This window comes from Schistocerca cancellata, chromosome 4, assembly GCF_023864275.1.
Source record: "Schistocerca cancellata isolate TAMUIC-IGC-003103 chromosome 4, iqSchCanc2.1, whole genome shotgun sequence".
NCBI classification, from domain to species: domain Eukaryota; kingdom Metazoa; phylum Arthropoda; class Insecta; order Orthoptera; family Acrididae; genus Schistocerca; species Schistocerca cancellata.
In genome coordinates this window covers 293,276,607-293,338,418 of record NC_064629.1, presented here as the reverse complement: position 1 = coordinate 293,338,418, position 61,812 = coordinate 293,276,607, and the positions used below count along the sequence as shown (strand labels likewise).

The following is a 61,812-nucleotide window of genomic DNA, read 5'->3' as shown; positions in this document are numbered from 1 at the left end:
TGTTTAAAGCTCGCCAGTTCTGATAGAATTCAGGTCTGTCGTTTTGTCGGTAGTTTACATAGTTTCTTTCTTGTCTGTCACGTGGTGGAGAATTTCTCCCTGAGTCGTAATTGCGTGCTGGACCGTTGCGTCTAAAGTTATTCTGTCTCCCTTGATAATAGTTATATTGGTTCCCATATTGTCTGTTTCTCTGATTGTCTCTGTGATAGTCATTACTGCGGAGAGGTGATCTTTCCCTGTAACTATTACTCTGCCAGTGGTTGTCATATGGGTGGTGTCTATTTTGGTCACGATTTATGTGGTGAGAATAGCCTTGTCGCGTCCAGTTATCGTTTCTGTCGTCACGGAATTGTGACAGATGTGACCTGTAGTGATTGTTTTCCTGTTTTCGCATCCCGCGACTGTCTGTGTCAATTTCTAATTCTTGTAACAGTCCCTGAAAAGCTTCAATGTCGTCTTTGCAACGTCCTGCTAAAATAATATGTCTCAAATGTTCGGGCAGTTTGATTAAGCAAATGCGGATGAGTTCTGAGGGGCTATATGGGTTTGACAGGTATTGATTCTTGTGCAACATGTCTTCAAAATATTTCACAAGACTGGAAAATTCAGATTGTTCGAAGTGTTTCATCATTATGATGCTATGTTTTACGCGGTCTTGTGTGGCTTGAGACCAATATGCTGAGAGGAAGGCATGGTAAAATTCTCCTTCACTGTGGCAATCGTGAATGACCGATCGCATTCTTACAGCTGGTTCATTCTCTAAGTAGCCACACATAAATTCTAACCTGTGCTCCAATGACCAGTTGGGAGGGAAACAATGAGAGAATTGATGGAGCCACGCTTGTGGATGAATGTCGTTGGCAGAATTCTTAAACGTTTTGAATTTACGTGTAGTAATGAACAGCTTATAATCAAAATCATCGTGTCGGCGAGTAGCATATCGGTCATTGTTACGTCGTGTCGGCAGTTCCATCTCAAAATTCGGTGTACCTTGCCAATTTCTTTCATAATTACCGAAATGCCCTGTGTTATTATTTTGTGGCTTTTCCGTATTTCTATGTCCCTCTTCCCGTATTGGGGCGCGAGTGTCCTCTGAAATACGTAATTCTTGTATTACCTGTGTCAGCTGATCTTGTACTTCCCACATTTCTCTTTTGTATTGCGTATTAATTTGATTCTGATTTTGTTTGAATTTTCTTATTTGTTCATACTCTTCTGTGTCAGTGAAGGCTACGGGTCTTGTGTCATTCAGATCATCATCTACCTTTGTAGATAAGTTAGTGACCTGATCCGAAAGTTCGGCTACTTTCTCTGATAATGAACTAATTTCCTCCATGTGTCTTTCTGCTGTGTCCTTTAAGTTTTCCTGAGTTTTTGCAAGTTGCGTAACCGAATCGGTAGATGCAACTGAGTCCATTTTGGCTTGCAAGGTCTCATGATTTTCATGAACAATAGTTTGCAGTTCTTTTATGGCTGCTTCGTGATTCTGTAATGCATTTTCATGCCGCGAAAAAAAAGGTTGAAAATGTTCACAAATTTGTGTTTTTACGTCATTACAGACCTTTTGACATTTCGATTCGATGTTATGTAACTCAGTAGTTAAATCTTCACGTGTTTGTTCAAGTGTGGTGTCTAACTTCTGAAGCTTTTGCTGTGTTTGTCTCTGATTTTGTTCCATTGTGTCTAACTTTTGCAGCTTTTGCTGTGTTTGTCTCTGATTTTGTTCCATTGTGTCTAACTTTTGAAGATTTTGTCCCATTGTGTCTAACTGTTGCTGTGTTTGTCTCTGATTTTGTTCCATTTGTTGCATTAGTTGTAATAACAATGCATTAGTGTCTGGAATCTGTTCCTCTACTCTTTTCGGCAGTGCATTTGCACCGGCAACATTCACATTTTGACAAGCTGAAAATGTGTCTTGACTTATTTGAGAAAACGGTGAGGACGCAAAACCTGAATCTACAGTATTTGCAAAATTGTGTCCTATCATTTCGGATTCCTGAGGCGAGCTGTTGCCGACCGATCGATCGATAATGCTTCCCTGTTCACTACCTGTTTGACTGTCTACGCCATTGTTTGACGCCCGCTCCATTTCCCTATGCACAGTTACGAAATTACTACTTTGAATATTAGTTAATTCATTACATGGTGGGGCCAACACACTGCTTTCGTCTTCACTGTCATTTCTCAGTTTACTTTGGAGCCGAGTGTTACGTTTTTCACACGCCATTATTGTCACAATATTTCACACGATAACACAGAAAAGCACAATTTGAATAGCAAAAATAAGAGAACACATTAACATAGCACTGAAAATAATATGTAGTTAATTACAAGCGCAGCTGCGAAATACTTGGGGCAAATCTACATGCATGCCACAACTGTTTTACAGTACAACAATGAAAGACTGCAACTACAAAGGAGATTCTCTCTACAATTCCGCGCTAGCAATAAACAAAAGCTACACTAAATACACAAACTACAAGAAAAAATCAGAAGATTCCAGTGAGGTATCCTAGGCTAAGGGTCGACATATGAAACGTCCCCTTAGAACAATTATACACGACTGTGCTTAACCTGGCACACAATAATTTTAGCGCAACGCAATCTGACTATCAAAAATCCCTGCAAAAGAATGGCCCTGAGTAACATTAAACTATACCTTTCACAAATCACTTACCTCACAAAAATCTTCGTTACTGGAACTACTGCAATACAGCGAGCGCCACTACTGCCAGCTAAATAAAAGATTCAAACTACTGAAGGCACTAACTACTGATAGGGATAGTTAGCAAATGAAAGATATTAATAGAGAACAAACACTGTATTTACCTCAATATTCATAATATATACAGCACTTCATGACATTTTTTAGAACTCCGCCATCTCTCTCCCCACATCCACCACTGCTGGCGGCTCACCTCCAACTGCGCAACGCTACGCGCTGTTCACATCCAGCTATAGCAGTTCATGACAACAATGGCAGACAACAATGCAAACTAGCCACAGGCTGCACACAGCACAGCCAGTGATTTTCATATATAGCGCTATGTGGCATTACCCATATAAAAATCTAAACAGCCTACTTACACTTTCTTTAAACACGCCTGCATCAGACTGTTTACTGTAGGCACCAACATCCACTGCTATAAAATTGTAATTTGCATCAGCAACTGCTTGGAGTACAATCGAATAATACTGTTTGTAATTGTAAAACATGCTGCCAGAAAGTTTAGGACATTGGACACGTATGTGCTTCCCGTCTATACATCCAACACAGTTTGGAAATCCCCATCTCGTATGCATTTCACTGGCAATTTCTTTAAATCGAGAAACAGTTGGCGTTGGTAAATGAATGGGGGCATGTGACTCCCATATGGCCATACAAACGTCTTTCACCAACACTGATACGGTGGACACTCCTAATCGGAATGACGATGCTAGTGCATGAAAGGAGATGCCAGTGGACAGATACCTGAGAAAAAAAATCGTAAAATGTGTTACTCAAGTGTGGTGTTGGGCGAAGTTTTTACAGTTTTGTTTGCACAGTAGATATTTACTTAGTCCATGTCATTTCATAGTTATACAACAATAAATAATTAAAGAGACATTTTCTTGCATCCTTCTATATTCTTTCAATTAAAATAATGAAATCGAAATGCAAAGACCTGAGAGACAGTTACAGAGAATAACTTGTATAACTTGGCAAAATAAGGTCATGTGATCCAGGGAATAGTATATTAAAATGCAATTCCACTCGGGCTTTGTTCTGTCATATGATTTTCCTAAGTTCCAAGAGCTATGCACAGTTCCTTACCAGTGGAAATAGAACCACTGAGTCAGAGGGCATATCAGTCTGTCTATCTTACAAGGTAATGAAAAGAATTCTGTGAGGTCATCAGTGGCTCCACATGATGAAGCATCACCACTGCCAAGCGCTGCATCATGAAGAAAAACGAAGAAAAAGTTGGAAAATTCTGAAGGAGTGTATCTGCGATTCTTCGTTGAAGGCACAGCAAGACATTACCCAAAATGACGAAGCTAATTACTTACTGATGATTCTCAGGAGTCTCATAAACTCTCTTCCCCTCAGAGGTAAGCGTTTGTGAAATTTAAAATACAAAAGCATGACTACAATTAATTGGAGGTAGTGAATGCTGCACAAAGTTCTACTGCAAACCAAAAACTGTGTACTAACGAATCTTACCTTATCGTTATACACAATTTTTCTTCTGCTGTTATACTTCTGCGAAAATTTGTGTTCTGTTTCGAAATTTTGTCTTGAATGTTCTGCAGCACATACTGAAATGTATTATGATTCATTCTGTAATATGAATAAAATTTTTCAGGATAGTTTTTAAGTTCTTCATGTAAAGAAAAAAACTCTCCTAAATGTCTGTCGCTATTTATGGGATGAATCCATAACCTCCTAGTTCTTCTGTACTTCAAAACTCGACGAGTAACTGCAGAGTCAAAACAATACCAATAAAAGAGTGAAGACATTGTTCTACACGACAGCACACACTAGCCAAAGGCGAGCAACTGTTGACTGCAGCTGCGTTTTCTAGTGACTTGCTTGTCAGCTGTCGAAGGGTGGGGATTTTTTTAAATTTATTTATTTGGCCTTCGGCAACTAGCAGCCATTTAGCCAAAGAGTAGGGATTACCTTGACGGTGCAGCGCAGCCCGCCAAGGAAGGAAAAAAATAATGAAGAACAATGAAACGCACATCTGTGTCGATGTACAGTAATTTCATTAACTCTCCATTATTTTTTCTGTCAAAGTAAACAACGAGACTACAGAATTGCGCTTCAGTTTCTGCAGTAAACGTATCAAAAATCTCCACTTTGTTTTTGTGATTAGTTTTACACCAAATTTTATCAGACCTATGTCATTGACACTTCTACCTGTACATGTGCGCAATCGCGCGCACATGCAGACGATACATTTAGGTTTTTTAATGGGTTCACGTGTGTATGGTGTGCGTGCGTGGTGGGGAGAGGGGTTGGAGGTGGTGGGAACTCCCTGAAAGCCATTCGTTCCAGTTGCAGTCAGGCAGTAGCAGGTCAACATCATTGTTCTTTGTTACATGCTTCATACTGCTCGTGTCATCATGGATGTGGAGCAACTTATAAATGAAGTTAAGCTGCGCCCAGCTATTTGGGACCAGAGACTGGGCGAATACCACAATCGTGACGTAATTTCCAGTTTATGGAATGAAGTGGCACAGGAGTGCAGTTCAGATGGTAGGCATGAATACAAATTATCTTTCTTTATTCTTAATTTTTTTATTTATAATGAACCGATATGCAGATATAATGTAATAAATTAGTATATATTAGGAGTTATTTTGTTGTGGATTATAGTAATGTTTTTATTTGTATTTGTAAATAAATGTTCAACGAACGAGTTTCTGACTGCCTTCGAAAGTAATGTAGAATGTCTGTTGATTTGTTGTGTTTAGGACACTGGGTATGTATGCGTTTCCCATCTAAATATCATACGCAGTTTGAGAAATCCTATGTCAGACGCATTGAAATATTTCTTTAAATCGGGATACATTCAGCATTGCTAAACTAATAAGAGTACGTGCTTACCATATGGCCTTTCAATCTTTTTTTCACAACCAATGATACAATTGACATTTCTATTCACAATTATCATGATAGTGCATGATAGGCTATCCCAGTTGAAATATACCTGAGAAGCAACTTGATAAACTTGCTACTCAAACGGGGCAACGTGGAAAGCTTATTGACAGTTTTATTAGAGAATATAATACACATTTACGTAGTTAGTCTATTTTCATACTTCTGTGGTAGTAGGGAACTATGGAACCAGTTTTCTTACACCATTTTATTGTTCTTTCAGTTAAAACGGCGAAATCTAAATGGAAACATCTGAGAGACAATTACAGAGCAGAACTTAAGAAACTTGGTAACGTTAGATCAGGTGACCCAGGAAAAAGCCCACAGAAACGCAATACCACTTGGCCTTGGTTCCAACACATGCATTTCCTAAGGGATATTTTAATTCCAAGAGCAATGCAGAGTTCGCTGTCATCAGAAACGGAACCAGAAAGTCAATCTCAACTATCTCCAGAATTTTCGTCTAACGATCACTCTAGTCCACAAGATGAACGAGATCAGTCTGATATATCATCATTGGTGGCAGTTGATGAAACGTCGCCACTGGCAAGCACAGTATCACAAAGGAAAAAAAAGAGAAGTAGTGGGCCAAATATTGAAGAAGAATTTTTAAAGCTCGAAAAGGACAAATTAGCTGTGATGAAGGCACATCAAGACATGACCCAAAACGATGATACGTACCACTTCCTGATGAGTCTCAGGAGTGCAATAAACTCCCTTCAAGTTCAGCGGCAAATGTTTGTGAAACTTAAAATACAAGAGCTTGTTTATAATGAATTGGAGGCAGTGAGTGCAGTGCCAGGTTCTTCAAAACAATGACTGCGCTAATTCAACTTACTTCTTCATTACAGACAACTTTGATTTTTGTATTATATTAATGTGAAACTGTATTTCGTTTTGTAATTGTTGCCTGAAATGTTCTTTGGTAGTGATACATGTTATTACTCAATCTGCAATATAAATAAAAGTTTTTCAGGAACGTTCTTTATTATTGTAATTAAAAACATTTACTAAATGCCAGTCGATATTCTTAGGGATAGTCAATGTCCACACTATTACAATGTGCTCAAAATTCGACGAGTCACCATAATGTGAAAACATAACTAAGATAACAATGAAATCATTGTTACATAAGACGATTCTAATTGGATAGTGGTGAAAAACTTCTGGCTGCACCTGTGTTACCTTCGACCTTCAGCTGCTAATGAATTAAGATCCCTTTGCCGCTGGGGACAAGATCACCAAGGGGAAAAAATACACAGAAGCAAACAGTGACACACACATCTCGTCCTTTACACTGCTTTGAACTAGACGAGAATCCAACACATCAATCGACAATAATTTATTTACCTGTCCTGCTGTGCTTGAGGCTATGCTGAATCCGCGCATTTTCTTTCAGTTACAATAGAAAAATCGAAATGGCAGCACCTTACAGAAAACGATAACTTAATCATTTCGTCGTCAAATGATCCAGTAAAGCGTTGATTGAAACGCTGTCCCACTCAACCTTGGTTTCATTGCATTCATTTCCTAAAATGGACTACTTGTAAGAGCTATCCACAGATCTTTCTAAGCGGAGATAGGGTCGATCTAAAGAATGTAATTATTTACAGCTTACAGTACTACACTTATGTGATGTGCAAAAAAATGAACTTTTTGCGCCTTAGTCAAACTTAGACATAGAAACATCTGTAAATGTATTTATATTTTTTAACATCTGCAGTTTATTATATGCAACTAGAAAGAAATCGTGTAGAATGTTACAAGCTTTTATTACAATGCATCAGGAACAAGATCTCAGATTAATATACTCTTATCTTTTAGTTCGAAATACGAAATGTACATTATACTAATTGTAGGATGCTGATGACAAATAATTGTTTGTCTTTTGTGGTGTAACGTGTAGCCAATTATAAAAGCATAGCAGATGATTGTCCAGTCGCCGAGGGAAAAATTCTTACACATTTGGATTTATCTAGACAATGAGACCATTAAAATAATACGAGGGACCGACACTAGGTCTGCGCTGATCACTAGTAATTAGTTTTTTTTCTGTCCTGCATTATATGACTATACTAAACCAAGCTGTAACCGCTCGAACTCCGTGGCTTGCGGACACGGCACTGACGCCACTGAATAGCTCGCATTACTTGTGATCAGAGACAGATATCAGTGTCATTATCATTTCAAAAACTTTTTGGTACTTTTAGCTACATTTCATACGCAACAATGTATGGTCTAAAACGGATCTAACAGTAAGCTACCCGCTACATAACTTTTTCACTACAAGATCTGTAAATCAAGTGCACAACGTTGACAAATAGCATCATTTAACAATGACTGTTAAGAAATACGAAAAGATAAATGATTCAATACGAAGCTAAGATGTTACACTAGCACGTGTACAAAAATCAGATTTTTTAGCCGCATAATTGCTTCAAAATCGGCTGGGAAGCGTTACGAAACTAAGAAATCACGCGAAACGAAAAGTAGACTTTTTCTTTTTTCACGACGTAAGTAACGCTTTTAAGGAAAAAATGAGTTCATAAAACGATGTGGCGCAGTCTTATATACTTCTAAGAATTTTTAGAACTTGAAAATCGGAGAAGTGGATTTTCCCCCATTCCGCCGACCCGGCTCGGCGCGGCGCGCAGTGTGAATGCCCTACACGTCGGCCTGAGCTGGCTAGGCACGACCCGAGACAGTACGCGTCAGCCCGGCCCGGCCCGGCCGGCAGTGTGAACGCAGCCTAACCGTGGATTACTGGGCAACTGTTTCATCAGATATTTAGTCTAGGTTTACCAAGCAGACTAACATTAATGATAATCTTTTAATAGTCATACAAAACCGGTAATATATATATATATATATAAAGGAGAATTTAAATAAAAAGAAAGAAATCAGTTTATATTTGGAAATTTATTTTAAGATTGTTCATTGAAATTTCAGCATATTATACGTGAGTTATAACTGAGCTGTTGCCTTATTTACGATTGAAAAAATGTGAGATTGTAATGTTATGGAAGACATAAAATATGGAGCCAAGATTGGGACACTGCATACAACACTGCATTCATAAAATAACACACGAAGAACATTGAAACATAAGCAAGAAGAAATTAACCACAACCAACAGATTCAGTTTTTACCCAGAGAAATGACGTTCATACCACAATCCTGTCCGTCATGTAATTACCACACACTGGTATACTAAATTCATATTAACTCTTTGTGAAATCTTCGCAAAAAGAATAGCTGAGGGCTACTTTGATGATTACACCACATGCTTCACGTGGTCAACTTGGTTTACACAAAGCGTACAACTCCACAATAATTTTGATAATTAAAATAAATTAGATCGAAAAGCAATTTACAAAAGAAAAACCTTGAACTGGTTACTAACGTCTTACTATTAACCTGATGGGTCAAACAGTTATATAAGCATGTGGTAGTGGTCTCGCAAAGTACACCCCACGTGGGCTGAACATAAAGAAAAGTTGCTATATTGAAAATATAGTCAAGACGAGATTTTATAATCACACAAGCATTCGCATTTAAGATTGATCTTAGTTAGAGTTACTGATCAACACGTAGTTCCACTTTACTCACAAAGTAGTAACAAAGCAACTACCGGAAAATAATGTGAACTTCACACGAGAATTATACTGCGCTGCAATTTAAGATAACATCGGATATTTTAGACCTAAACCCGAAATAAAGGTGATTAAATTTTCAGAGTGGCTGAACTTAAGAAATCCATTGTCCTACGGACTTAACAGACACGCGCTTAGCCAGAGATCTTACCACTTCAGACGCTCGCCACGGCCACACTGCAACTGCCCTACTGCCCAGCGTGCTTCCTGAGGGTGGCTCACAAAGACCAACGGAAGTGGCCAGAGGGGCAGTTTCCTATACCAACATGACAACGGACGGACAGGACCATACTAAGGATAGAAACCTCTTTGCTTTTAGGAAGCGTAGCTACCTGTTCCGACGTTGGTCCTACTGTTCTCTAGCAGACAGCCTTGTCTGCTACCCTCAAGCATGCAACTAGAAATACATATGCTCATTCATCCTCTCACACAAAAGGGAAGGGGGATGACAGTATCTTATCATATACAGTATATAAAAGAAAGCGGATGCAGGTTCCGTATGAGACTGTGTGACATGAATTACATAAAAGAATTACATATAAACTGTGCTTTAAAGTGTAGTAGTGTGACAGATCGTTCTTGTTTATGTGTAAAAGTAACACGTTCCACTGCGCAGTCTTCTCCCAGATAGTCAGAAACGCCACAGTACATTTAGAAGAGGAATTTATTCCATAAATGTCCACAGATTTAAGAAATTAAACATGAAAGGAATCCAACAGAGACCGTTCACCATATTTGCGTTTTTGCCATATTTGCGTTTTTGCCATACTTGGATTTTTGCCATAATTGGGTTTTTGCCATACTTGGGTTATGCCATACTTACGTTTTCGCCATACTTGGGTTTTTGCCATACTTGGGTTTTTGCCATACTTACCTTTCTCATATAATTCGTGAACCTTTAACCATTTTTCCCATATCTGTGTCTTTCCCATATCCGCGTTTTTCCCATATCTGCGATTTTCCCATATTTGCGTTTTTCCTATATTTGCGATTTTCCCATATTTGCGATTTTCCCATAATTGCGTTTTTCCCATATTTGGGTTTTTCCACATATTTGCGTTTTTCCCATGTTTGCGTTTTCCTGTATTTGCGTTTTTCCCATATTTGCGTTTTTCCCATATTTGCTTTTTCCCATATTTGCGTTTTTCCCATATTTGCTTTTTCCCATATTTGCGTTTTTCCCATATTTGCGTTTTTCCCATATTTGCGTTTTTTCCATTATTGCGTTTTTCCCATATTTGCGTGTATCACATATTTGCGTTTATCCCATATTTGCGTTTTTCCCATACTTGCGTTTTTCCCATACTTGCGTTTTTCCCATACTTGCGTTTTTGCCATATTTGCGTTTATCCCATATTTGCGTTAATCCCATATTTGTGTTTATCCCATATTAGCGTTTATCCCATATTAGCGTTTATCCCATATTTGCGTTTATCCCATATTTACGTTTATCCCATGTTTGCGTTTATCCCACGTTTGTGTTTATCCCATATTAGCGCTTATCCCATATTTGCGTTTATCCCATATTTGCGTTTATCAAATATTTGCATTTATCCCATGTTTGCATTTATCCCACATTTGCGATTTTGCAATATTTGCGTTTTTGCCATATTTGCGTTTTCGCCATATTTTCGTTTTCGCCATATTTCCGTTTTTGCCAAATTTTCGTTTTTGCCAAATTTGCATTTTTGCCAAGTTTGCGTTCCTGTCAAATTTGCGTTTTTGCCAAATTTGCGGTTTTTCCTAATTTGCATATTGGCCTAATTTGCATTTTTGCCTAATTTGCGTTTTTGCCTATTTTGCCTTTTTGCCAAATTTGCCTTTTTTCCATATTTGCGTTTTTACCATATTTGCGTTTTTCCCATATTTGCATTTTTCCCATATTTGAGTTTTTCCCACATTTGCGTTTTTCCCATAATTGAGTTTTTCCCATATTTGCGTTTTTCCCATATTTGCATTTTTCCCATATTTGCGTTTTCCCCACATTTGCAATTTTCCCATATTTGAATTTTCCCATATGTGCGTTTTTCCCATATCTGTGTCTTTCCCATATGTGCGTCTTTCCCATATTTGCGTTTTTCCCATATCTACGATTTTCCCATATTTGCGTTTTCCCATATTTGCGTTTTTCGCATACATGCGTTTTTCCCATATTTGAGTTTTTCCCATACTTGCGTTTATCCCATATTTGCGTTTATCCCATATTTACGTTTATCCCATACTTGCGTTTATCTCATACTAGCGATTTTCCCATACTTGAGTTTTACCCATACTTGCGTTTTTCCCAAACTTGCGTTTTCCCATACTTGCATTTTTCCCATACTTGCGTTTCTCCCATACTTGCGTTTTTCCCATACTTGCGTTTCTCCCATACTTGCGTTTTTGCCATATTTGCATTCATCCCATATCTGCATTTATCCCATATTTGCGTTTATCCCATATTTGCATTTATCCCGTATTTGCATTTATCCCATATTTGCGTTTATCCCATATTTGCGTTTATCCCATATTTGCGTTTATCCCATATTTGCGTTTATCCCATATTTGCGATTTTGCCATAGTTGAGTTTTTGCCATATTTGCGTTTTTCCCATATTTGCGTTTCTCATGTATTTCGTGAACCTTTGACTATTCAGACTATGTCCTACCAACCGATTCTTTCCTGTTGTCAAGTTGTACCAGTAGTTTATGTTCTCCCATATTTGCATTTTTCCCATATTTGCGTTTTTCCCATATTTGCGTTTTTCAAAAAATTGCGGTTTTGCCATATTTTTTCCCATTTTTGCGATTTACCCATATTTGCAATTTGTCATATTTGCGATTTGCCATATTTGCGTTTTTGCCATATTTGCGAAATTGCCATATTTGCGTTGTTCCCATATTTGCGTTTTTCCCATATTTGCGTTTTTCCCATATTTGCGTCTTTCCCATATTTGCGTTTTTCCCAAATTTGGTTTTTCCCATATTTGCGTTTTTCCCATATTTGCGTTTTTCCCATATTTGCGTTTATCCTATATTTGCGTCTTTCCCATATTTGCCTTCTTGCCATATTTATGTCTTTGCCATATTTGTGTCTTTGCCATATTTGTGTCCTTGCCATATTTGCATTTTTGTTATATTTGCGTTTTCGCCATATTTGCGTTTTTCCCATATTTGCGTTTTTCCCATATTTGCGTTTTTGCCATATTTGCGTTTTTCCCATATTTGCGTTTTTCCCATATTTGCCTCTTTGCCATATTTGCGTTTTTCCCATATTTGCGTTTTTCCCATATTTTGCCTTTTTCCCATATTTGTGTTTTTCCCATATTCGCATCTTTTCCATATTTGCGTCTTTCCCATATTTGCGTCTTTCCCATATTTACGTCTTTCCCATGTTTGTGTCTTTCCCATATTTGTGTCTTTCCCATATTTGCATCTTTGCCATATTTGCGGTTTTGCCCTATTTGCGTTTTTCCCATATTTGCGTTTTTCCCATATTTGCGTTTCTCATATATTTCGTGAACCTTTGACTATTCACACTATGTCCTACCAACCGATTCTTTCCTCTTGTCAAGTTGTACCACAGGTTTATCTTCTCCCATATTTGCAATTTTCCCATATTTGCGTTTTTCCCATATTCGCGTTTTTCCAAAAATTGCGGTTTTGCAATATTTTTTTCCCATATTTGCGTTTTTCCCATATTTGCGATTTGTCATATTTGCAGTTTGCCATATTTGCGTTTTTCCCATATTTGCTTTTATCCCATATTTGCGATATGTCATATTTGCGATTTGCCATATTTGCGTTTTTGCCATATTCCCGTTTTTTTCATATTTTCCGTTTTTGCCATATTTTCGTTTTTGCCATATGCGTTTTTGCCATATTCGCTTTTTAGCCATATTTGCGTTTTAACCATATTTGCGTTATAACCATATTTGCGTTTTTCCCAATTTTGCGTTTTTCCTATATTTGCGTTTTTCCCATTTTGCGTTTTTCGAATATTTGCGTTTTTCCCAAATTTAGTTTTTTCCCATATTTGCGTCTTTCCCATATTTGCGTTTTTGCCATATTTGCGTTTTTGCCATATTTGCGTTTTTGCCATATTTGCGTTTTTGCCATATTTGCGTTTTTGCCATATTTGGGTTTTCCCTATTTTTGCGTTTTAACTATATTTGCGTTTTTGCCATATTTGCGTTTTTCTCATATTTGCGTTTTTCCCATATTTGCGTTTTTCCTATATTTGCGTTTTTCCCATTTTGCGTTTTTCGCACATTTGCGTTTTTTCCAAATTTACGTTCTTCCCATACTTGCGTCTTTCCCATATTTGCATCTTTCCCATATTTTCGTTTTTCCCATATTTGTGTCTTTCCCATATTTGCGTTTTTGCCATATTTGTGTTTTTCCCTAATTTTGCCTTTTTCCCATATTTGCGTATTTCCCATATTTGCGTCTTTCCCATATTTGCGTTTTTCCCATATTTGCGTTTTTCCCATATTTGCGTTTTTCCCATATTTGCGTTTATCCTATATTTGTGTCTTTCCCTTATTTGCCTTTTTGCCATATTTATGTCTTTGCCATATTTGTGTCTTTGCCATATTTGTGTCTTTGCCATATTTGCGTTTTTCCCATATTTGCGTTTTTCCCATATTTGCGTTTTTCCCATATTTGCGTTTTTGCCATATTTCCATTTTTCCCATATTTGCGTTTTCCCATATTTGCGTTTTTACCATATTTGCGTTTTTTCCATATTTGCGTTTTCCCATATTTGCGTTTTTGCCATATTTGCGTTTTTCCCATATTTGCGTTTTTCCCATATTTGCGTTTCTCATATATTTCGTGAACCTTTGACTATTCAGACTTTGTCCTACCAACCGATTCTTTCCTCTTGTCAAGTTGTACCACAAGTTTATCTTCACCCATATTTGCATTATTCCCATATTTGGGTTTTTCCCATATTTGCGTTTTTCCAAAAATTGCGGTTTTGCAATATTTTTTTCCCATATTTGCGCTTTTCCCATATTTGCGATTTGTCATGTTTACGATTTGCCATATTTGCGTTTTTCCCATATTTGCGTTTTTCCCATATTTGCGATTTGTCATATTTGCGATTTGCCATATTTGCGTTTTTGCCATATTTCCGTTTTTTTCATATTTTACGTTTTTGCCATATTTTCGTTTTTGCCGTATTTGCGTTTTTGCCATATTTGCTTTTTTGCCATATTTGCTTTTTAACAATATTTGCGTTATAACCATATTTGCGTTTTTTCCATATTTGCGTTTTCCCATATTTGCGTTTTTCCCATATTTGCATTTTTCCCATATTTGCGTTTTTCCTATATTTGCATTTCTCCAATTTTGCGTTTTTCGCATATTTGTGTTTTTCCCAAATTTACGTTCTTCCCATACTTGCGTCTTTCCCATATTTGCATCTTTCCCATATTTGCGTCTTTCCCGTATTTCTGTCTTTCCCATATTTGCGTCTTTCCCATATTTTCGTCTTTCCCATATTTGCGTCTTTCCCATATTTGCGTTTTTCCCATATTTGCGTCTTTGCCATATTTGCAGCTTTGCGATATTTGCAATTTTCCAATATTTGCGTTTTTCCCATATTTGCGTTTTTCCCATATTTGCGTTTCTCATATATTTCGTGAACCTTTGACTATTCAGACTATGTCCTACCAACCGATTCTTTCCTCTTGTCAAGCTGTACCACAATTTTATCTTCTCCCATATTTGCGTTTTCCCCATATTTGCGTTTTTCCCATATTTGTGTTTTTCCAATATTTGCGGTTTTGCCATATTTTTTTCGCATATTTGCGTATTTCCCACATTTGCGATTTGTCATATTTGCGATTTGCCATATTTGTGTCTTTGCCGTATTTGTGTTTTTGCCATATTTTCTTTTTTGCCATATTTGCATTTCTGCCATATTTTCGTTTTTGTCATATTTGCGTTTCTGCCATAATTGCGTTTCTGCCATATTTGCGTCTATGCCATATTTCTGTATTTGCCATATTTCTGTTTTTTCCTTATTTCCAATTTTGCCTTATTTCCGTTTATGCCTTATTTTCGTTTTTGCCATATTTTCGTTTTTGCCATATTTTCGATTTTGCCCTATTTCCGTTTATGCCATATTTCCGTTTTTTTCATATTTCCGTTTTTCCGATATTTGCGTTTTTGCCATATTTGCGTTTTTGCCATATTTGCTTTTTTGCCATATTTGCGTTTTAACCATATTTGTGTTATAACCATATTTGCGTTTTTCCCATATTTGCGTTTTTCCTATATTTGCGTTTTTCCCATTTTGCGTTTTTCGAATATTTGCGTTTTTCCCAAATTTAGTTTTTTCCCATATTTGCGTCTTTCCCATATTTGCGTTTTTCCCATATTTGCGTTTTTGCCATATTTGCGTTTTTGCCATATTTGCGTTTTTGCCATATTTGCCTCTTTGCCATAATTACGTTTTTGCCATATTTGCGTTTTTGCCATATTTGGGTTTTTCCTATATTTGCGTTTTACCAATATTTGCGTTTTTGCCATATTTGCGTTTTTCCCATATTTGCGTTTTTCCCATTTTTGCGTTTTTCCTATATTTGCGTTTTTCCCATTTTGCGTTTTTCGCATATTTGCGTTTCTTCCAAATTTACGTTCTTCCCATACTTGCGTCTTTCCCATATTTGCATCTTTCCCATATTTTCGTCTTTCCCATATTTGCGTTTTTCCCATATTTGGGTTTTTCCCACATTTGCGTCTTTGCCATATTTGCAGTTTTGCCATATTTGCGTTTTTCCAATATTTGCGTTTTTCCCATATTTGCGTTTTTCCCATATTTGCGTTTCTCATATATTTCCTGAACCTTTGACTATTCAGACTATGTCCTACCAACCGATTCTTTCCTCTTGTCCAGCTGTACCACAATTTTATCTTCTCCCATATTTGCATTTTCCCCATATTTGCGTTTTTCCCATATTTGCGCTTTTCCCATATTTGCGTTTTTGCCATATTTGTGTTTTTCCCATATTTTGCCTTTTTCCCATATTTGCGTATTTCCCATATTTGCGTCTTTCCCATATTTGCGTTATTCCCATATTTGCGTTTTTCCCATATTTGCGTTTTTCCCATATTTGCGTTTATCCTATATTTGCGTCTTTCCCATATTTGCCTTTTTGCGATATTTATGACTTTGCCATATTTGTGTCTTTGCCATATTTGCATTTTTGCTATATTTGCGTTTTCACCTTATTTGCGTTTTTCCCATATTTATGTTTTTCCCATATTTGCGTTTTTCCCATATTTGCGTTTTTCCCATATTTGCGTTTTTGCCATATTTGCGTTTTTCCCATATTTGCGTTTTTCCCATATTTGCGTTTTTTCCATATTTGCGTTTTCCATATTTGCGTTTTTTCCATATTTGCGTTTTTCCCATATTTGCGTTTTTCCCATATTTGCGTTTTTCCCATATTTTGCCTTTTTCCCATATTTGTGTCTTTCACATATTTGCGTCTTTCCCATATTTGTGTCTTTCCCATATTTGCATCTTTGCCATATTTGCGTTTTTCCCATATTTGCGTCTTTGCCATTTTTGCAGTTTTGCCATATTTGCGTTTTTCCAATATTTGCGTTTTTCCCATATTTGCGTTTCTCATATATTTCGTGAACCTTTGGCTATTCAGACTATGTCCTACCAACCGATTCTTTCCTCTTGTCAAGCTGTACCACAATTTTATCTTCTCCCATATTTGCATTTTCCCCATTCTTGCGTTTTTCCCATATTTGTGTTTTTCCAATATTTGCTGTTTTGCCATATTTCTTTCGCATATTTGCATATTTCCCACATTTGCGATTTGTCATATTTGCGATTTGCCATATTTGTGTTTTTGCCGTATTTGCGTTTTTGGCATATTTCCTTTTTTGCCATATTTGCATTTCTGCCATATTTCCGTTTTTTTCATATTTCTGTTTTTGCCAATTTGCGTTTTTGCCATATTTGCGATTTGGCCTTATTTTCGTTAATGCCATATTTGCGTTTTTGCCATATTTGCGTTTTTCCATATTTGCGTTTTTCCCATATTTGCGTCATTCCCATATTTGCCTCTTTGCCATATTTGCGTTTTTCCCATATTTGCGTTTTTCCCATATTTTGCCTTTTTCCTATATTTGTGTTTTTCCCATAATTGCGTCTTTTCCATATTTGCGTCTTTCCCATATTTGCGTCTTTCCCATATTTACGTCTTTCCCATATTTGTGTCTTTCCCATATTTGCGATTTGTCATATTTGCGACTTGCCATATTTGCGTTTTTCCCATATTTGCGTTTATCCCATATTTGCGTTTTGTCATATTTGCGATTTGCCATATTTGCGTTTTTGCCAAATTCCCGTTTTTTTCATATTTTCCGTTTTTGCCATATTTTCGTTTTTGCCATATTTGCGTTTTTGCCATATTTGCTTTTTTGCCATATTTGCGTTTTAACCATATTTGCGTTATAACCATATTTGCGTTTTTCCCACATTTGCGTTTTTCCTATATTTGCGTTTTTCCCATTTTGCGTTTTTCGAATATTTGCGTTTTTCCCAAATTTAGTTTTTTCCCATATTTGCGTCTTTCCCATATTTGCGTTTTTGCCATATTTGCGTTTTTGCCATATTTGCGTTTTAACCATATTTGCGTTATAACCATATTTGCGTTTTTCCCATATTTGCGTTTTTCCTATATTTGCGTTTTTCCCATTTTGCGTTTTTCGCATATTTGCATTTTTTCCAAATTTACGTTCTTCCCATACTTGCGTCTTTCCCATATTTGCATCTTTCCCATATTTTCGTCTTTCCCATATTTGTGTCTTTCCCATATTTGCGTCTTTCCCATATTTGCGTCTTTCCCATATTTGCGTCTTTCCCATATTTCCGTTTTTCTTATATTTGCGTCTTTGCCATATTTGCAGTTTTGCCATATTTGCGTTTTTCCAATATTTGCGTTTTTCCCATATTTGCGTTTTTCCCATATTTGCGTTTCTCATATATTTCGTGAACCTTTGACTATTCAGACTATGTCCTACCAACCGTTTCTTTCCTCTTGTCAAGCGGTACCACAATTTTATCTTCTCCCATATTTGCATTTTCCCCATATTTGCGTTTTTTACATATTTGCGTTTTTCCCATATTTGCGTTTTTGCCATATTTGTGTTTTTCCCATATTTTGCCTTTTTCTCATATTTGCGTATTTCCCATATTTGCGTCTTTCCCATATTTGCGTCTTTCCCATATTTGTGTTTTTCCCATATTTGCGTTTTTTCACATATTTGCGTTTATCCTATATTTGCGTCTTTCCCATATTTGCCTTTTTGCCATATTTATGTCTTTGCCATATTTGTGTCTTTGCCATATTTGTGTCTTTGCCATATTTGCATTTTTGCTATGTTTGCGTTTTCGCCTTATTTTAGTTTTTCCCATATTTATGTTTTTCCCATATTTGAGTTTTTGCCATATTTGCGTTTTTCCCATATTTGCGTTTTTGCCATATTTTCGTTTTTCCATCCTTGGGCATGGATGTGTGTGATGTCCTTAGGTTAGTTAGGTTTAATTCTAGGCGACTGATGACCTCATAAGTTAAGTCGCATAGTGCACAGAGCCGTTTGAACCGTTTTTGTAAAACGCACATGTGGGAAAAACGCACATGCGGGAAAAACGCACATATGGGGAAAACGCACATACGGGGAAAACGCTGATATGGGAAAAACGCAAATATGGCAAAACCGCAAATATGGCAAAGACGCAAATATGGGAAAGACGCAAACATGGGATAGACGCAAATATGGTAAAGACGCAAATATTGGAACGACGCAAATCTGGGAAAGATGCAAATATTTGAAAAACGCAAATATGGGAAAAAGGCAAAATATGGGAAAAACCAAATATGGGAAAAACGCAAATATGGGAAAAACGCAAATATGGGAAAAACGCAATTATGGGAAAAACGCAAATATGGGAAAAACGCAAATATGGCAACAACGTAAATATGGGAAAAACGCAAATATGGCAAAAACGCAAATATGGGAAAAACGCAAATATGGGAAAAACGCAAATATGGCGAAATCGCAAATATGGCAAAAACGCAAATTTGGCAAAAATGCTAATATGACAAAAACGCAAATATAACAAGATGCAAATATGGCAAAGACACAAATATGGCAAAGACATAAATATGGCAAAAAGGCAAATATGGGAAAGACACAAATATGGGATAAACACAAATATCGGAAAAGTGCAAATATGGGAAAAACCAAATATGGGATAAACGCAAATATGGGAAAGACGCAAATATGGGAAAAACGCAAATATGAAAGAAACGCAAATATGGGAAAAACGCAAATATGGGAAAAACGCAAATATGGCAAATCGCAAATATGACAAATCGCAAATATGGGAAAAACGCAAATAACGTAAAAAATATGGCGAAACTGCAATTTTTGGAAAAACGCAAATATGGGAAAAACGCAAATATGGGAAAAATGCAAATATGGGAAAAGATAAACTTGTGGTACACTTGACAAGAGGAAAGAATCGGACGGTAGAACATAGTCTGAATAGTCAAAGCTTCACGAAATATATGAAAAACGCAAATATGGGAAAAACGCAAATATGGGAAAAAAGCAAATATGGCAAAACCGCAAATATGGCAAAGACGCAAATATGGGAAAGACGCAAATATGGGAAAGACGCAAATATGGGAAGGACGCAAATATGGGAAAGACGCAAATATTGGAAAGACGCAAATATGGGAAAGACGCAAATATGGGAAACACGCAAATATGGGGAAAAGGCAAAATATGGGAAAAACGCAAATATGGCAAAAACGCAAATATGGGAAAAACGCAAATATGGAAAATCGCAAATATGGGAAAAACGCAAATATGGGAAGAACGCAAATATGCAAAAAACGCAAATATTTGGAAAACGCAAATATGGAAAAAACGCAAAAATGGGAAAAACGCAAATATGGGAAAAACGCAAATATGGGAAAAACGCAAAAATGGAAAAAACGCAAATATGGAAAAAACGCAAATATGGCAAAAACGCAAATGTGGGAAAAACGCAAATATGGGAAAAACGCAAATATGGGAAACACGCAAATATGTCGAAAACGCAACTATGGCAAAAACGCAAATATGGCAAAAATGGAAATATGACAAAAACGCAAATATAGCAAAAACGCAAATATCTCAAAGACACAAATATGGCAAAGATTTAAATATGGCAAAAAGGCAAATATAGGAAAGCGCAAATATTGGATAAAAGCAAATATGGGAAAAACGCAAATATGGGAAAAACGCAAAAATGGGAGAAACGCAAATATGGGAAAAACGCAAATATGGCAAAAACGCAGATATGGGAAAAACGCAGATATGGGAAAAACGCAAATATGGGAAAAACGCAAAAATGGAAAAAACGCAAATATGGAAAAAACGCAAATATGGCAAAAACGCAAATATGGGAAAATCGCAAATATGGGAAAAACGCAAATACGGGAAAAACGCAAATATGGGAAAGACGCAAACATGGGAAAGGCGCAAACATGGGAAAGACGCAAACATGGGAAAAACGCAAATATGGGAAAAACGCAAACATGGCAAAAACGCAAACATGGGAAAAACGCAAACATGGGAAAAACGCAAACATGGGAAAAACGCAAACATGGGAAAACCGCAAACCTGGGAAAAACGCAAACATGGGAAAAACGCAAACCTGGGAAAAACGCAAACAGGGGAAAAACGCAAACAGGGGAAAAACGGATATACAGGAAAAACGCAAACAGGGGAAAAACTCACATATGGGAAAAACGCACATTCGGCAAAAACGCAAATGCGGGAAAAACGCATGCCGGCCGGTGTGGCCGTGCGGTTAAGGGCGCTTCAGTCTGGAACCGCGTGACCGCTATGTTCGCAGGTTCGAATCCTGCCTCGGGCATGGATGTGTGTGATGTCCTTAGGTCAGTTAGGTTTAATTCTAGGCGACTGATGACCTCAGAAGTTAAGTCGCATAGTGCACAGAGCCGTTTGAACCGTTTTTGAAAAACGCACATGTGGGAAAAACGCACATGCGTGAAAAACACACATATGGGGAAAACGCACATACGGGGAAAACGCTGGTATGGGAGAAACGCAAATATGGGAAAAACGCAAATATGGAATAAATTCAAATATGGGATAAACGCACATGTGGGGTAATCGCAAATATGGGAAAAACGCTAATATGGGGAAAACGCAGGTAAGGGAAAAACGAAAATACGGGAAAAACGCAAATATTTGAAAAACGCAAATATGGGAAGAACGCAAATATTTGAAAAACGCCGATATGGGAAAAACGTAAATATGAGAAAATCGCAAATATGGAAAAACGAAAATTTGGGAGAAGATCAATTTGTATCACAACTTGACAAGAGGCAAAAATAGGTTGGTAGGACATAATCAGAAGCATCGAAGGTTCACGTAATGTTAGAGAAACGCAAATATGGGAAAGACGCACTTATTGGGAAAGACGCAATTATGGAGAAAGACACAAATATGGGGAAAGACGCAAATATGGGGAAAGACGCAAATATGGGAAAAGACGCAAATATGAGAAAAACGCAAATATGGGAAAAACGAAAATATGGGAAAAACGCAAATATGGGAAAAACGCAAATATAGCAAAAACGCAAATATGGCAAAAACGCAAATATGGCAAAAACGCAAATATGGCAAAAACGCAAATATGGAAAAGACACAAATATGGCAAAGAGGCAAATATGGCCAAGAGGCAAATATGGGAAAGACACAAATATGGCAAAGAGGTAAATATGGCCAAGAGGCAAATATGGGAGAGATGCAAATATGGGGAAAACGCAAATAAGGGGGAAAACGCAAATATGGGGAAAACACAAATATGGGAAAAACGCGAATAAGGCAAAAACGCGAATATGGCAATAACGCAAATATGGGAAAAATGCAAATATAGGAAAAACGCAAATATTGAAAAAACGCAAATATGGGAAAAACGCAAATATGGGAAAAACGCAAATATGGGATAGACGCAAATATGGTAAAGACGCAAATATTGGAACGACGCAAATCTGGGAAAGATGCAAATATTTGAAAAACGCAAATATGGGAAAAAGGCAAAATATGGGAAAAACCAAATATGGGAAAAACGCAAATATGGGAAAAACGCAAATATGGGAAAAACGCAATTATGGGAAAAACGCAAATATGGGAAAAACGCAAATATGGCAACAACGTAAATATGGGAAAAACGCAAATATGGCAAAAACGCAAATATGGGAAAAACGCAAATATGGGAAAAACGCAAATATGGCGAAATCGCAAATATGGCAAAAACGCAAATTTGGCAAAAATGCTAATATGACAAAAACGCAAATATAACAAGATGCAAATATGGCAAAGACACAAATATGGCAAAGACATAAATATGGCAAAAAGGCAAATATGGGAAAGAAACAAATATGGGATAAACACAAATATCGGAAAAGTGCAAATATGGGAAAAACCAAATATGGGATAAACGCAAATATGGGAAAGACGCAAATATGGGAAAAACGCAAATATGAAAGAAACGCAAATATGGGAAAAACGCAAATATGGGAAAAACGCAAATATGGCAAATCGCAAATATGACAAATCGCAAATATGGGAAAAACGCAAATAACGTAAAAAATATGGCGAAACTGCAATTTTTGGAAAAACGCAAATATGGGAAAAACGCAAATATGGGAAAAATGCAAATATGGGAAAAGATAAACTTGTGGTACACTTGACAAGAGGAAAGAATCGGACGGTAGAACATAGTCTGAATAGTCAAAGCTTCACGAAATATATGAAAAACGCAAATATGGGAAAAACGCAAATATGGGAAAAAAGCAAATATGGCAAAACCGCAAATATGGCAAAGACGCAAATATGGGAAAGACGCAAATATGGGAAAGACGCAAATATGGGAAGGACGCAAATATGGGAAAGACGCAAATATGGGAAAGACGCAAATATGGGAAAGACGCAAATATGGGAAATACGCAAATATGGGGAAAAGGCAAAATATGGGAAAAACGCAAATATGGCAAAAACGCAAATATGGGAAAAACGCAAATATGGAAAATCGCAAATATGGGAAAAACGCAAATATGGGAAGAACGCAAATATGCAAAAAACGCAAATATTTGGAAAACGCAAATATGGAAAAAACGCAAAAATGGGAAAAACGCAAATATGGGAAAAACGCAAATATGGGAAAAACGCAAAAATGGAAAAAACGCAAATATGGAAAAAACGCAAATATGGCAAAAACGCAAATGTGGGAAAAACGCAAATATGGGAAAAACGCAAATATGGGAAACACGCAAATATGTCGAAAACGCAACTATGGCAAAAACGCAAATATGGCAAAAATGGAAATATGACAAAAACGCAAATATAGCAAAAACGCAAATATCTCAAAGACACAAATATGGCAAAGATTTAAATATGGCAAAAAGGCAAATATAGGAAAGCGCAAATATTGGATAAAAGCAAATATGGGAAAAACGCAAATATGGGAAAAACGCAAAAATGGGAGAAACGCAAATATGGGAAAAACGCAAATATGGCAAAAACGCAGATATGGGAAAAACGCAGATATGGGAAAAACGCAAATATGGGAAAAACGCAAAAATGGAAAAAACGCAAATATGGAAAAAACGCAAATATGGCAAAAACGCAAATATGGGAAAATCGCAAATATGGGAAAAACGCAAATACGGGAAAAACGCAAATATGGGAAAGACGCAAACATGGGAAAGGCGCAAACATGGGAAAGACGCAAACATGGGAAAAACGCAAATATGGGAAAAACGCAAACATGGCAAAAACGCAAACATGGGAAAAACGCAAACATGGGAAAAACGCAAACATGGGAAAAACGCAAACATGGGAAAACCGCAAACCTGGGAAAAACGCAAACATGGGAAAAACGCAAACCTGGGAAAAACGCAAACAGGGGAAAAACGCAAACAGGGGAAAAACGGATATACAGGAAAAACGCAAACAGGGGAAAAACTCACATATGGGAAAAACGCACATTCGGCAAAAACGCAAATGCGGGAAAAACGCATGCCGGCCGGTGTGGCCGTGCGGTTAAGGGCGCTTCAGTCTGGAACCGCGTGACCGCTATGTTCGCAGGTTCGAATCCTGCCTCGGGCATGGATGTGTGTGATGTCCTTAGGTCAGTTAGGTTTAATTCTAGGCGACTGATGACCTCAGAAGTTAAGTCGCATAGTGCACAGAGCCGTTTGAACCGTTTTTGAAAAACGCACATGTGGGAAAAACGCACATGCGTGAAAAACACACATATGGGGAAAACGCACATACGGGGAAAACGCTGGTATGGGAGAAACGCAAATATGGGAAAAACGCAAATATGGAATAAATTCAAATATGGGATAAACGCACATGTGGGGTAATCGCAAATATGGGAAAAACGCTAATATGGGGAAAACGCAGGTAAGGGAAAAACGAAAATACGGGAAAAACGCAAATATTTGAAAAACGCAAATATGGGAAGAACGCAAATATTTGAAAAACGCCGATATGGGAAAAACGTAAATATGAGAAAATCGCAAATATGGAAAAACGAAAATTTGGGAGAAGATCAATTTGTATCACAACTTGACAAGAGGCAAAAATAGGTTGGTAGGACATAATCAGAAGCATCGAAGGTTCACGTAATGTTAGAGAAACGCAAATATGGGAAAGACGCACTTATTGGGAAAGACGCAATTATGGAGAAAGACACAAATATGGGGAAAGACGCAAATATGGGGAAAGACGCAAATATGGGAAAAGACGCAAATATGAGAAAAACGCAAATATGGGAAAAACGAAAATATGGGAAAAACGCAAATATGGGAAAAACGCAAATATAGCAAAAACGCAAATATGGCAAAAACGCAAATATGGCAAAAACGCAAATATGGCAAAAACGCAAATATGGAAAAGACACAAATATGGCAAAGAGGCAAATATGGCCAAGAGGCAAATATGGGAAAGACACAAATATGGCAAAGAGGTAAATATGGCCAAGAGGCAAATATGGGAGAGATGCAAATATGGGGAAAACGCAAATAAGGGGGAAAACGCAAATATGGGGAAAACACAAATATGGGAAAAACGCGAATAAGGCAAAAACGCGAATATGGCAATAACGCAAATATGGGAAAAATGCAAATATAGGAAAAACGCAAATATTGAAAAAACGCAAATATGGGAAAAACGCAAATATGGGAAAAACGCAAATATGGGAAACCGCAAATATGGGAAAAACGTAAATACGGGAAAACGCAAATATGGGAAAAACGCAAATATGGCAAAAACGCAAATATGGCATTACCGAAAATATGGCCAAATCGTAAATATGGCAAAAACGCAAATAAGGCAAAAATGGAAATATGAACAAAACGGAAATATGGCATAAACGGAAATATGGCAAAATCGAAAATATGGCTAAAACGAAAATATGGCAAAAACGAAAATAAGGCAAAAACGGAAATAAGGCAAAATTGGAAATAAGGAAAAAACGGAAATATGGCAAATACAGAAATATGGCATAGACGCAAATATGGTAGAAACGCAATTATGGCAGAAACGCAAATATGACAAAAACGCAAATATGGCAGAAATGGAAATATGGCAAAAAAGCAAATATGGCAAAAACGTAAATACGGCAAAAACACAGATATGGCAAATCGCAAATATGACAAATCGCAAATGTGGGAAATACGCAAATATGCGAAAAAAATATGGCAAAACCGCAAATATTGGAAAAACACAAATATGGGAAAAACGCAAATATGGGGAAAATGCAAATATGGGAGAAGATAAAATTGTGGTACAGCTTGACAAGAGGAAAGAATCGGTTGGTAGGACATAGTCTGAATAGTCAAAGGTTCACGAAATATATGAGAAACGCAAATATGGGAAAAACGCAAATATGGGAGAAACGCAAATATTGGAAAAACGCAAATATGGCAAAGCTGCAAATATGGCAAAGACGCAAATATGGGAAAAACGCAAATATGGGAAATCGAACCTGCGACCGTAACGGTCACGCGGTTCCAGACTGAAGCGCCTTTAACCGCACGGCCACACCGTCCGGCATGCGTTTTTCCCGCATTTGCGTTTTTGCCGAATGTGCGATTTTCCCATATGTGAGTTTTTCCCCTGTTTGCGTTTTTCCCGTATATCCGTATTTCCCCTGTTTGCGTTTTTCCCAGGTTTGCGTTTTTCCCATGTTTGCGTTTTTCCCATGTTTGCGTTTTTCCCATGTTTGCGTTTTTCCAATGTTTGCGTGTTTCCCATATTTGCGTTTTTCCCATATTTGCAATTTTCCCATATTTGCAATTTTCCCATGTGTGCGTTTTTCCAATATATGTGTCTTTCCCATATCTGAGTCTTTCCCATATCTGCGTTTCTCCCATATCTATGTTTTTCCCATATTTGCGTTTTTCCCATATTTGCGTTTTTCCCATATTTGCGTTTTTCCCATATTTGCATTTTTCCCATATTAGCGCTCTTCCCTTATTTGCGTTTTTCCCAAATTTGCACTTTTCCCATATTTGCGTTTTTCCCATATTTGCGTTTTTCCCATGTTTGCGTTTTTCCCATATTTGCATTTTTCCCATATTTGCGTTTTTCCCATATTTGCGTTTTTCCCATATTTGTGTTTTTCCCATATTTGCGTTTTTCCCATATCTGCGTTTTTCCCATATTTTCGTTTTTCCCATATTTACGTTTCTCCCATATTTGCGTTTATCCCATATTTGCGTTTTTCCCATATTTGCGTTTTTGCTATATTTGCGTTTTTGTCATATTTGCATTTTTGCCATATTTGCGTTTTTGCCATATTTGCGTTTTCGCCATATTTGCGTTTTTCCCATATTTGCGTTTTTCCCATATTTGCGTTTTTCCCATATTTGCGTTTTTGCCATATTTGCGTTTTTGCCTTATTTACGTTTTTGCCATATTTGCATCTTTGCAATATTTGCGTTTTTGCCATATTTGCGTTTTTGCCATATTTGCGTTTCAGCCATATTTGGGTTTTTCCTATATTTGCGTTTTAACTATATTTGCGTTTTTTCCATATTTGCGTTTTTCCCATATTTGCGTTTTTCCCATATTTGCGTATTTCCCATATTTGCGTTTTTCCCAAATTTGCGTTTTTCCTATATTTGCTTTTTTCCCATTTTGAGTTTTTCGCATATTTGCGTTTTTCCCAAATTTACGTTTTTCCCATATTTGCGTCTTTCCCATATTTCCATCTTTCCCATATTTGCGTCTTTCCCATTTTTGTGTCTTTCCCATATTTGCGTCTTTCCCATATATGCGTCTCTCCCATATTTGCGTCTTTCTCATATTTGCGTCTTTCCCATATTTGCGTCTTTCCCATATTTGCGTCTTTGCCATATTTGTGTCTTTGACATATTTGCGTTTTTGCTATATTTGCGTTTTTGTCATATTTGCATTTTTGCCATATTTGCGTTTTTGCCATATTTGCATTTTCGCCATATTTGCGTTTTTCTCATATTAGCGTTTTTCCCCGATTCGCGTTTTTCCCATATTTGCGTTTTTGCCGTATTTGCGTCTTTCCCATATTTGCGTTTTTCCCAAATTTGGTTTTCCCATATTTGTGTTTTTCCCATATTTGCGTTTTTCCCATATTTGCGTTTTTCCCATATTTGCGTTTTTCCCATATTTGCGTTTATCCTATATTTGCGTCTTTCCCATATTTGCCTTTTTGCCATATTTATGTCTTTGCCATATTTGTGACTTTGCCATATTTGTGTCCTTGCCATATTTGCATTTTTGCTATATTTGCGTTTTCGCCATATTTGCGTTTTTCCCATATTTGCGTTTTTGCCATATTTGCGTTTTTGCCATATTTGCGTTTTTCCCATATTTGCGTTTTTCCCATATTTTGCCTTTTTCCCATATTTGTGTTTTTCCCTTATTTGCGTCTTTTCCATATTTGCGTCTTTCCCATATTTGCATCTTCCCATATTTACGTCTTTCCCATGTTTGTGTCTTTCCCATATTTGTGTCTTTCCCATATTTGCATCTTTGCCATATTTGCGGTTTTGCCCTATTTGCGTTTTTCCCATATTTGCGTTTTTCCCATATTTGCGTTTCTCATATATTTCGTGAACCTTTGACTATTCAGACTATGTCTTACCCACCGATTCTTTCCTCTTGTCAAGTTGTACCACAAGTTTATCTTCTCCCATATTTGCAATTTTCCCATATTTGCGTTTTTCCCATATTTGCGTTTATCCCATATTTGCGATTTGTCATATTTGCGATTTGCCATATTTGCGTTTTTGCCATATTCCCGTTTTTTCATATTTTCCGTTTTTGCCATATTTTCGTTTTTGCCATATTTGCGTTTTTGCCATATTTGCTTTTTTGCCATATTTGCGTTTTAACCATATTTGCGTTATAACCATATTTGCGTTTTTCCCATATTTGCGTTGTTCCCATATTTGCGTTTTTGCCATATTTGCGTTTTTCCCATATTTGCATTTTTCACATATTTGCGTTTTTCCCATATTTGCATTTTTCCCATATTTGTGTTTTTCCCATATTTGCGTTTTTCCCATATCTGCGTTTTTCCCATATTTTCGTTTTTCCCATATTTACGTTTCTCCCATATTTGCGTTTTCCCATATTTGCGTTTTTCCCATATTTGCGTTTTTGCCATATTTGCGTTTTTGCCTTATTTACGTTTTTGCCATATTTGCATCTTTGCCATATTTGCGTTTTTGCCATATTTGCGTTTTTGCCATATTTGCGTTTCAGCCATATTTGGGTTTTTCCTATATTTGCGTTTTAACTATATTTGCGTTTTTTCCATATTTGCGTTTTTCCCATATTTGCGTTTTTCCCATATTTGCGTTTTTCCCAAATTTGCGTTTTTCCTATATTTGCTTTTTTCCCATTTTGAGTTTTTCGCATATTTACGTTTTTCCCAAATTTACGTTTTCCCCATATTTGCGTCTTTCCCATATTTCCATCTTTCCCATATTTGCGTCTTTCCCATATTTGTGTCTTTCCCATATTTGCGTCTTTCCCATATATGCGTCTCTCCCATATTTGCGTCTTTCCCATATTTGCGTCTTTCCCATATTTGCGTCTTTCCCATATTTGCGTCTTTGTCATATTTGTGTCTTTGAGATATTTGCGTTTTTGCTATATTTGCGTTTTTGTCATATTTGAATTTTTCCCATATTTGCGTTTTTGCCATATTTGCGTTTTCGCCATATTTGCGTTTTTCTCATATTAGCGTTTTTCCCCGATTTGCGTTTTTCCCATATTTGCGTTTTTGCCGTATTTGCATCTTTCCCATATTTGCGTTTTTCCCAAATTTGGTTTTCCCATATTTGTGTTTTTCCCATATTTGCGTTTTTCCCATATTTGCGTTTTTCCCATATTTGCGTTTATCCTATATTTGCGTCTTTCCCATATTTGCCTTTTTGCCATATTTATGTCTTTGCCATATTTGTGTCTTTGCCATATTTGTGTCCTTGCCATATTTGCATTTTTGCTATATTTGCGTTTTCGCCATATTTGCGTTTTTCCCATATTTGCGTTTTTGCCATATTTGCGTTTTTCCCATATTTGCGTTTTTCCCATATTTTGCCTTTTTCCCATATTTGTGTTTTTCCCTTATTTGCGTCTTTTCCATATTTGCGTCTTTCCCATATTTGCGTCTTTCCCATATTTACGTCTTTCCCATGTTTGTGTCTTTCCCATATTTGTGTCTTTCCCATATTTGCATCTTTGCCATATTTGCGGTTTTGCCCTATTTGCGTTTTTCCCATATTTGCGTTTTTCCCATATTTGCGTTTCTCATATATTTCGTGAACCTTTGACTATTCAGACTATGTCTTACCCACCGATTCTTTCCTCTTGTCAAGTTGTACCACAAGTTTATCTTCTCCCATATTTGCAATTTTCCCATATTTGCGTTTTTCCCATATTTGCGTTTTTCCAAAAATTGCGGTTTTGCAATATTTTTTTCCCTTATTTGCGTTTTTCCCATATTTGCGATTTGTTATATTTGCGATTTGCCATATTTGCGCTTTTCCCATATTTGCGTTTATCCCATATTAGCGATTTGTCATATTTGCGATTTGCCATATTTGCGTTTTTGCCATATTCCCGTTTTTTTCATATTTTCCGTTTTTGCCATATTTTCGTTTTTGCCATATTTGCGTTTTTGCCATATTTGCTTTTTTGCCATATTTGCGTTTTAACCATATTTGCGTTATAACCATATTTGCGTTTTTCCCATATTTGCGTTTTTCCTATATTTGCGTTTTTCCCATTTTGCGTTTTTCGAATATTTGCGTTTTTCCCAAATTTAGTTTTTTCCCATATTTGCGTCTTTCCCATATTTGCGTTGTTCCCATATTTGCGTTTTTGCCATTTTTGCGTTTTTGCCATATTTGCGTTTTTGCCATATTTGCGTTTTTGCCATATTTGCGTTTTTGCCATATTTGGGTTTTTCCTATATTTGCGTTTTAACTGTATTTGCGTTTTTGGCATATTTGCGTTTTTCCCATATTTGCGTTTTTCCCATATTTGCGTTTTTCCTGTATTTGCGTTTTTCCCATTTTGCGTTTTTCGCATATTTGCGTTTTTTCCAAATTTACGTTCTTCCCATACTTGCGTCTTTCCCATTTTTGCATCTTTCCCATATTTGCGTCTTTCCCATATTTGTGTCTTTCCCATATTTGCGTCTTTCCCATATTTGCGTCTTTCCCATATTTTCGTCTTTCCCATATTTGCGTTTTTCCCATATTTGCGTCTTTGCCATATTTGCAGTTTTGCCGTATTTGCGTTTTTCCAATATTTACGTTTTTCCCATATTTGCGTTTTCCCATATTTGCGTTTCTCATATATTTCGTGAACCTTTGACTATTCAGACTATGTCCTACCAACCGATTCTTTCCTCTTGTCAAGCTGTACCACAATTTTATCTTCTCCCATATTTGCATTTTCCCCATATTTGCGTTTTTCCCATATTTGCGTTTTTCCCATATTTGCGTTTTTGCCATATTTGTGTTTTTCCCATATTTTTCCTTTTTCCCATATTTGCGTATTTCCCATATTTGCGTCTTTCCCATATTTGCGTTTTTCCCATATTTGCGTCTTTCCCATATTTGCCTTATTGCCATATTTATGTCTTTGCCATATTTGTGTCTTTGCCATATTTGTGTCTTTGCCATATTTGCATTTTTGCTATATTTGCGTTTTCGCCTTATTTGCGTTTTTCCCATATTTGCGTATTTCCCATATTTGCGTATTTCCCATATTTGCATTTTTCCCATATTTGCGTTTTTCCCATATTTGCGTTTTTCCCATGTTTGCGTTTTTCCCATATTTGCATTTTTCACATATTTGCGTTTTTCCCATATTTGCATTTTTCCCATATTTGTGTTTTTCCCATATTTGCGTTTTTCCCATATCTGCGTTTTTCCCATATTTTCGTTTTTCACATATTTACGTTTCTCCCATATTTGCGTTTATCCCATATTTGCGTTTTTCCCATATTTGCGTTTTTGCTATATTTGCGTTTTTGTCATATTTGCATTTTTGCCATATTTGCGTTTTTGCCATATTTGCGTTTTCGCCATATTTGCGTGTTTCCCATATTTGCGTTTTTCCCATATTTGCGTTTTTGCCATATTTGCGTTTTTGCCTTATTTACGTTTTTGCCATATTTGCATCTTTGCCATATTTGCGTTTTTGCCATATTTGCGTTTTTGCCATATTTGCGTTTCAGCCATATTTGGGTTTTTCCTATATTTGCGTTTTAACTATATTTGCGTTTTTTCCATATTTGCGTTTTTCCCATATTTGCGTTTTTCCCATATTTGCGTTTTTCCCATATTTGCGTTTTTCCCAAATTTGCTTTTTTCCTATATTTGCTTTTTTCCCATTTTGAGTTCTTCGCATATTTGCGTTTTTCCCAAATTTACGTTTTCCCCATATTTGCGTCTTTCCCATATTTCCATCTTTCCCATATTTGCGTCTTTCCCATATTTGTGTCTTTCCCATATTTGCGTCTTTCCCATATATGCGTCTCTCCCATATTTGCGTCTTTCCCATATTTGCGTCTTTCCCATATTTGCGTCTTTGCCATATTTGTGTCTTTGAGATATTTGCGTTTTTGCTATATTTGCGTTTTTGTCATATTTGAATTTTTGTCATATTTGCGTTTTTGCCATATTTGCGTTTTCGCCATATTTTAGTTTTTCTCATATTAGCGTTTTTCCCCGATTTGCGTTTTTCCCATATTTGCGTTTTTGCCATATTTGCATCTTTCTCATATTTGCGTTTTTCCCAAATTTGGTTTTCCCATATTTGTGTTTTTCCCATATTTGCGTTTTTCCCATATTTGCGTTTTTCCCATATTTGCGTTTATCCTATATTTGCGTCTTTCCCATATTTGCCTTTTTGCCATATTTATGTCTTTGCCATATTTGTGTCTTTGCCATATTTGTGTCCTTGCCATATTTGCATTTTTGCTATATTTGCGTTTTCGCCATATTTGCGTTTTTCCCATATTTGCGTTTTTGCCATATTTGCGTTTTTGCCATATTTGCGTTTTTCCCATATTTGCGTTTTTCCCATATTTTGCCTTTTTCCCATATTTGTGTTTTTCCCTTATTTGCGTCTTTTCCATATTTGCGTCTTTCCCATATTTGCGTCTTTCCCATATTTACGTCTTTCCCATGTTTGTGTCTTTCCCATATTTGTGTCTTTCCCATATTTGCATCTTTGCCATATTTGCGGTTTTGCCCTATTTGCGTTTTTCCCATATTTGCGTTTTTCCCATATTTGCGTTTCTCATATATTTCGTGAACCTTTGACTATTCAGACTATGTCTTACCCACCGATTCTTTCCTTTTGTCAAGTTGTACCACAAGTTTATCTTCTCCCATATTTGCAATTTTCCCATATTTGCGTTATTCCCATATTTGCGTTTTTCCAAAAATTGCGGTTTTGCAATATTTTTTTCCCATATTTGCGTTTTTCCCATATTTGCGATTTGTTATATTTGCGATTTGCCATATTTGCGTTTTTCCTATATTTGCGTTTTTCCCATTTTGCGTTTTTCGAATATTTGCGTTTTTCCCAAATTTAGTTTTTTCCCATATTTGCGTCTTTCCCATATTTGCGTTGTTCCCATATTTGCGTTTTTGCCATTTTTGCGTTTTTGCCATATTTGCGTTTTTGCCTTATTTGCGTTTTTGCCATATTTGCGTTTTTGCCATATTTGCGTTTTTGCCATATTTGCGTTTTTGCCATATTTGGGTTTTTCCTATATTTGCGTTTTAACTGTATTTGCGTTTTTGCCATATTTGCGTTTTTCCCATATTTGCGTTTTTCCCATATTTGCGTTTTTCCTGTATTTGCATTTTTCCCAATTTGCGTTTTTCGCATATTTGCGTTTTTTCCAAATTTACGTTCTTCCCATACTTGCGTCTTTCCCATTTTTGCATCTTTCCCATATTTGCGTCTTTCCCATATTTGTGTCTTTCCCATATTTGCGTCTTTCCCATATTTGCGTCTTTCCCATATTTTCGTCTTTCCCATATTTGCGTTTTTCCCATATTTGCGTCTTTGCCATATTTGCAGTTTTGCCGTATTTGCGTTTTTACAATATTTACGTTTTTCCCATATTTGCGTTTTCCCATATATGCGTTTCTCATATATTTCGTGTACCTTTGACTATTCAGACTATGTCCTACCAACCGATTCTTTCCTCTTGTCAAGCTGTACCACAATTTTATCTTCTCCCATATTTGCATTTTCCCCATATTTGCGTTTTTCCCATATTTGCGTTTTTCCCATATTTGCGTTTTTGCCATATTTGTGTTTTTCCCATATTTTGCCTTTTTCCCATATTTGCGTATTTCCCATATTTGCGTCTTTCCCATATTTGCGTTTTTCCCATATTTGCGTCTTTCCCATATTTTCGTCTTTCCCATATTTGCGTTTATCCTATATTTGCGTCTTTCCCATATTTGCCTTATTGCCATATTTATGTCTTCGCCATATTTGTGTCTTTGCCATATTTGTGTCTTTGCCATATTTGCATTTTTGCTATATTTGCGTTTTCGCCTTATTTGCGTTTATCCCATATTTGCGTATTTCCCATATTTGCGTTTTTTCCATATTTGCGTTTTTCCCATATTTGCGTTTTTGCCATATTTGCGTTTTTCCCATATTTGCGTTTTTCCCATATTTGCGTTTTTCCCATATTAGCGTTTTTTCCATATTTGCGTTTTCCCATGTTTGCGTTTTTTCCATATTTGCGTTTTTCCCATATTTGCGTTTTTCCCATATTTGCGTTTTTCCCATATTTGCGTTTTTCCCATATTTGCGTTTTTCCCATATTTTGCCTTTTTCCCATATTTGTGTTTTTTCCATATTTGCATCTTTTCCATATTTGCATCTTTCCCATATTTGCGTCTTTCCCATATTTACGTCTTTCCCATGTTTGTGTCTTTCCCATATTTGCGTCTTTCCCATATTTGCATCTTTGCCATATTTGCGGTTTTGCCCTATTTGCGTTTTTCCCATATTTGCGTTTTTCCAATATTTGCGTTTCTCATATATATCGTGAACCTTTGAATATTCAGACTATGTCCTACCAACCGATTCTTTCCTCTTGTCAAGTTGTACCACAAGTTTATCTTCTCCCATATTTGCATTTTTCCCATATTTGCGTTTTTCCCATATTTGCGTTTTTCCAAAAATTGCGGTTTTGCAATATTTTTTCCCATATTTGCGTTTTTCCCATATTTGCGATTCGTCATATTTGCGATTTGCCATATTTGCGTTTTTGTCATATTTGCGTTTTTCCCTTATTTGCGTTTGTGCCATATTTGCGTTTTTGCCTTATTTACGTTTTTGCCATATTTGCGTCTTTGCCATATTTGCGTTTTTCCCATATTCCCGTTTTTTTCATATTTTCCGTTTTTGCCATATTTGCATTTCTCCCATAGTTGCGTTTTTCCCATATTTCCGTTTTTCCAAAAATTGCGGTTTTGCAATATTTTTTTCCGATATTTGCGTTTTTCCCATATTTGCGATTTGTCATATTTGCGATTTGCCATATTTGCGTTTTTCCCATATTTGCGTTTTTCCCATATCTGCGATTTGTCATATTTGCGATTTGCCATATTTGCGTTTTTGCCATATTTCCGTTTTTTTTCATATTTTCCGTTTTTGCAATATTTTCGTTTTTGCCATATTTGCGTTTTTGCCATATTTGCTTTTTTAGCCATATTTGCGTTTTAACCATATTTGCGTTATAACCATATTTGCGTTTCTCCCATATTTGCGTTTTTCCCATTTTTGCGTTTTTCCTATATTTGCGTTTCTCCCATTTTGCGTTTTTCGCATATTTGCGTTTTTCCCAAATTTACATTCTTCCCATTCTTGCGTCTTTCCCATATTTGCATCTTTCCCATATTTGCGTCTGTCCCGTATTTCTGTCTTTCCCATATTTGCGTCTTTCCCATATTTGCGTTTTTCCCATATTTGCATATTTCCCATATTTTCGTCTTTCCCATATTTGCGTCTTTGCCATATTTGCGGTTGTCCCAAATTTGGTTTTTCCCATATTTGCGTTTTTCCCATATTTGCGTTTTTCCTATATTTGCGTTTATCCCATATTTGCGTTTTTCCCATATTTGCGTTTAAACTATATTTGCGTCTTTCCCATATTTGCCTTTTTGCCATATTTATGTCTTTGCCATATTTGTGTCTTTGCCATATTTGTGTCCTTGCCATATTTGCATTTTTGCTATATTTGTGTTTTCGCCATATTTGCGTTTTTCCCATATTTGCGATTTGCCCATATTTGCGTTTTTGCCATATTTGCGTTTTTCCCATATTTGCGTTTTTCCCATATTTGCCTCTTTGCCATATTTGCGTTTTTCCCATATTTGCGTTTTTCCCATATTTTGCCTTTTTCCCATATTTGTGTTTTTCCCATATTTGCGTCTTTTCCATATTTGCGTCTTTCCCATATTCACGTCTTTCCCATGTTTGTGTCTTTCCCATATTTGTGTCTTTCCCATATTTGCATCTTTGCCATATTTGCGGTTTTGCCCTATTAGCGTTTTTCCCATATTTGCGTTTTTCCCATATTTGCGTTTCTCATATATTTCGTGAACCTTTGACTATTCAGACTATGGCTTACCAACCGATTCTTTTCTCTTGTCAAGTTGTACCACAAGTTTATCTTCTCCCATATTTGCAATTTTCCCATATTTGCGTTTTTCCCATATTTGCGTTTTTCCAAAAATTGCGGTTTTGCAATATTTTTTCCCATATTTGCGATTTGTCATATTTGCGATTTGCCATATTTGCGTTTTTCCCATATTTGCGTTTATCCCATATTTGCGATTTGTCATATTTGCGATTTGCCATATTTGCGTGTTTGCCATATTCCCGTTTTTTTCATATTTTCCGTTTTTGCCATATTTGCTTTTTTGCCATATTTGCGTTTCAACCATATTTGCGTTATAACCATATTTGCGTTTTTCCCATATTTGCGTTTTTCCTATATTTGCGTTTTTCCCATTTTGCGTTTTTCGAATATTTGCGTTTTTCCCATATTTGCGTTTTTGCCATATTTCCTTTTTTGCCATATTTGCGTTTTTGCCATATTTGCGTTTTTGCTATATTTGCGTTTTAACTATATTTTCGTTTTTGCCATATTTGCGTTTTTCCCATATTTGCGTTTTTCCCATATTTGCGTTTCTCATATATTTCGTGAACCTTTGACTATTCAGACTATGTCCTACCAACTGATTCTTTCCTCTTGTCAAGCTGTACCACAATTTTATCTTCTCCCATATTTGCATTTCCCCCTTATTTGCGTTTTTCCCATATTGCGTTTTTCCCATATTTGCGTTTTTGCCATATTTGCGTTTTTGCCATATTTGCGTTTCTGTCATATTTGAATTTTTGCCATATTTGCGTTTTTCCCATATGTGAGTTTTTCCCCTGTTTGCGTTTTTCCCGTATATGCGTTTTTCCCCTGTTTGCGTTTTTCCCAGTTTGCGTTTTTCCCATGTTTGCGTTTTTCCCAGGTTTGCGTTTTTCCCATGTTTGCGTTTTTCCATATTTGCGTTTTTCCCATATTTGCGTTTTTCCCATGTTTGCCTTTTTGCCATATTTGCGTTTTTCCCATGTTTGCGTTTTTCCCATGTTTGCGTTTTTCCCATGGTTGCGTTTTTCCCATGTTTGCGTTTTCCCCATGTTTGCGTTTTCCCCATGTTTGCGTTTTTCCCATATTTGCGTTTTTCACATGTTTGCGTTTTTCCCATGTTTGCGTCTTTCCCATGTTTGCGTCTTTCCCATGTTTGCGTCTCTCCCATGTTTGCGTCTTTCCCACGTTTGCGTCTTTCCCATGTTTGCGTCTTTCCCATGTTTGCGTCTTTCTCACATTTGCGATTGTCTAATATTTCGTGAACCTATGATGCTTCGGATTATGTCCTACCAAACGATTCTTGCCTCTTGCCAAGTTGTGCCACAAGTTGATCGTCTCCCATATTTGCGTTTTTCCCATATTTGCGTTTCTCCCATATTTGCAATTTTCCCATATTTGCAATTTTCCCATGTGTGCGTTTTTCCAACATATGTGTCTTTCCCATATCTGAGTCTTTCCCATATCTGCGTTTTTCCCATATCTGCGTTTTTCCCATATTTGCGTTTTCCCATATTTGCGTTGTTCCCATATTTGCGTTTTTCCAATATTTGCGTTTTTCCCATATTTGCATTTTCCCATATTTGCGTTTTTCCAATATTTGCGTTTTTCCCATATCTGTGTGTTTCCCATACCGGCGTTTTTCCCATATCTACGTTTTTCCCATATTATGTTTTTCCCAAATTTGCGTTTTTCCCATATCTGCGTTTTTCCCATATCTGCGTTTTTCCCATATTTGCGTTTCTCCCATAGCTGCGTTTTTCCCATATTTGCGTTTTCCCATATTTGCGTTGTTCCCATATTTGCATTTTTCCCATATTAGCGCTTTTCCTTTATTTGCGTTTTTCCCATATTTGCATTTTCCCATATTTGCGTTTTTCCCATATTTGCGTTTTTCCCATATTTGCGTTTTCGCCATATTTGCGTTTTTCTCATATAAGCGTTTTTCCCCGATTTGCGTTTTTGCCATATTTGCGATTTTCCCATATTAGCGTTCTTGCCATATTTGCGTTTTTCCCACATTTGCGTTTTTCCCATATTTGCGTTTCTCATATATTTCGTGAACCTTTGACTATTCAGACTACGTACTACCAACTGATTCTTTCCTCTTGTCAAGTTGTACCACAAGTTTATCTTCTCCCATATTTGCATTTTTCCCATATTTGCGTTTTTCCCATATTTGCGTTCTTCCCATATTTGCGTTCTTGCCATATATGCGTTTTTCCCATATTTGCGTTTTTCTCATATTTGCGTTTCTCCCATATTTGCGTTTTTTCCATATTTGCGTTTTCCCATATTTGCGTTTCTTCCATATTTGCGTTTTTCCCATATTTGCGTTTTTCCCATATTTTGCCTTTTTCCCATATTTGTGTTTTTCCCATATTTGCATCTTTTCCATATTTGCGTCTTTCCCATATTTGCGTCTTTCCGATATTTACGTCTTTCCCATGTTTGCATCTTTCCCATATTTACGTCTTTCCCATATTTGCATCTTTGCCATATTTGCGGTTTTGCCCTATTTGCGTTTTTCCCATATTTGCGTTTTTCCAATATTTGCGTTTCTCATATATTTCGTGAACCTTTGACTATTCAGACTATGTCCTACCAACCGATTCTTTCCTCTTGTCAAGCTGTACCACAATTTTATCTTCTCCGATATTTGCATTTTTCCCATATTTGCGTTTTTCCCATATTTGCGTTTTTCCCATATTTGCGTGTATGCCATATTTGTGTTTTTCCCATATTTTGCCTTTTTCCCATATTTGCGTATTTCCCATATTTGCGTCTCTCCCATATTTGCGTTTTTCCCATATTTGCGTTTTTCCCATATTTATGTTTTTCCGAAATTTCCGTTTATCCTATATTTGCGTCTTTCCCATATTTGCCTTTTTGCCATATTTATGGCTTTGCCATATTTGTGTCTTTGCCATATTTGCATTTTTGCTATATTTGCGTTTTCGCCTTATTTGCGTTTTTCCCATATTTACGTTTTTCCCATATTTGCGTTTTTGCCATATTTGCGTTTTTCCCATATTTGCGTTTTTGCCATATTTGCGTTTTTCCCATATTTGCGTTTTTCCCATATTTGCGTTTTTCCCATATTTGCGTTTTTTCCATATTTGCGTTTTCCCATATTTGCGTTTTTTTCATATTTGCGTTTTTCCCACATTTGCGTTTTTCCCATATTTGCGTTTTTCCCATATTTGCGTTTTTCCCATATTTTGCCTTTTTCCCATATTTGTGTTTTTCCCATATTTGCATCTTTTCCATATTTACGTCTTTCCCATGTTTGCGTCTTTCCCATATTTGCGTTTTCCCCATATTTGCGTTTTCCCCATATTTGCATCTTTCCCATATATGCCTCTTGGCCATATTTACCTCTTTGCCACATTTGTGTCTTTCCCATATTTGCCTCTTTGCCATATTTGTGTCTTTGCCATATTTGCATTTTTGCCATATTTGCGTTTTTGCCATATTTGCGTTTTTGTCATATTTGCGTTTTTGCCATATTTGCGTTTTTGCCATATTTGCGTTTTCCCCATATGTGCGTTTTTCCCGCATGTGCGTTTTTCTTACATGTGCGTTTTTCAAAAACGGTTCAAACGACTCTGACCACATTGCGACTTAACTTCTGAGGTCATCAGTCGCCTAGAATTAAACCTAACTAACCTAAGGACATCACACACATTCATGCCCGAGGCAGGATTCGAACCTGCGACCGTAGCGGTCACGCGGTTCCAGACTGAAGCGCCCTTAACCGCACGGCCACACCGGCCGGCATGCGTTTTTCCCGCATTTGCGTTTTTGCCGAATGTGCGTTTTTCCCATATGTGAGTTTTTCCCCTGTTTGGGTTTTCCTGTATATCCGTTTTTCCCCTGTTTGCGTTTTTCCCAGGTTTGCGTTTTTCCCATGTTTGCGTTTTTCCCAGGTTTGCGTTTTTCCCATGTTTGCGTCTTTCCCATGTTTGCGTTTTTCCCATGTTTGCGTTTTTCCCATGTTTGCGTTTTTCCCATGTTTGCGTTTTTGCCATATTTGCGTTTTTCCCATGTTTGCGTTTTTCCCATATTTGCGTTTTTCCTATGTTAGCGTTTTTCCCATGTTTGCGTTTTTCCCATGATTGCGTTTTCCCCATGTTCGCGTTTTCCCCATGTTTGCGTTTTTCCCATATTTCCGTTTTTCCCATGTTTGCGTTTTTCCCATATTTGCGTCTTTCCCATGTTTGCGCCTTTCCCATGTTTGCATCTTTCCCATGTTTGCGTCTTTCCCATGTTTGCGTCTTTCCCATGTTTGCGTCTTTCTCACATTTGCGATTGTCTAATATTTCGTGAACCTATGATGCTTCGGATTATGTCCTACCAAACAATTCTTGCCTCTTGCCAAGTTGTGCCACAAGTTGATCGTCTCCCATATTTGCGTTTTTCTCATAATTGTGTTTTTCCCATATTTGCAATTTTCCCATATTTGCAATTGTCCCATGTGTGGGTTTTTCCAATATATGTGTCTTTCCCATATCTGAGTCTTTCCCATATCTGCGTTTTTCCCATATCTGGGTTTTTCCCATATTTGCGTTTTTCCCATATTTGCATTTTTCTAATATTAGCGCTCTTCCCTTATTTGCGTTTTTCCCATATTTGCATTTTTCCCATATTTGCTTTTTTCCCATATTTGCGTTTTTCCCATATTTGCGTTTTTCCCATATCTGCGTTTTTCCCATATCTGCGTTTTTCCCATATCTGCGTTTTTCCCATATTTGCGTTTTTCCCATATTTGCGTTTTTCCCATATTTGCGTTTTTCCCCAATTTGCGTTTTTCCTATATTTGCGTTTTTCCCATTTTGAGTTTTTCGCATATTTGCGGTTTTCCCAAATTTACGTTTTTCCCATATTTGCGTCTTTCCCATATTTCCATCTTTCCCATATTTCCGTCTTTCCCATATTTGTGTCTTTCCCATATTTGCGTCTTTCCCATATTTGCGTCTCTCCCATATTTGCGTCTTTCTCATATTTGCGTCTTTCCCATATTTGCGTCTTTCCCATATTTGCGTCTTTGCCATATTTGTGTCTTTGAGATATTTGCGTTTTTGCTATATTTGCGTTTTTGTCATATTTGCATTTTTGCCATATTTGCGTTTTTGCCATATTTGCGTTTTCGCCATATTTGCGTTTTTCTCATATTAGCGTTTTTCCCCGATTTGCGTTTTTCCCATATTTGCGTTTTTGCCGTATTTGCGTCTTTCCCATATTTGCGTTTTTCCCAAATTTGGTTTTCCCATATTTGTGTTTTTCCCATATTTGCGTTTTTCCCATATTTGCGTTTTTCCCATATTTGCGTTTTTCCCATATTTGCGTTTATCCTATATTTGCGTCTTTCCCATATTTGCCTTTTTGCCATATCTATGTCTTTGCCATATTTGTGTCTTTGCCATATTTGTGTCCTTGCCATATTTGAATTTTTGCTATATTTGCGTTTTCGCCATATTTGCGTTTTTCCCATATTTGCGTTTTTCCCATATTTGCGTTTTTGCCATATTTGCGTTTTTCCCATATTTGCGTTTATCCCATATTTTGCCTTTTTCCCATATTTGTGTTTTTCCCATATTTGCGTCTTTTCCATATTTGCGTCTTTCCCATATTTGCGTCTTTCCCATATTTACGTCTTTCCCACGTTTGTGTCTTTCCCATATTTGTGTCTTTCCCATATTTGCATCTTTGCCATATTTGCGGTTTTGCCCTATTTGCGTTTTTCCCATATTTGCGTTTTTCCCATATTTGCGTTTCTCATATATTTCGGGAAACATTGACTATTCAGACTATGTCTTACCCACCGATTCTTTCCTCTTGTCAAGTTGTACACAAGTTTATCTTCTCCCATATTTGCAATTTTCCCATATTTGCGTTTTTCCCATATTTGCGTTTTTCCAAAAATTGCGGTTTTGCAATATTTTTTTCCCATATTTGCGTATTTCCCATATTTGCGATTTGTTATATTTGCGATTTGCCATATTTGCGTATTTCCCATATTTGCGTTTATCCCATATTTGCGATTTGTCATATTTGCAATTTGCCATATTTGCGTTTTTGCCATATTCCCGTTTTTTTCATATTTTCCGTTTTTGCCATATTTTCGTTTTTGCCATATTTGCGTTTTTGCCATATTTGCTTTTTTGCCATATTTGCGTTTTAACCATATTTGCGTTTTTCCCATATTTGCGTTTTTCCTATATTTGCGTTTTTCCCATTTTGCGTTTTTCGAATATTTGCGTTTTTCCCAAATTTAGTTTTTTCCCATATTTGCGTCTTTCCCATATTTGCGTTTTTCCCATGTTTGCGTTTTTCCCATATTTGCATTTTTCCCATATTTGCGTTTTTCCCATATTTGCGTTTTTGCCATTTTTGCGTTTTTGCCATATTTGCGTTTTTGCCATATTGGCGTTTTTCCAATATTTACGTTTTTCCCATATTTGCGTTTTTCCCATATTTGCGTTTCTCATATATTTCGTGAACCTTTGACTATTCAGACTATGTCCTACCAACCGATTCTTTCCTCTTGTCAAGCTGTACCACAATTTTATCTTCTGCCATATTTGCATTTTCCCCATATTTGCGTTTTTCCCATATTTGCGTTTTTCCCATATATGCGTTTTTCCTATATTAGCGTTTTTTCCATATCTGCGATTTCCCATATTTGCGTTTTTTCCATATTTGAGTTTTTCCCATATTTGCGTTTTTCCCATATTTGCGTTTTTCCCATATTTGCGTTTTTCCCATATTTGCGTTTTTCCCATATTTTGCGTTTTTCCCATATTTCCGTTTTTCCCATGTTTGCGTTTTTCCCATGTTTGCGTCTTTCCCATGTTTGCGCCTTTCCCATGTTTGCATCTTTCCCATGTTTGCGTCTTTCCCATGTTTGCGACTTTCCCATGTTTGTGTCTTTCTCACATTTGCGATTGTCTAATATTTCGTGAACCTATGATGCTTCGGATTATGTCCTACCAAACAATTCTTGCCTCTTGCCAAGTTGTGCCACAAGTTGATCGTCTCCCATATTTGCGTTTTTCCCATATTTGTGTTTTTCCCATATTTGCAATTTTCCCATATTTGCAATTTTCCCATGTGTGCGTTTTTCCAATATATGTGTCTTTCCCATATCTGAGTCTTTCCCATTTCTGCGTTTTTCCCATATCTGCGTTTTTCCCATATTTGCGTTTTTCCCATATTTGCATTTTTCTAATATTAGCGCTCTTCCCTTATTTGCGTTTTTCCCATATTTGCATTTTTCCCATATTTGCTTTTTTCCCATATTTGCGTTTTTCCCATATTTGCGTTTTTCCCATATCTGCGTTTTTCCCATATCTGCGTTTTTCCCATATCTGCGTTTTTCCCATATTTGCGTTTTTCCCATATTTGCATTTTTCCCAAATTTGCGTTTTTCCTATATTTGCGTTTTTCCCATTTTGAGTTTTTCGCATATTTGCGGTTTTCCCAAATTTACGTTTTTCCCATATTTGCGTCTTTCCCATATTTCCATCTTTCCCATATTTGCGTCTTTCCCATATTTGTGTCTTTCCCATATTTGCGTCTTTCCCATATTTGCGTCTCTCCCATATTTGCGTCTTTCTTATATTTGCATCTTTCCCATATTTGCGTCTTTCCCATATTTGCGTCTTTGCCATATTTGTGTCTTTGAGATATTTGCGTTTTTGCTATATTTGCGTTTTTGTCATATTTGCATTTTTGCCATATTTGCGTTTTTGCCATATTTGCGATTTCGCCATATTTGCGTTTTTCTCATATTAGCGTTTTTGCCATATTTGCGTCTTTCCCATATTTGCGTTTTTCCCAAATTTGGTTTTCCCATATTTGTGTTTTTCCCATATTTGCGTTTTTCCCATATTTGCGTTTTTTCCATATTTGCGTTTTTCCCATATTTGCGTTTATCCTATATTTGCGTCTTTCCCATATTTGCCTTTTTGCCATATTTATGTCTTTGCCATATTTGTGTCATTGCCATATTTGTGTCCTTGCCATATTTGAACTTTTGCTATATTTGCGTTTTCGCCATATTTGCGTTTTTCCCATATTTGCGTTTTTCCCATATTTGCGTTTTTGCCATATTTTCCCATATTTGTGTTTTTCCCATATTTGCGTCTTTTCCATATTTGCGTCTTTCCCATATTTGCGTCTTTCCCATATTTATGTCTTTCCCATGTTTGTGTCTTTCCCATATTTGTGTCTTTCCCATATTTGCATCTTTGCCATATTTGCGGTTTTGCCCTATTTGCGTTTTTCCCATATTTGCGTTTTTCCCATATTTGCGTTTCTCATATATTTCGTGAAACATTGACTATTCAGACTATGTCTTACCCACCGATTCTTTCCTCTTGTCAAGTTGTACCACAAGTTTATCTTCTCCCATATTTGCAATTTTCCCATATTTCTGTTATTCCCATATTTGCGTTTTTCCAAAAATTGCGGTTTTGCAATATTTATTTCCCATATTTGCGTTTTTCCCATATTTGCGATTTGTTATATTTGCGATTTGCCATATTTGCGTTTTTCCCATATTTGCGTTTATCCCATATTTGCGATTTGTCATATTTGCGATTTGCCATATTTGCGTTTTTGCCATATTCCCGTTTTTTTCATATTTTCCGTTTTTGCCATATTTTCGTTTTTGCCATATTTGCGTTTTTCCTATATTTGCGTTTTTCCCATTTTGCGTTTTTCGAATATTTGCGTTTTTCCCAAATTTAGTTTTTTCCCATATTTGCGTCTTCCCCATATTTGCGTTTTTCCCATATTTGCGTTTTTGCCATTTTTGCGTTTTTGCCATATTTGCGTTTTTGCCATATTTGCGTTTTTCCAATTTTTACGTTTTTCCCATATTTGCGTTTTTCCCATATTTGCGTTTCTCATATATTTCGTGAACCTTTGACTATTCAGACTATGTCCTACCAACCGATTCTTTCCTCTTGTCAAGCTGTACCACAATTTTATCTTCTCCCATATTTGCATTTTCCCCATATTTGCGTTTTTCCCATATTTGCGTTTTTCCCATAATTGCGTTTTTGCCATATTTGTGTTTTTCCCATATTTTGCCTTTTTCCCATATTTGCGTATTTCCCATATTTGCGTCCTTCCCATATTTGCGTTTTTCCCATATTTGCGTCTTTCCCATATTTTCGTCTTTCCCATATTTGCGTTTATCCTATATTTGCGTCTTTCCCATATTTGCCTTTTTGCCATATTTATGTCTTTGCCATATTTGTGTCTTTGCCATATTTGTGTCTTTGCCATATTTGCATTTTTGCTATATTTGCGTTTTCGCCTTATTTGCGTTTTTCCCATATTTGCGTATTTCCCATATTTGCGTTTTTTCCTTATTTGCGTTTTTCCCATATTTGCGTTTTTGCCATATTTGCGTTTTTCCCATATTTGCGTTTTTCCCATATTTGCGTTTTTCCTGTATTAGCGTTTTTTCCATATTTGCGTTTTCCCATATTTGCGTTTTTTCAATATTTGCGTTTTTCCCATATTTGCGTTTTTCCCATATTTGCGTTTTTCCCATATTTGCGTTTTTCCCATATTTTGCCTTTTTCCCATATTTGTGTTTGTTCCATATTTGCATCTTTTCCATATTTGCATCTTTCCCATATTTGCGTCTTTCCCATATTTACGTCTTTCCCATGTTTGTGTCTTTCCCATATTTGCGTCTTTCCCATATTTGCATCTTTGCCATATTTGCGGTTTTGCCCTATTTGCGTTTTTCCCATATTTGCGTTTTTCCAATATTTGCGTTTCTCATATATATCGTGAACCTTTGACTACTCAGACTATGTCCTACCAACCGATTCTTTCCTCTTGTCAAGTTGTACCACAAGTTTATCTTCTCCCATATTTGCATTTTTCCCATATTTGCGTTTTTCCCATATTTGCGTTTTTCCAAAAATTGCGGTTTTGCAATATTTGTTTCTCATATTTGCGTTTTTCCCATATTTGTGATTCGTCATATTTGCGATTTGCCATATTTGCGATTTTCCCATATTTGCGTTTTTCCCATATTTGCGTCTTTGCCATATTTGCGTTTTTGCCATATTCCCGTTTTTTTCATATTTTCCGTTTTTGCCATATTTGCGTTTTTGCCATATTTGCGTTTTTGCCATATTTGGGTTATTCCTATATTTGCGTTTTAACTATATTTGCGTTTTTGCCATATTTGCGTTTTTCCCATATTTGCGTTTTTCCCATATTTGCGTTTTTCGTATATTTGCGTTTTTCCCATTTTGCGTTTTTCGCATATTTGCGTTTTTTCCAAATTTACGTTCTTCCCATACTTGTGTCTTTCCCATTTTTGCATCTTTCCCATATTTGCGTCTTTCCCATATTTGTGTCTTTCCCATATTTGCGTCTTTCCCATATTTGCGTCTTTCCCATATTTGCGTCTTTCCCATATTTGCGTTTTTCCCATATTTGCGTCTTTGCCATATTTGTAGGTTTGCCATATTTGCGTTTTTCCAATATTTACGTTTTTCCCATATTTGCGTTTTTCCATATTTGCGTTTCTCATATATTTCGTGAACCTTTGACTATTCAGACTATGTCCTACCAACCGATTCTTTCCTCTTGTCAAGCTGTACCACAATTTTATCTTCTCCCATATTTGCATTTTCCCCATATTTGCGTTTTTCCCATATTTGCGTTTTTCCCATAATTGCGTTTTTGCCATATTTGTGTTTTTCCCATATTTTGCCTTTTTCCCATATTTGCGTATTTCCCATATTTGCGTCTTTCCCATATTTGCGATATTTCCATATTTGCGTCTTTCCCATATTTTCGTCTTTCCCATATTTGCATTTATCCTATATTTGCGTCTTTCCCATATTTGCCTTTTTGCCATATTTATGTCTTTGCCATATTTGTGTCGATGCCATGTTTGTGTCTTTGCCATATTTGCATTTTTGCTATATTTGCGTTTTCGCCTTATTTGCGTTTTTCCCATATTTGCGTTTTTCCCATATTTGCGTATTTGCCATATTTGCGTTTATCCCACATTTGCGTTTTTGCCATATTTGCGTTTTTCCCATAATTGCGTTTTTCCCATATTTGCGTTTTTCCCATATTTGCGTTTTTTCCATATTTGCGTTTTCCCATATTTGCGTTTTTTCCATATTTGCGTTTTTCCCATATTTGCGTTTTACCCATATTTGCGTTTTTCCCATATTTGCGTTTTTCCTATATTAGCGTTTTTTCCATATTTGCGTTTTCCCATATTTGCGTTTTTTCCATATTTGCGTTTTTCCCATATTTTGCCTTTTTCCCATATTTGTGTTTTTTCCATATTTGCATCTTTTCCATATTTGCATCTTTCCCATATTTGCGTCTTTCCCATATTTACGTCTTTCCCATGTTTGTGTCTTTCCCATATTTGTGTCTTTCCCATATTTGAATCTTTGCCATATTTGCGGTTTTGCCCTATTTGCGTTTTTCCCATATTTGCGTTTTTCCCATATTTGCGTTTCTCATATATTTCGTGAACCTTTGAATATTCAGACTATGTCCTACCAACCGATTCTTTTCTCTTGTCAAGTTGTACCACAAGTTTATCTTCTCCCATATTTGCAATTTTCCCATATTTGCGTTTTTCCCATATTTGCGTTTTTCCAAAAATTGCGGTTTTGCAATATTTTTTCCCATATTTGCGTTTTTCCCATATTTGCGATTTGTCATATTTGCGATTTGCCATATTTGCGTTTTTCCCATATTTGCGTTTATCCCATATTTGCGATTTGTCATATTTGCGATTTGCCATATTTGCGTTTTTGCCATATTCCCGTTTTTTCATATTTTCTGTTTTTGCCATATTTTCGTTTTTGCCATATTTGCGTTTTTGCCATATTTGCTTTTTTGCCATATTTGCGTTTCAACCATATTTGCGTTATAACCATATTTGCGTTTTTCCCATATTTGCGTTTTTCCTATATTTGCGTTTTTCCCATTTTGCGTTTTTCGAATATTTGCGTTTTTCCCATATTTGCGTTTTTGCCATATTTGCGTTTTTGCCATATTTGCAGCTTTGCCATATTTGCGTTTTTCCAATATTTGCGTTTTTCCCATATTTGCGTTTTTCCCATATTTGCGTTTTTCCCATATTTGCGTTTAAGCTATATTTGCGTCTTTCCCATATTTGCCTTTTTGCCATATTTATGTCTTTGCCATATTTGTGTCTTTGCCATATTTGTGTCCTTGCCATATTTGCATTTTTGCTATATTTGTGTTTTCGCCATATTTGCGTTTTTCCCATATTTGCGTTTTGCCCATATTTGCGTTTTTGCCATTTTTGCGTTTTTCCCATATTTGCGTTTTTCCCATATTTGCCTCTTTGCCATATTTGCGTTTTTCCCATATTTGCGTTTTTCCCATATTTTTCCTCTTTCCCATATTTGTGTTTTTCCCATATTTGCGTCTTTTCCATATTTGTGTCTTTCCCATATTTACGTCTTTCCCATGTTTGTGTCTTTCCCATATTTGTGTCTTTCCCATATTTGAATCTTTGCCATATTTGCGGTTTTGCCCTATTTGCGTTTTTCCCATATTTGCGTTTTTCCCATATTTGCGTTTCTCATATATTTCGTGAACCTTTGAATATTCAGACTATGTCCTACCAACCGATTCTTTTCTCTTGTCAAGTTGTACCACAAGTTTATCTTCTCCCATATTTGCAATTTTCCCATATTTGCGTTTTTCCCATATTTGCGTTTTTCCAAAAATTGCTGTTTTGCAATATTTTTTCCCATATTTGCGTTTTTCCCATATTTGCGATTTGTCATATTTGCGATTTGCCATATTTGCGTTTTTCCCATATTTGCGTTTATCCCATATTTGCGATTTGTCATATTTGCGATTTGCCATATTTGCGTTTTTGCCATATTCCCGTTTTTTTCATATTTTCCGTTTTTGCCATATTTTCGTTGTTGCCATATTTGCGTTTTTGCCATATTTGCTTTTTTGCCATATTTGCGTTTCAACCATATTTGCGTTATAACCATATTTGCGTTTTTCCCATATTTGCGTTTTTCCTATATTTGCGTTTTTCCCATTTTGCGTTTTTCGAATATTTGCGTTTTTCCCATATTTGCGTTTTTGCCATATTTGCGTTTTTGCCATATTTGCAGCTTTGCCATATTTGCGTTTTTCCAATATTTGCGTTTTTCCCATATTTGCGTTTTTCCCATATTTGCGTTTCTCATATATTTCGTGAACCTTTGACTATTCAGACTATGTCCTACCAACCGATTCTTTCCTCTTGTTAAGCTGTACCACAATTTTATCTTCTCCCATATTTGCATTTTCCCCATATTTGCGTTTTTCCCATATTTGTGTTTTTCTAATATTTGCGGTTTTGCCATATTTTTTTCGCATATTTGCGTATTTCCCACATTTGCGATTTGTCATATTTGCGATTTGCCATACTTGTGTTTTTGCTGTATTTGCGTTTTTGCCATATTTGCTTTTTTGCCATATTTGCATTTCTGCCATATTTGCGTTTTTGTCATATTTGCGTTTCTGCCATAATTGCGTTTCTGCCATATTTGCGTCTATGCCATATTTCTATATTTGCCATATTTCCGTTTTTTCCTTATTTCCAATTTTGCCTTATTTCCGTTTTTGCCTTATTTTCGTTTTTGCCATATTTTCGTTTTTGCCATATTTTCGATTATGCCATATTTCTGTTTATGCCATATTTCCGTTTTTTTCATATTTCCGTTTTTGCCATATTTGCGTTTTTGCCATATTTGCGATTTGGCCATATTTTCGTTAATGCCATATTTGCTTTTTTGCCATATTTGCGTTTTTCCCATATTTGCGTTTTTCCCGTATTTACGTTTTTCCCATATTTGCGGTTTCCCATATTTGCGTTTTTCCCATATTTGCGGTTTTCCCATATTTGCGTTTTTCCCATATTTGCGTTTTTTCTATATTTGCATTTTTCCCATATTTGTGTTTTTGCCATATTCGCGGTTTTGCCATATTCGCGTTTTTCCCATATTTGCGTTTTCCCCATATTTGCGTTTTCCCCATATTTGCATTTTCCCCATATTTGCATCTTTCCCATATTTGCCTCTTGGCCATATTTACCTCTTTGCCATTTTTGTGTCTTTCCCATATTTGCCTCTTGGCCATATTTGCCTCTTTGCCATATTTGTGTCTTTGCCATATTTGCGTTTTTGCCATATTTGCGTTTTTGCCATATTTGCGTTTTTGTCATATTTGCGTTTTTGCCATATTTGCGTTTTCCCCATATGTGCGTTTTTTCCGCATGTGCGTTTTTCCCATATGTGAGTTTTTCCCCTGTATGGGTTTTCCTGTATATCCGTTTTTCCCCTGTTTGCGTTTTTCCCAGGTTTGCGTTTTTCCCATGTTTGCGTTTTTCCCAGGTTTGCGTTTTTCCCATGTTTGCGTCTTTCCCATGTTTGCGTTCTTCCCATGTTTGCGTTTTTCCCATGTTTGCGTTTTTCCCATGTTTGCGTTTTTTCCATGTTTGCGTTTTTGCCATATTTGCGTTTTTCCCATGTTTGCGTTTTTCCCATATTTGCGTTTTTCCTATGTTAGCGTTTTTCCCATGTTTGCGTTTTTCCCATGTTTGCGTTTTCTCCATGTTCGCGTTTTCCCCATGTTTGCGTTTTTCCCATATTTCCGTTTTTCCCATGTTTGCGTTTTTCCCATGTTTGCGTCTTTCCCATGTTTGCGCCTTTCGCATGTTTGCGTCTTTCCCATGTTTGCGTCTTTCCCATGTTTGCGTCTTTCCCATGTTTGCGTCTTTCTCACATTTGCGATTGTCTAATATTTCGTGAACCTATGATGCTTCGGATTATGTCCAACCAAACGATTCTTGCCTCTTGCCAAGTTGTGCCACAAGTTGATCGTCTCCCATATTTGCGTTTTTCCCATATTTGCGTTTTTCCCATATCTGCGTTTTTCCCATATTTGCGTTTTTCCCATATTTGCGTTTTTCCCATATCTGCGTTTTCCCCATATGTGCGTTTTTCCCGCATGTGCGTTTTTCCCACATGTGCGTTTTTCAAAAACGGTTCAAACGGCTCTGAGCACTATGCGACTTAACTTCTGAGGTCATCAGTCACCTAGAATTAAACCTAACTAACCTAAGGACATCACACACATCCATGCCCGAGGCAGGATTCGAACCTGCGACCGTAGCGGTCACGCGGTTCCAGACTGAAGTGCCCTTAACCGCACGGCCACAACGGCAGGCATGCGTTTTTCCCGCATTTGCGTTTTTGCCGAATGTGCGTTTTTCCCATATGTGAGTTTTTCCCCTGTTTGGGTTTTCCTGTATATCCGTTTTTCCCCTGTTTGCGTTTTTCCCAGGTTTGCGTTTTTCCCATGATTCTGTTTTTCCCAGGTTTGCGTTTTTCCCATGTTTGCGTCTTTCCCATGTTTGCGTTTTTCCCATGTTTGCGTTTTTGCCATGTTTGCGTTTTTGCCATGTTTGCGTTTTTCCCATTTTTGCGTTTTTGCCATATTTGCGTTTTTCCCATGTTTGCGTTTTTCCCATGTTTGCGTTTTTCCTATGTTAGCGTTTTTCCCATGTTTGCGTTTTTCCCATGTTTGCGTTTTCCCCATGTTCGCGTTTTCCCCATGTTTGCGTTTTTCCCATATTTCCGTTTTTCCCATATTTGCGTTTTTCCCATGTTTCCGTCTTTCCCATGTTTGCGCCTTTCCCATGTTTGCGTCTTTCCCATGTTTGCGTCTTTCCCATGTTTGCGTCTTTCCCATGTTTGCGTCTTTCTCACATTTGCGATTGTCTAATATTTCGTGAACCTATGATGCTTCGGATTATGTCCTACCAAACTATTCTTGCCTCATGCCAAGTTGTGCCACAAGTTGATCGTCTCCCATATTTGCGTTTTTCCCATATTTGCGTTTTTCCCATATTTGCAATTTTCCCATATTTGCAATTTTCCCATGTGTGCGTTTTTCCAATATATGTGTCTTTCCCATATCTGAGTCTTTCCCATATCTGCGTTTTTCCCATATCTGCGTTTTTCCCATATTTGCGTTTTTCCCATATTTGCGTTTATCCCATATTTGCATTTTTCTAATATTAGCGCTCTTCCCTTATTTGCGTTTTTCCCATATTTGCATTTTTCCCATATTTGCAATTTTCCCATGTGTGCGTTTTTCCAATCTATGTGTCTTTCCCAAATCTGAGTCTTTCCCATATCTGTGTTTCTCCCATATCTACGTATTTCCCATATTTACGTTTTTCCCATATTTGCGTTTTTCCCATATTTGCCTTTTTCCCATATTTGCATTTTTCCCTTATTAGCGCTCTTCCCTTATTTGCGTTTTTCCCATATTTGCATTTTTCCCATATTTGCGTTTTTCCCATATTTGCGTTTTTCCCATGTTTGGGTTTTCCCCATATTTGCATTTTTCCCATATTTGCGTTTTTCTCATATTTGCGTTTTTCCCATATTTGTGTTTTTCCCATATCTGCGGTTTTCTCATTGCTGCGTTTTTCCCATATCTGCGTTTTTCCCATTCTATGTTTTTCCCATATTTGCGTTTTTCCCATATCTGCGTTTTTCCCATATTTGCGTTTTTCCCATATTTGCGTTTCTCCCATATTTGCGTTTATCCCACATTTGCGTTTTTCCCATATTTGCGTTTTTCCCATATTTGCGTGTTTGCTATATTTGCGTTTTTGTCATATTTGCATTTTTGCCATATTTGCGTTTTTGCAATATTTGCGTTTTCGTCATATTTGCATTTTTCCCATTTTTGTGTTTTTCCAATATTTGCGTTTTTCCAATATTTGCGTTTTTCCAATAATTGGGTCTTCCCAATATTTGCGTTTTTCCAATATTTGCGTTTTTCCGGGATTTGCGTTTTTCCCATATTTGAGTTTTCCCCATATTTGCGTTTTCCCCATATTTGCGTCTTTCCCGTATTTGCGTCTTTCCCATATTTGTGTCTTTCACATATTAGCGTCTTTCCCATGTTTGCGTCTTTCCCATAATTGCGGTTCACATATATTTCGTGAACCTTTGACTATTCAGACTATGTCCTACCAACCGATTCTTTCCTCTTGTCAAGTTGTACCACAAGTTTATCTTCTCCCATATTTGCATTTTTCCCATATTTGCGTTTTTCCCATATTTGCGTTTTTCCAAAAATTGCGGTTTTGCCATATTTTCTTCCCATATTTGCGATTTGTCATATTTGCGATTTGCCATATTTGCGTTTTTGCCATATTTGCGTTTTTGCCATATTTGCGTTTTTCCCATATTTGCGTTCGTCCCATATTTGCGTTTTTCCATTATTTGCGTTTTTCCCATATTAGCGTTGTCCCATATTTGCGTTTTTCCCATATTTGCGTCTTTCCCATATTTGCGTTTTTCTCATATTTGGCTTTTCCCATATTTGCGTTTTTCACATATTTGCGTTTTTCCCATATTTGCGTTTTTCCCATATTTGCGTTTTCCCCATATTTGCGTTTATCCCTAATTTGCATCTTTCCCATATTTGCCTTTTTGCCATAATTATGTCTTTGCCATACTTGTGTCTTTGCCATATTTGCATTTTGCTATATTTGCGTTTTTGTCATATTTGCATTTTTGCTATATTTGCGTTATTGCCATATTTGCGTTTTTCCCATATTTACATTTTTCCCATATTTGTGTTTTCCCCATATTTGCGTTTTTTCCATATTTGCGTTTTTCCCATATTTGCGTTTTTCCCATATTTGCGTTTTTCCCATATTTGCGTTTTTCCCATATTTGCGTTTTCCCATATTTTGCCTTTTTCCCATATTTGCGTTTTTCCTATAATAGCGTCTTTCCCATAATTGCGTCTTTCCCATATTTGCGTCTTTCCCATATTTGCATCTTTCCCATATTTGCGTCTTTCCCATATTTGCGTCTTTGCCATATTTGCGGTTTTGTCATATTTGCGTTTTTCCCATATTTGCGTTTTTCCCATATTTGCGTTTCTCATATATTTCGTGAACCTTTGACTATTCAGACTATGTCCTACCAACCGATTCTTTCCTCTCGTCAAGTTGTACCACAAGTTTATCTTCTCCCATATTTGTATTTTTCCCATATTTGCGTTTTTCCCATATTTTCGTTTTTCCCATATTTTCGTTTTTGCCATATTTGCGTTTTTGTCATATTTGCGTTTTTGCCATATTTGTGTTTTTCCCATATTTGCGTTTTTCCCATATCTGCGTTTTTGCCATATTTGCGTTTTTGCCATATTTGCGTCTTTGCCATATTTGCCTCTTTGCCAAATTTGGGTCTTTGCCAAATTTTCCATTTTGCCATATATGCGTTTTTCCCATATTTGTGTTTTTCCCATATTTGCGTTTTTCCCATATTTGTGTATTTCCAATATTTGTGTATTTCCCATATTTGCGTATTTCCCATATTTGTGATTTGCCATATTTGCGGTTCTGCCATATTTGCGTTTTTGCCATATTTGCTTTTCTGCCATAATTGCGTTTCTGCCATATTTGCGTCTTTGCCATATTTCCGTTTTTGCCATATTTCCGGTTTTGCCTTATTTCCATTTTTGCCTTATTTTCATTTTGCCATACTATCGTTTTGCCATATTTTCGTTTTTGCCATATTTCCGTTTTTGCCATATTTCCGTTATTTTCATATTTCCGTTTTTGCCATATTTGCGTTTTTGCCATATTTGCGATTTGGCCATATTTGCGTTAATGCCATATTTGCGTTTTTGCCATATTTACGTTTTTCCCATATTTGCGTTTTTCCCATATTTGGGTTTTCCCTTATGTGCGGTTTCCCATATTTGCGGTTTTCCCATATTTGCGTTTTTCCCATATTTGCGTTTTTCCCATATTTGCATGTTTCCTATATTTGCATTTTCCCCATATATTTTCGTTTTTGCCATATTCACGTTTTTGCCATATTCACGTTTTTGCCATAGTTGCTTTTTTGCCAAATTTGCTTCTATGCCACATTTGCATTTTTGCCATATTTGCTTTTTTGCCATTTTTGCCTTTGTGCCATATTTGCGTTCAGCCATATTTTGGTTTTTCCCATATTTGGGTTTTTCCTATATTTTCGATTTAACCATATTTGCGTTTTGACCATATTTGCGTTTTTCTAATATTTCCGTTTTTCCCATATTTGCGTTTTTCCCATATTTGCGTTTTTCCCATTTTTGAGTTTTTCCAATAATTGCGTTTTTCCAATATTTGCGTTTTTCAAATATTTGCGTTTTCCACATATTTGCATTTTCCCCATATTTGCGTTTTCCCCATATTTGCGTTTTCCCCATATTTGCATCTTTCCCATATTTGCCTCTTGGCCATATTTACCTCTTTGCCATATTTGTGTCTTTCCCATATTTGCCTCTTGGCCATATTTGCCTCTTTGCCATATTTGTTTCTTTGCCTTATTTGCGTTTTTGCCATATTTGCGTTTTTGCCATATTTGCGTTTTTCCCATATTTGCGTTTTTCCCATATTTGGGTTTTTCCTATATTTACGTTTTAACCATATTTGCGTTTTAACCATATTTGCGTTTTTCTCATATTTGCGTTTTTCCCATATTTGCGTTTTTCCGATATTTGCGTTTTTCCAACAATTGGGTTTTCGCAATATTTGCGTTTTTGTAATATTTGCGTTTTTCCGGTATTTGCGTTTTTCCCATATTTGAGATTTCCCCATATTTGCGTTTTCTCCATATTTGCTTTTTCTCCATATTTGCGTTTTCCCTATATTCTCGTTTTCCCCATATTTGCGTTATTCCCATATTTGCGTCTTTCCCATATTTGCGTCGTTCTCATATTTGCGTCTTTCCCATATTTGCGTTTTTGCCATATTTGCGTGTTTGCCATATTTGCGTCTTTGCCATATTTGCGTTTTTCCCATATTTGCGTTTTTCCCATTTTTGCGTTTTTCCAATAATTGCGTTTTTCCAATTTTTACGTTTTTCCAATATTTGCGTTTTTCTAATATTTGGGTTTTCCCTATATTTGCGTTTTCCCCATATTTGCGTCTTTCCCATATTTGCGTCTTTCCCATATTTGCGTCTTTCCCATATTTGCATCTTTCCCATATTTGCGTCTTTGCCATATTTGCGTCTTTGCCATATTTGCGTCTTTGCCATATTTGCGTTTTTCCCATATTTGCGTTTTTCCCATATTTGCGTTTTTCCCATATTTGCGTTCTTCCCATTTTTGCGTTTTTCCCATATTTGCGTTTTTCCCATATTTGCATTTTTCCCATATTTGCATTTTTCCCATATTTGCGTTTTTCCCATATTTGCGTTTTTTCCATATTTGCATTTTCCCCATATTTGCGTTTTTCCCATATTAGCGTTTTTCCCATATATATGTTTTTGCCATATTTGCGTTTTTGCCATATTTGGGTTTTTTGCCATAGTTGCGTTTTTGCCATAGTTGCGTTTTTGCAATAGTTTCATTTTTGCCATATTTGCGTTTTTGCCATATTTGAGTTTTTGCCATATTTGCGTTTTTGCCATATTACTGTTTTTGCCATATTTGCGTTTTTGCCATATTTGCGTTTTTCCCATATTTGCGTTTTTCCCATATTTGAGTCTTTCCCATATTTGCGTTTCTGCCATATTTGCGACTTTGCCAAATTTGCGTTTTTGCCATATTTGCTTTTTCGCCATATTTGCGATTTTGCCATATTTGCGTTTTTGCCATATTTGCGCTTTTGCCTTATTTTGGTTATTCCCATTTTTGGGTTTCTCCCATATTTGCGTTTTAACCATATTTATGTCTTAACCATATTAGCGTTTTTCCCATATTTCCGTTTTTCCCATATTTGCGTTTTTCCGGTATTTGCGTTTTTCCAATATTTACGTTTTTCCCATATTTGCGTTTTTCCCATATTTGCCTTTTTCCCATATTTGCGTTTCTCATATATTTCGTGAACATTTGACTATTCAGACTATGTCCTACCAACCGATTCTTTCCTCTTGTCAAGTTGTACCACAAGTTCATCTTCTCCCATATTTGCATTTTTCCCATATTTGCGTTTTTCCATATTTGGGTTTTTCCCATTTTTGCGTTTTTCCAATATTTGCGTTTCTCCAATATTTGCGTTTTTCCAATAATTGGGTTTTCCCAATATTTGCGTTTTTCCAATATTTGCGTTTTTCAGGTATTTGCGTTTTTCCCATATTTGAGTTTTCCCCATATTTGCGTTTTCTCCATATTTGCGTTTTCCCCATATTTGCGTTTTCCCTATATTCGCGTTTTCCCCATATTTGCGTTTTTCCCATATTTGCGTTTTTCCAAAAATTGCGGTTTTGCCATATTTTTTTCCCATATTTGCGATTTGTCATATTTGCGATTTGTCATATTTGCAATTTGCCATATTTGCGTTTTTGCCATATTTGCGTTTTTCCCATATTTGCATTCTTCCCATATTTGCGTTTTTCCCATATTTGCATTTTTCCCATCTTAGCATTTTCCCATATTTGCGTTTTTCCCATATTTGCGTCTTTCCCATATTTGCGTTTTTCCCATATTTGGCTTTTCCCATATTTGCGTTTTTCCCATATTAGCGTTTTTCCCATATTTGCGTTTTTCCTATATTTGCATTTACCCCATATTTGCGTCTTTCCCATATTTGCCTTTTTGCCATAATTATGTTTTTGCCATATTTGTGTCTTTGCCATATTTGTGTCTTTGCCATATTTGCATTATGCTATATTTGCGTTTTTGTCATATTTGCATTTTTGCCATATTTGCGTTATTGCTATATTTGCGTTTTTCCCATATTTACGTTTTTCCCATATTTATGTTTTGCCATATTTGCGTTTTTCCCATATTTGCGTTTTTCCCATATTTGCGTTTTTCCCATATTTGCGTTTTTCCCATATTTGCGTTTTTCCCATATTTTCCCTTTTTCCCATATTTGCGTTTTTCCCATAATTGCGTCTTTCCCATAATTGCGTCTTTCCCTTATTTGCGTCTTTCATATGTTTGCGTCTTTCCCATATTTGCGTCTTTCCCATATTTGCGTCTTTCCCATAGTTGCGTCTTTGCCATATTTGCGGTTTTGCGATATTTGCGTTTTTCTCATATTTGCGTTTTCCCATATTTGCGTTTCTCATATATTTCGTGAACCTTTGACTATTCAGACTATGTCCTACCAACCGATTCTTTCCTCTTGTCAAGTTGTACCACAAGTTTATCTTCTCTCATATTTGTATTTTTCCCATATTTGCGTTTTTCCCATATTTTCGTTTTTCCCATATTTGCGTTTTTGCCATATTTCCGTTTTTGCCATATTTCCGTTTTTGCCTTATTTCCATTTTTGCCTTATTTTCATTTGCCATATTTTCGTTTTTGCCATATTTTCGTTTTTGCTTTATTTCCATATTTGCCATATTTCCGTTACTTTCATATTTCCGTTTTTGTCATATTTGCGTTTTTGCCATATTTGCGATTTGGCCATATTTGCATTAATGCCATATTTGCGTTTTTGCCATATTTACGTTTTTCCCATATTTGCGTTTTTCCCATATTTGGGTTTTTCCCATATTTCCATTTTCCCATATTTGCGTTTCTCCTATATTTGCGTTTTTCCCATATTTGCGTTTTTCCCATATTTGCGGTTTCCCATATTTACGGTTTTCCCATATTTGCGTTTTTCCCATATTTGCGTTTTTCCCATATTTGCGTTTTTCCTATATTTGCATTTTCCCCATATTTGCGTTTTTGCCATATTCGCGTTTTTGCCATATTCGCGTTTTTGCCATAGTTGCTTTTTTGCCATATTTGTTTTTTTGCCACATTTGCATTTTTGCCATATTTGCTTTTTTTCCATATTTGCGTTTTTTCCATATTTGCGTTCAGCCATATTTTGGTTTTTCCCATATTTGGGTTTTTCCTATATTTTCGTTTTAACCATATTTGCGTTTTGACCATATTTGCGTTTTTCTACTATTTCCGTTTTTCCCATATTTGCGTTTTTCCCATATTTGCGTTTTTCCCATTTTTGAGTTTTTCCAATATTTGCGTTTTTCCAATATTTGCGTTTTTCCAATATTTGCGTTTTCCACATATTTGCGTATTCCCCATATTTGCGTTTTCCCCGTATTTGCGTTTTCCCCATATTTGCGTTTTCCCCATATTTGCATCTTTCCCATATTTGCCTCTTGGCCATATTTACGGCTTTGCCATATTTGTGTCTTTCCCATATTTGCCTCTTGGCCATATTTGCCTCTTTGCCATATTTGTATCTTTGCCATATTTGCGTTTTTGTCATATTTGCGGTTTTACCATATTTGCGTTTTTGCCATATTTGCGTTTTTTCCATATTTGCGTTTTTGCCATATTTGCGTTTTTCCCATATTTGTGTTTTTGCCATATTTGCGTTTTTCCCAAATTTGCGTTTTTCCCATATTTGCGGGCCCATATATGCGTTTTTCCCCAATTTGCGTTTTTCCCATATTTGCTTTGTTCCCATATTTGCGTTTTTCCCATATTTGCGTTTTTCCCATATTTGCGATTGTCCCATATTTGCGTTTTTCCCAAATGTGCGTTTTTCCCATATTTGCGTTTTTCCCATATTTGCGTTTTTCCCATATTTGCGTTTTTCCCAAATTTGCGTTTCTCATACATTTCGTGAACCTTTGACGATTCAGACTATGTCCTACCAACCGAATCTGTCCTCTTGTCAAGTTGTACCACAAGTTTATCTTCTCCCATATTTGCATTTTTCCCATATTTGCGTTTTTCCCATATTTGTGTTTTTCCCATATTTGCGTTTTTGCCGAATTTGCGTTTTTAACATATTTGCGTTTTTCCCATATTTGCGTTTTTCCCATATTTTCGCTTCTCATATATTTCGTGAACCTTTGACTATTCAGACTATATCTTACCAACCGATTCTTTCCTCTTGTCAAGTTGTACCACAAGTTTATCTTTCCCATATTTGCCAAATTTGCGTTTTTGCCAAATTTGAGTTTTTGCCAAATTTGCGATTTTGCCAAATTTGCGTTTTTGCTAAATTTGCGTTTTTGCCAAATTTGTGTTTTTGCCAAATTTGCGTTTTTGCCATAATTGCGTTTTTGCCATATTTGCGTTTTTGCCACATTTGCGTTTTTGCCATATTTGCGTTTTTGCCAAATTTGCGTTTTTGCCATATTTGCGTTTTTGCCATATTTTCGTTTTGCCATATTTGCGATTTTGCCATATTTGCGTTTTTGCCATATTTGCGTTTTGGCCATATTTGCGTTTTTGCCATATTTACGTTTTTGCCATACTTGGGTTTTTGCCATGCTTCGGTTTTTGCCATACTTCGGTTTTTGCCATACCTGGGTTTTTGCCATACTTGCGTTTTGCCATACTTGCGATTTTCCCATATTTGCGTTTTTCCCATATTTGCTTTTTTCCAACAATTGCGTTTTTTCTAATTATTTCCGTTTTTCCCATATCTGCGTTTTTCTTATATCTGCGATTTTCCCATATCTGCGATTTTCCCATATCTGTGTTTTTCCCATATCTGCGTTTTTCCCATATCTGCGTTTTTGCGATATTTGCATTTTACCCATACTTGCGTTTTTCCCATATTTGCGTTTTTCCCATACTTGCGTTTTTTACATACATGCATTTTTCCCATATTTGCCAATTTGGCATATTAGCGTTTACCCCATATTTGCGTTTATCCCATATTTGCGTTTTTCCATTTTTGCGTTATTCCCATATTTGCGTTTTTCCCATATTTGCGTTTTTCCCATTTTTCCTTTTTTCCATATTTGCGTTTTTCCCGTATTTGCGTTTTTCCCATATTGCGTTTTTCCCATATTTGCTTTTTTCCCATATTTGCAATTTTCCCATATTTGCGTTTTTCCCATATTTGCGTTCTTCCCATATCTGCATTTTTCCCATATCTGCGTTTTTCACATATTTACGTTTTTCCCATATCTGCATTTTTCCCATATCTGTGTGTTCCCCATATTTGCGTTTTTCCCATATTTGCTTTTTTCCCATATTTACAATTTTCCCATATCTGCGTTTTTCCCATATTTGCGTTTTTCCCATATCTGTGTTTTTTATATATCTGCGTTTTAACCATGTCTGCGTTTTTCCAATATCTGCGTTTTTCCAATATATGCGTTTTCATCATATCTGCGTTTTTCCCATACCTGCGTTTTTCCCATATCTAAGTTTTTTATATATCTGCGTTTTAACCAT

At 36.5% G+C, this 61,812-nt stretch overlaps 3 protein-coding genes across 3 annotated transcripts; all 3 read right to left on the bottom strand.

Moving 5' to 3' along the window:
• Window positions 1–11,525: 11,525 nt before the first annotated feature.
• LOC126184132 (uncharacterized) lies at window positions 11,526–12,396 on the bottom strand. Its single transcript, XM_049926499.1, has 2 exons — window positions 12,157–12,396; window positions 11,526–11,705 (listed from the first exon to the last, which is right to left on the bottom strand). The coding sequence occupies exons 1-2, from the start codon at window positions 12,394–12,396 to the stop codon at window positions 11,526–11,528; spliced, it is 420 nt and encodes a 139-aa protein (XP_049782456.1).
• Window positions 12,397–17,660: 5,264 nt separating this feature from the next.
• Window positions 17,661–18,275, bottom strand: LOC126184131 (uncharacterized). The gene has a single exon (XM_049926498.1). It carries the CDS (start codon window positions 18,273–18,275, stop codon window positions 17,661–17,663), a length of 615 nt encoding a protein of 204 aa, XP_049782455.1.
• Window positions 18,276–50,335: 32,060 nt separating this feature from the next.
• On the bottom strand, window positions 50,336–51,391 carry LOC126184130 (uncharacterized). Its single transcript, XM_049926497.1, has one exon. It carries the CDS (start codon window positions 51,389–51,391, stop codon window positions 50,336–50,338), a length of 1,056 nt encoding a protein of 351 aa, XP_049782454.1.
• Between the last annotated feature and the right edge of the window lie 10,421 nt (window positions 51,392–61,812).

Coding starts and splice junctions, on each gene's coding strand:
- LOC126184132 (XM_049926499.1), bottom strand. CDS start 12,396: ATGGCAAGGACACAAATATGGCAAAGACACAAATATGGCAAAGACATA. Junction 11,706..12,156: donor ATGGGAACAACGCAAATATG/GCAATTTCGCAA, acceptor GGATAAATGCAG/ATATGGGATGAATGCAAATA.
- LOC126184131 (XM_049926498.1), bottom strand. CDS start 18,275: ATGGGAAAAACGCAAATATGGGAAAAACGCAAATATTGGAAAAACGCA.
- LOC126184130 (XM_049926497.1), bottom strand. CDS start 51,391: ATGGGAAAGACGCAAACATGGGAAAGACGCAAACATGGGAAAGACGCA.